At 60.0% G+C, this 60,948-nt stretch overlaps 1 protein-coding gene across 2 annotated transcripts; it reads left to right on the forward strand.

Moving 5' to 3' along the window:
• Positions 1-18,208: 18,208 nt before the first annotated feature.
• Positions 18,209-57,507, forward strand: SLC9A3 (solute carrier family 9 member A3; the record flags this gene model as incomplete). Of its 2 annotated transcripts, none has more annotated exons than XM_079702552.1 (16): positions 18,209-18,422; positions 45,469-45,771; positions 47,558-47,718; positions 49,137-49,215; positions 49,849-50,026; positions 50,634-50,854; positions 51,826-52,028; positions 52,480-52,569; positions 52,661-52,731; positions 53,675-53,804; positions 54,989-55,104; positions 55,604-55,733; positions 55,962-56,138; positions 56,271-56,343; positions 56,846-56,959; positions 57,263-57,507. In XM_079702552.1, the coding sequence occupies 16 exons, from the start codon at positions 18,209-18,211 to the stop codon at positions 57,505-57,507; spliced, it is 2,505 nt and encodes an 834-aa protein (XP_079558678.1). The 2 variants fall into 2 exon arrangements, with proteins under 2 accessions (XP_079558678.1, XP_079558679.1); XM_079702553.1 differs by having other exon boundaries at positions 52,507-52,569.
• Positions 57,508-60,948: the final 3,441 nt, after the last annotated feature.

The raw sequence follows: 60,948 nt of genomic DNA on the forward strand, positions 1-60,948 counted from the left end.
TCCACCTGTCCTCCCCTCCCACCAAAGCCCTGGCAACCACTGATCCTTTTAACGTCTCCACAGTCTTGCCTTTTCCAGAATGTCCTAGAGTTGGAACCCTACAGGATGCAGCCTTTTCAGATCAGCTTCTCTCACTCGGTCACATGCATCTAAGGTTCCTCCATGGCCTTTCATGACTTGATACCTCGTTTATTTTAAGAGCTGAAAAATATTCCAGGGTCTGAAGGACACCTGCTGAAGAACACCTTGGTTGCTTCCAAGTTTTGGCAATGATGAATACAGCTGCTATAAGCATCTGTGTGCAGGGTTTTGTGTGGACCTAAGTTTTCTACTCCTTTGGATAAATACCGAGTAGTGGTGTGATTATGGATCTGGTGCTGAGAGAATGTTTAGTTTTGTAAGAAACCACCAAACTGTTTTCCAAAGTGGCTACACCAGTTTGCATTCCCACCAGCAACGAGTGGGAATTCCTGTTGCTCATTGCCTGTGTCCCAGATTGTGGCTATTCTGATTGGTGTGTCGTGGTCTCTCGTTGTTCTAATTTACATTTCCCTGATGACATATGAGCGGGAGCATCTTTACATATACTTATGTGCAGTGTGTTTATCTTCTTTAGTGAGAGGTCTGTTAAGGTCTTTGGTCCATTTTCTAATTGGGTTGTTTGTTTTCTAAATGTTGAGTTTTTAAGAACTCTTTGTATAATTTGGATAATAGTCCTTTATCAGATGTGTCTTTTTTTTTTTTTTTTTTTTTTGGCTGCGTTGGGTCTTTGTCGCTGCGCGCGGGTTTTTCTCTAGTTAGGGTGAGCAGGGGCTACTCTTCGTTGTGGTGCCCGGGCTTCTCGTTGCAGTGGCTTCTCTTGTTGCAAAGCATGGGCTCTAGGCTCTCAGGCTTCATAGTTGTGGCGCACGGGCTTAGTGGCTCTGCGGCATGTGGGATCATCCAGGACCAGGGCTCGAACCTGTGTCCCCTGCATTGGCAGGTGGATCCTTAACCACTGTGCCACCAGAGAAGCCCTATCAGATGTGTCTTTTGCAAGCATTTTCTCCAGTCTGTGGCTTATCTTCTCATTTTCTTGAAACTATCTTTTGCACAGCAGAAGTTTTTAATTTTAATGAAGGACAGCTTATCAATTATTTCTTTCATGGGTCATACCTCGCTGTTGCATCTAAAAACTCATCTCCAAACCTGAGGTCATCTAGGTCACTCCCATCTTTTCTGGGAGTTTCATAGTTTTGAGTTTTCCGTTTAGACCCCTGATCCATTTTGAGCTGATTTTTGTGAAGGGTGTGAGGTCCGTGTCTCAGTTCATCTCCTCTGTGGACATCTGTGTTTCCAGCACCATCTGTACCTGGCTGATGTAATGCCCCCGAGGCTGCCACCTCCCGGAGCCACTCTCCCTCAGAGTACGAGCTGGAAAAACCTAATCTATGTGAATATTTCCTTGAGCAAATCAGTGATTGGCAGGGATTTCTTAAGGAATGAATATAAATTTTGCTTTGAAGCCAAATATGACTGTCGGATTGTCTGCTGCCCCAGACCCCGTTTCCCGACGGGGGAGTCGCTGGGCCAGTGTAGAAGCAGGTCGCAGGACTGGAGCCCGGGGCCACAGGGCACAGGTGCTGCTCCAGGGGCTCTCTGCCTAGACAAGCACCCGCTGCCACAGAGGCACCCCTGCAGCAGCATCGCAGGCCGTGCTTTTGGGCTTACCTGTTCCCTCCTCCTGCTCTGGGTCCTGGAGCATCAGTCTGAGGAGATGAATGTGACTTCAGGGCTCTAGGGGATGTTCCAAGCTTAGGCCTGAGGGTCCAACAAAGTTTCTCATTTCCTTGTTGAAATTCTCCCCAGGGAAGACGAACTGGGTGACCTGGTGCAGTGTGCAGTTCAGAACTCCGGCAGGACCCTGGCTGGAACCCACAGTGGCCTCGGTCCAGCCGCAGGGCATTCCACCGCCCCCAAGAGCGCCTGCGGCGGGACTCGGGGGAGGCCTGCTCTCAGTGGGGCTCCCCAAGCACGTGGGCAGGGGCGCCAAGAGGCAGGGCCCAAAACTGTCCTCGGTGAGACTCGTGCTGGGCATTTCAAGAAAAGCTTCGGGGTCATGGCGAGAAAGCCACAGAATTGTGGGTGTCGGCCTTACCTGCTGCATGGCCAGGTGGCACCTCCCTTGGAGACACGGCCTGAGCACCTGGCCTGGCCACAGTGGGTGTGCAGATCTGGAGCTCCCAGGCGCCACCTGAGCTAACAACTGCCTCCTCCTAGAAGGGGGCTCGGCCAGCTGGCACCCCCTGCAACCCAAAAGTGGGGAACGGGGCTAGCGCCTGGTCCTCTCCTGGGACGTGGGGAGCCAGGGCTGTGTGATGGGCCCGGCACACTGCTTTTTCGCTTGAACCCCAAGTAAGACGTGGCGGCGACTCCACCAATGCAGTTAAATTGTAACAACGCACCATGAGTCCCCACAACTCACCCACAATTTCAGTCTGCCTACAGGCCAGAGGGATGGCCTTCAGGGAGACCCGGTATCAGCTCGGCTCAGCCCCGGTCCGGGCCCCCGGCCCCAAGCCCCGCCCCCAAGGCCCTTCCCGGCCCCGCCCCCTCCTGCGGCTCTAAGGGGGAGGGGGCGCGGGAGCAGGGAGCTGAGGGGACGGAGGGTCAAACGGCCTTCACACCGGCGCGGGCGGCAGAGACTGAGGGCGCTTTGCAGCCCCTCGCCTGGCCTTGACACGCACCCCGCCTGCGAGGACGGCCTGCTTGTGACGGGGCTGGTCCACATGCCGCCGCTGCCCCTTCTCCAGGCCCGGACCCTGGGGTCTCGCTGACCGGCTGATTCTCAGGCAGGGACGCCCCACCTCCACACCTCCGCTCCCCCAGCTCCCGCTGCCCCCACCCCAGCTGGCCCTCCCTCCGCTGCCGGGCTGGCTGGAGCCCGCCTCCTCGTCTGACCCCACTGCCAGGGGGCCCCGTCCCCCCCCCGGGCCCCAGGGCAGACCCCCAGGTGGGGCTGGTCCACTCCTGTCTGCCGCCGGGGGGCACATTCTCAGGCTCGGGGCCAGAACCCTCCTCTGGGCAGACTCTCCAGGCCTGAGGCCTGTGCGGGAGCCGAGCTTGTGGACGCCGCCGTTGTCACTGCGGATGAACCCTGTCCGGCCTGGCCTCCCAGCAGGCCGTGGGAGGGGCGAGGGGAGGTGTACCCCGAGCTGAGCTCAGGGCGAGGAGGAGATGGACGGTGTGCAGGTCGGGGCTGGCTTCCGGAGACCCCGTGAGGAGGCCCGGGAGAGGGCGTCCGCAGAGGGCCCGGGCGCGGGAGGGGAGGGCCCGAGGCAGGACAGGAGCCTCGGGGGCGCGAGGGAGGACCCAGGGCCCAGGGGGGGCCTCAGAGATGAGCAGGGGCTGCTTCTCCAGCCACAAGGCAGAAGCGACAGGCCTTGGGGGCTCAGAGCGGGCGTAGAGGCCCAGGGGTGGCCAGGACAGCTCCCTGTGTAGGGAGGGGGCTCTGATGGGGACGGGGTGGGGAGGTTCTGTGGCCTGAGGCTGGACCAGGGGCCACCTCTCCTTGGAAGCCGCTGTCCTGAGGGCACCCTCTGCCATCAACGTGAATTAGCACGAGTTAATATGTAATTCTGCAGCCCCGTGGGTATCTCACCAGAATCAGGCTATTGTCTGATAAGGACTGAATGAGAAGAAGGAGGGAAAACACCTGATAAGAGCCTTCTCCCATTGTGAGCCGCACCAAGGTCAGGAGGGGGTCCCAGGGGACGGCACAGACCTGCCCCTCCACCACCCAGGTGGGGCCGGATGGTCCGGGACCCCTGGTGCTCCACCAATGTCTGCACCGCCCTTGGGGGACTTTGGGGTGACAGCTCCGCACTGGTCTATATTGAAAGTTCTGAGTTATTCTGTTCTCACTACTTCGTGCTAATGGCTACCCCGGGCCACAGCCTTGATGAGGGGCTGGTCACTCAGGTCACCCTGGGAGCCCTGGCCTTTCCGTCTCCATGGGCTTTTCCCTCCTGGCTCACAGACAGCAGCCCTGAGAGGAAGGGTCGGGGCGAGCGGCTGTAAGGCCACCCATCCTGCGCACAGGCAGCTCCCTTCCTGCTGGCAGATTCCAGCGGCAGGTCGGGCAGAGCACAAGCTCTTGGGGTTAAAGTAAGAACGTGGTGTGTCATAAACTGGGCTCATGTCCCACCCAGCCCGAGCCCAGGGCCCTCGCGCCACCTGTTTATGGGCTCGACTGCCAGCGGAAGTAGGACTGGTGGCTAAGAGCCCGTGCCTGCTGCTCCCCGGAATGATTCTGCCAGGGCGGGGTGCTAGCCTCTGGGGCACCTCCGACCCTGCCCAATGCCCCCGTGCGCAGGCCACACCTCCGCCCTCCTTCCTGGGGCGATGGGCACCCTTGGGCACGGCCCCCTCTCAGATGAGCAAACCTGGGAAGGAAAGGGGGCACCCGTGCATGTCAGAGACGAGCTCCCGTGGACTACTACTGGGAGGACACCGCCCCCGCTCCGCCCCCACGAGCTGCTCGGAGGTGTGGATTCACAGGAATCACCGTCCGGGGTCTCAGAACACACGTGCTCACACACGGCTTTGCTGTAGGCGTCCGGTCCTGGTCGAGGACAGCCTTCCTGCCCTCAGTCTCCCATGCTGCCAGCAGGTAGAGGGTGTCTGCCTGGGAGACGCCATGGGGCCGGGCGCGGGATGCCGCTGCGGCGCTGGCCGCCTCGCCTCCGCCAGCTGATGGGGCCCGGCCCGCGGCTGGTAGAGCTGGGCCCCCCTGAGAAAGCCTGTGGGCGCGTGCAAACCCCTCCAGCCACCTGCACCGTGACCATCACACACGCGACACAAGTCCACGTTCTGCCGCTTTGTGGTGTTAATGAAAATACTGCTGTGTTGGCCAGCAAATGTCTGGTGGTCACCTGGCCAGCCCGCCAGAAACGCCATCTCCCCCGGCGAAGCCGTCCTCTTGCCTGAGCACACGTGTGCAGACACGCTCTGGGGCGGCTGGCAGCCACACTGTCCACAGGTGGACAAGGCTGAGCAGTGTTCCAGCCGAGGCTCTCGGCATGTCTTCCGAAACCTGCTGGTCAGGGACTCATCAGCATTCCCGGTCACCCCAGGCCGACTGCCCCCCACCGCCAGGCCTCCCCCTCAGCCCTCATGCTTCTCCCACTGCGGACTCTGGGGCGACAGTGCTGGGAGGTGAGTGGAGAGGGGCTTCAGGCCGAGGTGAGTGGGCGCGCACCAGGGAGGGGCAACCGCCCCAGTCGGTGGCAGGCAGCCCACGAGCAGAGCGCCTGTTACCCAGGGCCGACTGGGCAAGTTCATAAACCAGTTGCTGTTTTCACTATCACTCTCCTTCAGGAGAGCCAGCCCAGCTCAGTGGGGCACGTCCACTGTGGCTAAGCTCTGTGCTGGCCCCACGCCCGGGCAGTGGCTTCACTGGGACCATCACAAGGGGCCTTGGGTGCCTGCAGAGAGCGCCTTCCTCCTGCCCGGGTGGACAGCCGCCCACCCCTCTCACTCACTGAGCCCAGACACTGGACCCTCACGTGGAGTCTTGGGCTGGGCGCTGTGGCCATCACCCCATCTGACAGATGAGGTATTAAGTCACTCTCCAAAGGCAATACAGCCAGCCAGAGCAGGGGCAGGATTCCCCCAGGCACTGGGGCCGGCGCAGGCCCACCCTCCACACTGCTGCCCCTCAGGGAGAACGTCCACGGCCAGGGCAGCCATGGGGGCTCTGGGGGCCTGGCTCCAAGGCCACATGAGGCGCAGTGATTCGCCAAAGCCTTCAGCTTCCTTGCTTTACGAGGGGATTAGGAGGCGTGGACGGGGCTCGTGGGGCTCACTGTGCATGGGGTTCCCCTGGGTATCGAGTGAGATCGGGGACGCAGTGGGGGTTAGCGGCTGCTTTTATTTCTCTGTGTATGTAACTCCCGGTCTCTAAATAGGGAAGTCCGAGGCAGGACGATGAGCATATTCATTTGCGGGCAAGCACGAAGGCCCATCCGTGTCCTGAGCCAGGAGCCCAGGGGGCAGACAGCAGTGTGGCTGGGGAACCGTGCGGCTGGCTCACGGACACGCACACATGTGAGTGGGCTACAGATTCTTCCTGGTACGTTTTCTTAAACGCCAAAGGTGTGTTAAATAAAGGACACCATGGCCCCAACCCAAAGGAAAACTCTGCAGACTCAGGAATTCCCCGCGACAGTCCGCGCCGTGAGCTGGTCGTGGGCAGATGATATGCATTTGGTAAGGTGTCAGAGTCGCAGAATTACTGAGAAAATATTTTCACGTGAGGGAAGTGGTGAGCAAGCATCCACTTGCCTCTTGCTCTGCGGTCGGTTTCGGCCGACCGCGGCCAGGCGAGCCAGCCGGGAGGGGGCCCAGCCTGGCTGTTCTGTGGGAGGACCCCGAGCAAGCACCCAAGAAAAACACCCTTGTTTTCACACGCTGAAACGCAGGAGCAGGAGAGGTTGGTTTTTGAAAATATTATTCCTGAAATCTAAACCTGCCGCTGGTGTTTCCCGGCAGCCTGGCTATTTGGGCATCTCCCATTTGGGATGCCAGCATTCACCCTGGGATTGGCTGGAGCCGGTCAAGGAAGCACATTTGAACTGGGGAGGAAAAACTTGAATTTCCATATTGTCTCCCCCGCCTTGCCCCACATTTCCGCAGTGACCTTTGCACCCGGCTGGCCTGGCCGGGGGCGGTGGGGGGTGGGGGTGGGGGGGTGACTGCTGCAGGAGGAGTGGGGAGTGGCCCTTCCACGCCCTTTCTGAGGCCACTAAATGGTGACTCAGATGGTGCTGTTTTCCCAATTCTTCCTCACAATTACACTCAATAAACCTGGTGACTCTATTTCTGGAAAGCAGTCCGGTTTCTGTCCCACAGGCCGTATCTCCTTTACAACCCCCAATTGACCTCGGCCCAGCCAGGGCCAGCCCAGGACAGCCTGTCCCCACCGGTGCCTTCACTGCCCGCCCGTGCGGTGCCCGGGCGGTGCTCGGGCCAGGCTCCAGCTCAGGAGTGGCAAGTGAGGATGGGATGCATCCAGGATGGGGCAAGTCCTCCCCGGCGGTGGGGTGGGAACGGAGGCCAGAGGGGATGCAGCTGGACTCGGGAGGGGTCCCCTAGGCTGAGTCTGAGCCACTGGAAGCTGGTAGGGGCCAAGAAGCTCCACAGTCCAACACCCGAGCTGCGGATGGGGGCCCACTCAGGCCACTCTTCAGGGTGACGGGCTCAGTGTCCCTTCCCTCCCCGGACTGGACCTTGGCCCGTGAGACTCTCAGCCCAGGGGTGTTGGCTCCTGCCCACGGGGTCCCTGCAGACAGGCCACCCTCACGCACAGCCTGGGGCTGTGTCTCTCTGTGCGGGTTTCCCAGTCTCTCATCCTCCCTCGATCTGCTTTCACCCTCATTTTACAGATGGGGAAACCGAGGCACAGAAAGGCCACATACCCAACGGTGCTCCACAATCCCCATGAAAGCGCCAGTGTCCTGGGAGCCTGGTGTACAGTGGTGCCCGGCAAACCTCGTGGCACGAGCAGGTTGCCGGACACAGGCAGGATGCACCGGGGATGGGGCAGCTACTTGCAGAACGCTCCCAACAGGCCTGTGACGATGTCCACTGGGGAACTGGAAGACAGACTCCCCACCTTGGGGACAAGAGCTGGTCTCAACAAACCATGGCTCAAGGCCCAGTCCTGGAGTCCCCTGCCATGGGGCCGGCGAGAGGCGTTGCTGCAGAGGCCCTGGCGGGGTTGCGGGAGTGTCAAGGGTCAGCAGGCCTCAGCCATCTCGGGCCCCAAGGGGGGGAGCAGGGGAAGGCTTGGCTGACGCGGAGTGTTCCCCCACGTAGCGCCCGCGGCCCTCCCTCAGCACAGTCCTGTGGGAGATGCGCTGAGGACAAATCAGTTTCGCTGAGCCTGGCTGATCGCAGGGCCTGACAGCCTCCCATCTTGGCTTCTGCATCCCCTGGAATCCAGCACACACCCTGAGAGGGCAGGTCCCTGCTGGGGCCAAGGCCGGGGCATCTGGGAGCCTGGGGACAAGCATGTGGGGTCGCCCTGCCCTCTGGCTCCACCCCTTTACCAAGGAGGCCAACAGCCCCAGCTCCCCCTGCCACTCCTGGCCCCGTGGCCTCGTGGCCCCTGTGCCCTACAGGGGAATGCCAGGGTCTTCAGGGACCAGGCGCCCTACCTTGGGTCCTCTTCCTCCAGTGGGGACGGGTTCCTCCAGAGCCCTTATTTCTGTTTGGGGGTGTCTCTCAGGGGAGTCTGAACCAACAGCTGTGCTCAGGCAAGTCTGGGCCAACAGGGGTGGCCCCCTCAACGGCATGCTGCACATGTCCTCAGGGCAGGCGGAAGGGATCCCCAGACCCTCGGACAGATGACATGCTCGTGCCCTGCAGCATCCAGGCAGAGGGCCTCCCACGGCTGGGAGGCCCAGGGAGCAACAGTGGAATGACCTGGGTGCACAGTGGGTGCCTGGGCTGGGGTCGGCCTCCTGCCCGGACACGGATGGGTGCCCTGCGCTGACCTGGACCCGCCTGCAGCCAGGGCCGAGGACTCCACGAGGGTCACTCGGGACGGTGCAGGAACAGTGTGTCTGGGACCTCGCTGGCAGGGAGCAGCGCCGCTTTCACAAAAGCACCAGCAGAGGCGTCAGGCCGCAGGGAGCACGGCCGTCCTGACCGACCTCGCAGACAGAGAGAGCCCTTTGTCCTGCCTGCGGGCTTTCTGACGAAGGCAGGCAGCTCTCGCCTGGGGGCCTCGAGGGGAGAGGCCGTTTGGGGCGGGCGGACCTTGGCTGTGCCCTGGACGCCCAGTCCCCCAGAAGCCGCCCTGTGCCAGGCAGTCTTGCATGAGTGGCGTCGCCATCTGAAAGGCTAATGTGTGCAAATGAGCGTCCTGCGCCCGCAGCCCTGCCGAGGAATGTGCGTCCCCGTCGCACGTCTCCCGTGAAAACTTTCCATCGTCAGCTGGCCCCGCCGCGCGCTGTCCTCCGGGAAGCCTTCAGCTTCAGGCAACGCCGGAGCTGGTCAGAGAGCTTGAAGGGAGGCTGGGGGCAGCTGCTCCGAGGCTCAGGGGGACAGGGGTCGGAGGCGGCACGCTCGCCATCCGTTGGTTTCAGGACTCAGACTCTGGTCGTCGATTCCGCCTGTGAGTCCCCATGGGGACCCCAGTCTGAGCCAGTGTGAAGCTCCCCAAACAGGAGCCTGTGGCATTCGCGGTGCTTCCTAAATGGGGACAGTCCCGCTGGTGACAATGACAGGCCCCCAGAGCCAGCCAGAGCGCCAGCCTGAGTCACGACAGAGGCAGCTGGGGGTCCAGCCCCGTGGCCTCCCGCCACCCCAGGGCCCCGCCTCTGCAGGCTCTGCAGCTGCCCAGGCCTCCCGCCCCCTCTAGGGTGTGTGAGCCCAGGGCTCACAGAAGGCTCCTGGCTCTCCGTGAATCCGCAGCCAGCCAACCAGACACTGCTCATACTTCAGAATGAGGGTAAAAGGCCAGATGCATGAATCTGCTCATGGCCAATTTTCATAGCATGTTAGTAGGAGTCCTGAAGTTACTCCTGGAGAAATCTCTCCGGATTCTTTTGTGTGTGTGTGGGGGGGGTGCGTGGTCGGCGGGGGGGCCGTGCTGCACGGCTTGTGGGATCTTAGTTCCCCGACCAGGGACTGAACCCAGGCTGCCACAGTGAAAGCGCCAAGTCCTAACCACTGGACCGCCAGGGAATTCCCACTCTGGATTCTTTCTAGATAACTGCTGTCAGGAGCGAATGTGTTAAAAAAGCTGGCGCGTCCCCGGCTAATGGGGCTCATCCCGGCGGATGGCGGTCCGTGCGGGAACAGAGTGTTCACCTGGGCAGCACCCAGCTCCGCGGTCCAGAGCCTCCTAAGCCCTCCGCACACACCGTGCTGGCCCCAGACAAAGCCCAGTTGCCCTGCTCTCCCTGTCTGGCTATTGTCACCTGGCCTTCTAGGCAAGTGTTTGCTCTGGGCCTGGCCTGATACTATCGATCGCCAGGGGAGGTGGGGCTGCGGGTGAGGCGGGAGAGGTTTTCAGTCCCGAGGGGACCACCGTGGTGCACATCGCAGGGTGCAGATGAGGCCACCGGGCTGTCCACATCTGTGCTCCGTGGTGGGCGGCCACCTGGGGGAACTCGGGCTCGTCAACATAAAGAAGACCTGGCCCGAAGCAGGTGGGCGTCTGGGTGCGGGTGTGGGCCCAGCGGCTTCCCGTGTCAGCGGCTCCAGGCCCTTCTGGTTTCAGGGGAAGCACGGAAAGTAAAGGCGTCAGGAGTGTGTGAACGCCCCCCTGGAGGGAGGACGCGCGTGGGGAGAGTGTCAGAGCTGGGACGCAGCTGCCCGACGAGTCGATTCCTTTCTTCTTCAGTAACGTCCAGCAGCCAGAGCGACGTGGCGCTGGAGGGCAGACCCGACGGCGACCGGGGCCCCCAAGCCCATTCTGAATGCCCCTTCACTCATGTGGGTGCAGCCCTGCGGCCCCAGGACTCAGCGCCCCATCCTTCCTGGGCGGGCACTGGGAGTCCCCAGCCAGCACGCAGCCTTGGGGTCTGGCTGCATGGGCTGCAGCCTTGACTTTGGGGGTGAACGGGCCCTCCCAGAGGGTGGGCCTGGTAGGACTGGGCCGGGCCCAGGACAAATCCAGCGATGAGGCTGACCCAAAGGCTCAGCCCAGCAAGCGCACTGCTTCTGGCCGGGACACACCCCAGAGTCCGCGGGGGCCATTGGGCCTGGAAGGAGGCCAGAGGACACGGCCTGGATGACCACTCACCTGTGAGAAGCCCCGGGAGCTCCAACAACAGCCAAATTCTGTGTGAACAGTGACTTGGAACGCCGCAGGGCAGAGGCGAGCAAGACGGGACCACAGGAACTTGGGGTGGTGGTGAAGGGATCCCCATGTGGCCACTGCCACTTGGACCGGCCCTGCTCTGTGTCTCCAGGGCTCACTCGTGTTGTTCTGACATTTATGCATGAGAGTCCACTTCCCATGGTTTGGCTGGGCAGCCGGGGTGTCGCTGCTACATGCAGAGACTAGTGGGTCAAGCAAATCTCTGCTGAAGGGAAGTGAATATAAAAGGAACTCCTGGGGAAATTAACTGGGCCCAAAAAGCAGAAGAAAACATTCAAGCACATGGAGACATTTGAGCTAAGTCTGAGCAAGTGATAGAGCAGAGGGGAGCTGTGGCCCTGGCGGGGCACTGTAAGTGACAGGAAAGACAGACACGGCAAGAAGCCCATGGCAACGCCCAGGCCCTGAACCCGGAGATCACCACGCGCACGTTACTAGTTACGATCAGATGCGTGAACCTTGTCAGACTTGATGAGAAAACAAAAAATGCACTTTAAATATAAAGACAGATGGAAAGCAAAACAATGGACAATGATTCTCCATACACACATTAACCAAAAGAAAACTGGCGTGGCTACACGAGTATCAGAGGAGACTTCAGGCAAGAAGTATTAGGAGAGAAAGAAGGACAGTCCATAATGACACGGAGCCAATTCAACCTGAAGACACAGCAGTCCTCAAACAAAGCTTAAACCATGGAAAGCGAAAGCTAATAGAACTAAAATGACAGACAAAGCCACCGCCAGAGAGGAAGGTTGTAACGTATCTCTCTCAGTTACTGAAATTAGTAATGATATAGATGTGAACAACACAATTAACCGATTTGACTAAACAAACTAATATCAATAATGGAACCCTACATCCTTCAACTGCAGGATGTACACTCTTATCAAGGGTGCATGGAATATTTACCAAAATAGCCCAGATTCTAAACCACAAAGCAAGTTTTAACAAATGTAGAAGGATTGAAATCACACAGTGTATGTTCTCTGGTCATGGTGGAATTCTATTAGATCTCAACTACAGAAAGATAACAGGAAACACGCCCAAATATTTGGAAATTAAGCAACTGCCATAAGCGACACACTTCTAAGTAACTTATGTCAAAGAAGAAATTACAACAGAAATCGGAAAATATTTTGAACTGATAAGAAAATGCAGCACATTAAATCCACCGGAATATCAGAGGGGGCTTTATAGTTGTTTTTTTTTTAGTTGAAAAAGTCACATATTAAAAAAGAAGAAACACTGAAAATCAAAGACCTAAGCTTCCAGTTCAAAAAGCTAGAAAAAGAATATCAAATGAAAGCAAAGAAAGAAGGAAAGAGACAATGATGACTATGAAACAGAAGACGGAAATACAATAAAGTCAGCAGGACCAGAATCCAGTTCCGTGAGAAGATTCACAATGTTGAGAACCCTCCGGTGGGACGGATCCCTGACAAGAGGGAAAACAAGAACGACCAACGTGAGGAGTGGAAAGTGAGACATCACAGCAGAGTCTCGCAGACACAAAAAGGATCTTAAAACACTGTGAGGAACTTTGTGTCAATAAACATGATATTTTTGATGAAAAGGGCAAAATCCTTGAAAATTCAATTTACCAAAATGGACACAAACAGAAACAAAAAGTCTCAACAGTATGAGATTTATTAAAGAAATTAAATCTATAATTTAAAGCTTTTCCACCTAGAAAAGTCCAGGCCCGGATGCTTCCCTGGAGAATTCTCCAACAGCATCTTGTACATCTCGTGATAGATTTTTTTTCCTAGGTATTTCATATTTTTGATGTTGTGTAAATAGTACTTTTTTTGGGGGGTACGCAGGCCTCTCACTGCTGCGGCCTCTCCCGTTGCGGAGCACAGGCTCCAGATGCGCAGGCCCAGCAGCCATGGCTCATGGGCCCAGCCGCTCTGCGGCATGTGGGATCTTCCTGGACCAGGGCACGAACCCGTGTCCCCCGCATCGGCAGGCGGACTCTCAACCATTGCTCAACCAGGGAAGCCCCTAAATAGTACTTTTAAATTAACCTTTGGACTTCCCTGGTGGTGCAGTGGTTAAGAATCTGCCTGCCTACCCAGGGGACAAGGGTTCGAGTCCTGGTCCGGGAAGATCCCACATGCCGTGGAGCAACTAAGCCCGTGCGCCACAACTGCTGAGCCTGCACTCTAGAGCCTGAGAGCCACAACTACTGAGCTTGTGCTCTAGAGTCCGTGAGCCACAACAAGAGAAGCCACCACAATGAGAAGCCCGTGCACCGCAACGAAGAGTAGCCCCTGCTCGCCGCAACTAGAGAAGAGCCCGCGCGCAGCAACAAAGACCCAATGCAGCCAAAAATAAATAAATAAATAAATTTTAAAATAATAATAATAAAGTAACTTTCATTTTCTAGAGAGTTTGTTGCTGCATGTAGAACTGGAGCTGGTTCTGTAGCCAGCAGCCTTGCTTGCCCACTTCTCCTTAATTCTAATAATTTGTCCAAGTCCTTCTGGGCATTGCTAAGAGTTCTCCTTCTTGTCTGTCCTGTCCTGAGTGGATTTTCAATTTCACCAAAGGCCCTTTCTGCCTCTGTTAATGGTCACCCACTTTCTCCCCAGTCTGTCAAATGATGGTCATGGGCTGGTTCTGGGGGCCGAGGGCTTAGGAAGGTCGAGCTGCGTCCCGTGGGCAGGGTTTCCCGGCCGCTGGGCTGGCCTGGAGGCCGGGAGGGCAAGTCACCAGGCACGGGGTCCAAGCATGCCCCCGCCCGAGGGGTTTTCGTGGGGTCTCAGCACCAGGAGCACGGTCTGCGGTTTGGGGTCCCAGGGTCATTTTCGGGGAGCAGGTGCCTGGTCCCTGAGGACTCCCAGCCAGGAGAGGGCATGGGATGTCAGGGGCATCTGTGGTAGGGGTTCCTCCCATAATGGGGGTCTTGCTTCCAGAAAAGGGGGTGCTGAGACCCTGCAGGGAGGGGTCAGGCCTGGAGAGTGGGGGTCCCGCCAAGAGTCCCCAGTGTCAGGGCTGCGAGGACCAGCTGGGAGGGGAGTGGCATCAGTGAGAGATGGGGGTGGGAGTCTTTCAGGTCACTAGAGTCAGGGAGGGTCTCCGGTGTCCTCGAGGGTGGGGAGGGGAGGACAGGCATCGCCCCTGGTCAGGGTCAGGGTCTGCAACCAGCCCAGCCCCCAAAGTCCAGACTGTGCATCGCCCTGGGGGGGCCCATGGGGGCCGAGACCCTGTGGTGCAGCCCACAGTTCCCAGGACCTCGACCCCACCTTGGACCCTGGCCTGGCCATCCTGGCGGTGGGACAGTGCTGGGGGTGTGAGTCCAACCCTAAGGGGGGCATCCTGGGGGCACTGGAGACAGGATAGTGCCTGCTTGAATGTCCAAAGGCTCCTTCCCTGCAAGCTCGGCCTTAGGCCAAAGGCTCCAGGCTCACCCGAGGCCTCAAAGCCTGACAGGCAGACCACAGAGGAGCTGGACTCACAATTTGTTCGAGAAATGCAATTTTATTCCAGCAATCAAACAAGAGAACATAAATATTCAATTATGGTGATTTTGGACAGCTCCCAGAGGGGCTGTCGCCTGGACAGTCCCTGGCACACAGTAGGTGCTCAGCAGAGGGAATAAGGCAGTGCAGGAGTTCCTGGGTAACAAAACCTTCAGAGGAGCCGGAGTGACCACTGGGTAGCAGTGATGAAGCCTTGTGTGCAGCCTCCCACATAAAACATAAAAACGTGACTCTCATCCCTGCGTGTTGTCAGCAAAAGCAAGAAGCCTCTGCCTCTTTATGCACAAGATGTTTTCCACCAACGACGTGAATGAAATTCATAACCAAAATTATCATGATGGACAAGATGCGATGTTTTCCATTTTTATTTTCTTAATTTTGCAGTTCAGGGTTTGGACTGGTTACTTGCATTATTTTAACTTTTTAGGCTATGTTGTATGGTTGTGGCTTTTCCATGGGTGTTATGGACTGAACTGTGTCCCCCCTGAAATTCCTATGTTGAAGCCCTGACCGTCCACTGTGATGGTATTTGGAGGCAATTAGGGTTAAATGAGGTCATAAGGGTGGGGCCATAATCCAATAGGATCAGTGGCCTTATAAGAAGAGAAAGAGAGAGAGCTCCCTCCCACCTACCACCTGCACTCTGAGGAAAGGCCACAGAGGACACAGCAGCTGACAGCCAGGAAGGGGCTCTCACCAGAACCAGAACTCTGTCAAGCCTTGGTCTTGGGCTTCCAGCCTCCAGTTCTGTGACAAAATAGATTTCTGCTGTTTAAGCTCCCCCGTCTGTGGTGCTGCGTTCTGGCAGCACAAGCGTCTGTGTGCAGACAAACCCACAGGTGATCCAGGCCAAGGGGGAGGGGAGGGGAGTGGGGGCAGGGGGCAGAGAGGGGAGGCCCATGGCTGCCTGATGGCCACTGTGAGTAGCACAGTTATCAGGGTCCTGAGGACACTTCCCAACACGCCCTGCCAACCCCCCTCCCCAAACGCAAACCGCCCTCTGGGTACATTTGGCCTTGCAGGTGTGTCCTGGTGTGGATGGCAGCCTTGGAGTGGAGCCACTGCAGCCCTGCCTAAAATCATACCCCAGTACGAAGCAAAGAGATCATGGAGGCTGCACACCCACCCACAGCCCCAGCCCATGGGGGTGACACTGTGGAGACGTGGTCGAGGGGAGGCGCCAGCAGCTGGGCGTGGGTGTCAGAAGGGAAGGAACAGTGCACACTGCACACCCCTACACTGGCTGGCTCACAGGGCAGGCTGGCCTCCACACCGTCCTTGACCACCTGCCCCGGAGATGCTTTCATCCTGCAGATGCCCACAAATCCAGCCAAACAGCCACGCTTCTCACCCGAGCTCTGCTTCCCGTGTGAGGTGCTCCAGCTGCCCACCCGTGCCTCTGCAGGGGCTTTGGGCTTCCCGTCCCCTTGTCCTTGGGCATCCTGTGGTCACCTCTGCAGCACCCCGTCCAACAGCCAATGATGGCATCACATTCCTTCTGAATCCGTGAGTCCACAGGGTAACGCTCTGCTCTGCTGCCCTTTGAACAGCTTCTTGGGTCTCAGAAGCAGTCCCACTCAGGAGAAATGCTGTGAGTTCTTAGGACAGGCTCTTGGTGAAAACCCCAGAGGGTGACATGGGCGGAGGGTCACTGGGCAGGCAGCACAGCACACACTGTTCTGGTGGGGATGTGGCTGTCCTGTGCGATGTGAGGGCGCTGTCTCCAGAGGCCACTCTTCCGAAAGGCTTTGCTCGGGAGCCCTGACAAAGGGACAGGGGCGTGTGCTGGGCCAGAGATACCCCAAGCTTGTCTGATGGCTCTGTCTCCAGGACAGTGGGCTGAGGATGGAGCTGCGGACAGAAACATGGACACGGCTGAGCCCACCACAGCCCACTGCACCGGACCACACCCCTGGTGCTGGGCGCCGTGTGCCAGACCCTGTGCTCAGCTCAGTCTAGCCCCTGACAGCAACCGTCGAGGCTGACCTTCCTCCCCCTACTGAGCACCCCTGGGCCACCTCACAGCAGAAAGTCCTCGAAGGACACCCAGCGAGGACTGAACCCCTCGGCAGTATCTGCCCAAATGGTCTCCCAGCCCCCCACCCCCAGAGCTCAGCCACCCAGTCAAGCCGCCCAGTGGAGCAAGATGTGAACCCGCTCTCTCTCCACTACACCACTAGTAGCCGCTTCCCATCAGCAAGAAACCGGGGAGGAAACCCGAGGGACAGTCATACTGCTCAGGTCTCCTGGGACTCCGATGTAGACTCAGATACTAGAAGATGCACCCGCCCACGTCCCCACCCACTTGCCCACCAAGCCATCTGTCGTCTGTCCATCCAACCAGTGTCTCCTGGGTGCTCTGTGGGTCAGGCAGTGTGTCAGGAACTGGAGAAGCAGCCAGGAGCCTCACGGGCTTTGTGGAGCCCCTCATTCATGGAACGATCTTCCCACGGGGAGGGCAGGCCTGGCCGGAAGATTGGAGGGAGCCCGCGTGTCACAACTGTGAGATGCGATCAGCTGTGGTGGGAGAAGGCAACACCTCAGGGAAGGAGACCCAGAAGGGGTCTCCAAGGAGGTCAGGGAGGGAGCGAGTCCTTTCCTCTAAGTAGGAGGGTCCCCAGGCGGCCGACAGGGTAGGTGAAGGGGGCGGGAGGGAGGCTCTGAGCAGCTGCTTGGTGGGCACAGGTGCTGAGCAGAAGCCAGGTTTCGTGTGGGCTCTGAAGGTGCAGCGGACGGGTATGCCGGGGGATCGGAGCACGGCGCCTGCCTCCTAGGCCTGGGGCAGAAACACTGGGAGAGGGTATGCCCGGTAGGTACTGAGGCTGCAGGGCGGGTCTGGGAGGAAATGAGGGCTGTCCTGGCCTCATCCAGGGCCCAGGTGAGCCACCTAGCTGGCAGTGCCAGCAAGAGCAGGTGGAGGGCTGGGCGTGGAGGCGGGGCCAAGCCCTGGGGAGGAAGGCCCGGGGTCCCCCTGCTGGAGGTCTTGGGCGGTGGGGGGGGTGCTGGGCTCCCAGGTCGGCGGGGAGGGGCCCCTCATGAAAGGAACAGGGGCAGCCCTGGATGGGGGAGGGCAGAGGGACTTGGATTCTCCCCCGCCAAGGCACAGTGGGGAGGCCCTGGTTTCGGACAAGTGGTTGACCCTGTCAGGAAACGCAGGCTCCAGGTGGAGACACAGCAGGGGCCTTAAGGCCTGGCCCCTTCTGACCGCAGGCTTCTAGTGGGTTCGGCGCAGCCCCTGGCCCCCGCCTTTAGGGACAAGGAGCGCCTCCGGGTGAGTGTGCCCACAGCGGCCCCAGGCAACTCAGGAGTGGAGCCAAGGGGCGCCCGAGGCACCGACGCCCACACCCGGCAGTTGAGACCGCAGGGACCCCGGCGCTGCCCTCCTCCGCCCCCAAGGGAGGCGGTCGCCCGGGCCTGCGCCCTCCAGCCCCGGGCGCCAGAGAGGGCGGGACGCAGAGCGCGCGGGGCGGGGAGGGGGCAGGCCGGCGTGGGTGGAAGATGAGGCTCCCGGGGCGCGGTGGTGGGAGGCGAGGTCTGGCGGCCTGGCGGGCGTGCGCCGCACGCCGGCGGGCGGGCCGAGAGCAGGCGACTCCGGCTGCGCTCTCGTGTGCGCGGCGCGGGCGGGAAGGCTCCGCCCCGGGGAGGGAGGGGGCGCCGGATTAAAGGCCACCCTGGCGGGCGGGGACCGGGACAGCAGCCCTCACCCAGAGCGCGCTCGGCTCCGCGCCGCCCAACGCGAGTCCCGCCGGCCCCGCTGGTCCGGCGGCCCCGGCGCGGCACGTCCCGCAGAGCGCAGCAGGGCTCTGGCGACCTGAGCATCTGGACAGGGCGCTGAGCGGTGGCGGCGATGTCAGGGCGCGGGGCCCCGGGCCCCAGCTGGGGGCTGCTGCTGGTGCTGCTGGCGCTGGGCGAGCTGCCGCGGGCGCAGGGCTTCGAGGAGAACCCTGGCGGCGCGCACGGGGAGAGCCAGGGCTTCCAGGTGGTCACCTTCAAATGGCACCACGTCCAGGACCCGTACATCATCGCGCTCTGGATCCTCGTGGCCAGCTTGGCCAAGATCGGTAAGCCGGCCTGGGCTCCGTGGGCGCGCCACGACTTCCCCTCCGCCCACCCGCTGGGTCTGCAGGTCCCTTCCTGCGCCCCCGGCGGACAGAGCCGACTGCCTGCGCCGCCTTCTTCACGGGCTCCGCCGGGTCCGCGGTCTTCCCTGTGGAAGGGGCGCGTCCAAGGTCGGTTGCCCGGCGGTTCCGTCGGGGAGCGCCGCGGCCAGCCCCAGGGATTCGGCCCTTGGGTCGCTCAGGGCGAGGCTCGGGGACTGCGAGCCTGGCCGGGCCCGGAGTGGCAGTGCTCGTGACCGAGGGTTACCCGGTCCCGGCCGGGCGGGCGCAGCCTCCCGAGTCCCTGCGTCCCCGGGTCTCCGCGGTCGGGACTCCCTCTGCCCCATCCCGGCCAGCAGACGTCGCGGACTGCTCCGCGCTGGGGCTCCCACAGCCAGGTTTTCTGTCCGTCGGGCTTGTCGGGGCTGTTAGTGCAGGAGAGAGGGAACGTCCTTGCCTTCAAGCGCTGGAGCACTCCGTCCCCAGTGCAGAAAGAAAAATGGTGTCACCAAGATGAAACCCAGTACAGTCCTATTTATAGGAGCAAGTTTTCCATTGACAGCGTTTCTCTCTTAAAAATCCTGGTCTGTCAGATTTCTCTCCTCCTGACTTGCTCCACTGAGCCAGCAAAGTGGGAATTGCAGGTAATTCCCGGGCAAGGTGACAGGAAGGTCAGCTTTCTTAAGCGCCTCTGAGGACCAAAGTTTCAACGTGTTGATCAACACCAGGGAGGGTCTTCCTTGAGGTGGCGGAGATGTGAGGGCAGGTGTAATTAGTAGGTGGAGCGGGGGAAACCCTGTGAGGGGGTCTGAGGACTCCCCCCCCCGCACCACAGAGCAGCCGGACGGGGATGGGTCCGCAGAGGTTTTGGAATGGGGAGGGGCCGGGGGTGCTGACCTCCTCAGCAGGGCCAGGAGGGGCAGGCTCTGAGGGGGAGAGGCGGTCAGAGGACTTTGGACCTGGCTTTGGGGGTTCCCGGTGTTCCTTGGCGGCTGGTTACAGCCCGTTTCTCCTTCAGCCCTGCCTGCCGTGTGTCCTGCTGTGCCAGCCACCTCCCTTTAAGTCTCTCGTTTTGTTCTGTTTCTTTAAAAGCTCTCCGGCCCCTCTGCCTCCCCCTTTTTCCTCCGGTGTCTGTTTAGTTCCTTGGCCCTGCCTGCCCGGTCCCTGTGCCCAAGCTGCCCTCCACTCCTTGGCTTCTTTGTGGGGGATTGTGATGTCAGGAGTGAAATGTCGGCACTGAGACGGGGTCTCATGTGCTGTGTCTCCTCTGGATGTCTCTGCCGCAGGGGACTTGCCGACACTGGCCACTTCCTGCTGGTCACTTACGGGGTAGGTCCAGCCTCACCCTGGGGCTCTAGGAGCAGCACCCCGTCCTGAGGCTCCCCTGGGAGCTGACCAGTTTCTGGGGCAGAGCGGGGGTCTCCTCCTCAGTCCCCTTCTCTCTTCTGTGAAACCACGGTAAGGGTATGTGCAGGGTGGACCCGTGACACTCCGGGGGTCCCCACCTGGGACCTGGAGCCCCCCTGTCGTGTAGAGCGAACGTGTCCTTCCTGTGCGAGCCCAGCCCCAGGTCCCGCACCTGGAGGTCCAGTGTCTGTTATTCACCCAGGAAGAGCTTGTCCCGAGGTCTCCTGAGTGCTTAGCTCCTCCAGAGGGGGCCTTCTGGGGGGGGAGGCCCGTGGGGGGGCGGGGCCCCCTGCTCCCACCAGCTCCGCGTCTCGTGAGCAGGGCAGGCCCAGAATGTGTTTGCCTGTGGCCACTTCGGTAGCTCGCCCGCCCTGGGGCTGCTGGCCCCATCCGGGGGGAAGGGGGTCCAGCTTGGGTAGAGGCTCGGTGGGGGCTGTAAGGGAGCATGAAGAGGACCCCAGAGAGAAGACCCATGGGCCCGGCCTAGCTGGCCTGGGAGTGCCCTCCTGCCCTGGGCCAGGCCTGGCCCTGACGCTGCCCACGCTGTCCTGCATTTGGAGGCTTCTGCTGTGACGGCAGAGGGTCTCGCCCGTGAACAGGCTGCACAGCAGAGGGACTTCGTTCTCCCATCTTAGAAAGTAAGCTGGGACCCTCCCCAGGCCCAGCCCCCTCCCAGCCACGCCCCGTCCTCTGGAACCCACTGCACTGACCCTGCCCAGGTCCCCAAGGCTCTCGGGTGGCTCAGCATGGGCTTCACGTGACCCCGCCTCCTTGCCCTTCCCTCCGGCGTCCCCGCATCCCCTTCTGCCCTGTCCCGTCCCTGTTGCCCCCGGGATGCTCCTTCACCATCCACCTCGAGGCCCCACCCTAGGCATCCCTGCCGCAGCCCAGCACCTGCAAGTACCCGTCTGGTGCCCGGGCCCCGCCTCTAGCCCACCAGGTGTCTCTGCACAGACATCTCCCCGCACCTGACAGAGATGAGGAGCAGGGGTGGCTGCTGAGCCCACAGACACCCGAGGCCCCCGCTCCCTATTGCTGGATGCATTGGGCCTGCCTGGGTCCCTACCTGCTCTTGCATCTGTAAGAAATGCAGAAGGGGATGAAGCCAGGGAGGGAGCTGGCCCACAGCTCCCGGCTGGGCCTGCAGGGCCAAGGTTGAGGATTCTCCTGCACTGGGGCGGTGTCTGCCCCTGGGTGTGTGGGGAAAGCCCCGGGGCCGCGGGTGGGACGTGTGCTCGCCAGGGCCCCTCGAGTCTGCAGCCACTCACACCAGGATCAGTCTGGGCCTTGGACCAGGTTGGACTCCCTCTCCCTCATCCTGTCCCATCTCCTCTGGCCTCCTCTGGGGCCAACGCCTAGTGGACTCAGTGGGCGCACTTCGGCCGTGCGGGATCACGAAGCTGTGGCAGCACTGGGTGGGGCCCACCTGAGGTGGAGATCCAGGCGGCTTCTGGAGACAGAGCCTGGAGGTGGGGGGTGACCAGGGTAGGTGCTCCTGGAGGCCGCAAGGGAGACCCCGTTTGTCGTGCTCTGGCGCCGAGCCGGTGGGTTGAGGGCACCACTGACTTCTGGCCGGAGCTGCTGGGAGTGGTGACTCGGCTTCTGAGCTGCGGAGCCAGAGGGCCAGGAGGAACTCGCCGTCTCTGCTGTTTCTCCTCTCCCTCTCCATCTCCTCTCTCTCTAAGAGGGTGCCCCCACCCAAATCCCACCTGCAAGGAGGCAGGGGGCTGCCCCCACACCCCGGCAGGAACACTTTGGGAAGAACCCGGAGCCCATGGGTCCCCCGGATCCAGAGAAGGCAGCAGCTGGGGTGGGTGGCGCTGGCCCAGGCGTGCCCAGCAGCCGTGGTCCTCTGAGACCCTCGGCCCCTCCCCCGTGGCCCCTGGGGTTTTGCAAGTGCTTCTGCTCCGTGCTTGGTCACCCCCTCCCTCTTCACCCAGTCTTGGAGGAGGAGACCCTGGTGGGGGGCGGGGGGTGTCCTTCCTAACCAGCAGAAGCCAGACGGTCCCCCAGGCACCCTGAGGAGTAGCCAGGGCCTTTAGGGTCACGCGTGCGACCCTATCTGCACACTTTACCCACTCTGCCCCTCCGAGACTGCAGCACCTTGGCTCCTGGAGACGCAGGTCCCTTTTCCCACCTGTGCTCCAGCTGCAGCTCAGCCTTGGGGTCACGCTCTGTTCTGCCGGGTGTGTCAGCAGCTGCCTTATCAGGTCAGACTCTGCTCTCCAGGCCCCTAGACCCCGATTCCCGTCCCTTGCAAAGCGCTTTCACTGTGGCTTCTCCTCTGGTCCAGCCCCAGCCCTTGCCAGGGGAGGGGCACAGCTCCCGGGTGCTGGGACACCCATGGCTTCTGTCCAGAGCGCCTGCCGCGTCGGTGGATTTCTCTGAAGTTCAGCCGTCGGGCGCCGGGTGTCTGCCCTGGGTTGTGCTCCCAGGCTGTCGGGGAATGGTGGGCCATATTTACCTCCTTGGGTTGACACCAGAAGCTTGTGGTTTTCGCTCCGTGTGCTCTGGTCCTAAGACCAGAACCCCCATCGCTGCACCCAACCCCTGTCCCTCTTTCCTGTGGGCTCCCCGGCGCCCTCCACCATGCTCTTCTCCCTGTTCCCACCAAATTTCCCTTACACCGCTCGAAAGAAGGCATGAGACGATCTGGAGAACAAGGATGACCTAAAAAGGCAGAGTGAGCAGCAGGAGTCTTCGGTGGACTCCATCCTCCCAGGAGTAGACGAATCAGCGGGCCCTAGTGGACCCCAAGCCTGGCAGGACAGATGGAGTCAAGACCCATCATCCAAGGTCTTGGAACCAAGGCCTCTCCCAAGAGTCTCTGTGGGAGGGACATCTGTGCTGAAAGCGTAAAGTTTCATTTGTCAGGAATTGCCGTGGGAGAATTAGCCACGGGCTGTAAAACAATCCACTGCATTTGGAGCTAAGGTATCTTTCTGGAGTATCCTGAGGAAGAGGGGCAAAGGTTGGGAAGTGCTGCCCGCTTGGCAGAAGGAACTCTCCAGGGATTTTTCCATCCAGCCAACTCCCACAAGAGGGTCCAAGAGAATCACAGCAGTGTTCCCAAGACTGCAAGTCCCAAAGGTCCCTGACACCTGCCGCTGGGCTCTCCCAGTCCGGTGCCTGATCAGCCTCACGTTTATTTCTTCCCAGCATCTGAGCCCCTTTTGACAGCAAGTTTTACCAGGAGCGTGTGGCCGAGTGGGGCAGGGGACTCAGTGTGCGGCGGGCCAGGTCAGGGCTGGTGGTCCTGGGCTCCCTCCACGCCTCCTGCCTTCCCTCTGAGAAGGGACTCCTGCAGCCCTGTCTGCGCTGGAGCCCAGAGTGGGTGGTGACCTCCCTGGGCTGAGGTGGGCACAGCTGGAGCCCCGTCCCCTGCACCAGGAAACCTTGGAGGCGCCCGGGTGCTTTCCTGGCGTGAGGTCTGCTTCACTGGGGTGACCTTCTGCCCACCCCACGCCTGCACCCTTGCTCCCAGCCAGCCCCGCCCTCCTTCCTGACCTTGCTCAGTGATTCCTCTCCCTTCTCCATCCCTTCTCCATCCCGTGAAGTCTGTCTGCCCAGGGCAGGGAGAAGAGGGGTGCTGGCAGGACCCAGGTGCCTGCAGAGGCCCCCCCCACCCAGCCGTGCCTACAGAGCCCATCAGACTGGGGGACTTGAGCTCCAGGGGCCTGTGGGCCGCGTGGGGATGGGGGAGGCACACTATTGGGGGGGGATGGGCAGGGGGCTGGCGGGGTGGCAGAGGCCCAAGGAGCGCCGGGCACGGGAGCAGCAAGGCCCCGTGGGTGTGAGGCTGTGGCCCTGCCGGCTTCCCTGGGTTCTAGCTGAAGCCCAGCCGCTACCCCCCGTCCCCCCTGCGGCCAGGCCAGGAGCCCCACCCACCAGCATCTCTCCCCCCTCCTCTTCTGAGCTCAGAACCCTCCGGCCCACTGGGGTCTTGATGTCGCCCCCTCAACACTGGGGTCTGGGTTCAACCAGGTCAGCTCTGCAGAGGCGTGGGCTGCGTCTGTTCGTTCCTGCGTGTCCCCAGTGCCTGGAGGCCGGCCTGCCCCAGCAGCGCTCCTGCAGGTGTGTGTGCAGACGTGTGTGCTCGGCCGGACGTGCCGCTGGACGGGTGGCTGGACAGGCGTGTGAGTGGGTGAAGGAATGAACACTCCACGATGGTGTGAGCTTCGTCCAGACCCTCGAGATGCTAAGCTCCTTAGCCAGACTCTCGACTGGAATTGCCACACAAGCACACCTGGTGACCACCCCAGGCCGAGGGCAAGGCCGCATCAGCTTGGAGCACCATGGGCTGTAGGTCTGAGGTGGGGAGAGCTCGCCTGTGCGAGGCCTGGCCTGAAGCGGCTCCCTGATGAGCTGATTCGGTCCGTTCACACCCAGTCCTGCCTTCTGGAGCAAGATAGGGCGGAACAGGTCCACGGGTCCCCACTCGCAGGCCGCAGACAGACGCCTGCACGCCCTCTGGGCGGAGCCTGGACTTAGGCCCCAGCGGCGCAGTATCCCCGGCACAGTATGACGTCTGGGCTCGAACGTTTGATTTATTCTATTAGTGCAGCCAAAATGCTTGATTTTTAGCAGCCACAGCTCTGAGCTCTAGTTTAACATTCATCTCACAAACATTCATGCTGCCACGTGCCTGGCACTGCTGCAGGCCACGAGGACACGGCTTCCAATGGAACAGACCCAGACCTCCCTCGGGCTGTGTCACGCCCCTGGGAGCAGGCGGGTTCAGCTGCGGGGGGCGTGGCCGCGAGTCCTTGCGGAACAGGAAAGAAGGGAAGAGCCCGGGTGGGGAGGAGCGAGCCCTGAGGGTTGGGGGGACGTTTCCAGGATCCAGACGACCCTGCAGAGGCCCTGAGGTGGCCGTATGGGGGCTCGTTTGCGGGGCAGCTGAGGAAGCCCCCCAGGAGAGGGGTGGCAGGGGAGGGGCCAGCGGGTCCACCAGCCACACGCGTCCCAGCGAAGTGGGGCCTCGGAGGCTTCTGGGCCGAGCACCCTTGACCCCTCCGGGAGGGACAGGACCCCAAGGGAGAGATGAGGGTGGGTCGGACCCATCATCCCCTGAGCTGAGCTGCCCCGTGGTGGTGTGTAATGTTTGCAAAATCCCTCTGATTTTGTAAGATTCTTCCCATAAGCGTGTTCAGAACAGACAAGCCAGAAAAACGGTGCGTACCTGCTCGAGGAGCGGAAGGGAGACGCAGGTATGCCTTCCGGAGACTCCGAACGAGATGCCTGAGCACTGAGGGCCCAGCCAGGCACTGCTGCTCTGGCCTCTGAGCCTCCGGTGTCCCAGGACAGGGAGGGGCCTGGGGCTGCCTCGCCTCTGCCGGGACCCCGGCTCTGCCAGGCCTGACCCGCCTGTAGGGCCAGGGCTGAGGTCCCACTGCAAGGCCCCGGGCGGCACCTTGAGGTCATGGGGCCTTTCCTTGGAGCTGGCTGCATCTCAGGTCCACATCTGTGAGCTGAGCGTTCACTCATCGGTTCTAGAATGAATGGAGAGGCCCCAGGGTTTGCTGGACACCGGGGTTCAGAGTCCAGGCTGAGGGCTCAGGTGGTGGCCAGGGTGTGGGCCTCCCCTCTGGGGGGCAGTCGAGATGGGCCACAAAGGGAGGGGCCGGCAGAGGAAGAGGGGCTGGGGGAGGCGGGGCCAGGCGGAGACGCCAGCCCCAGGGCCCCAGCGCTGGCGGATGGGAAGGTGTCAGGGCCGCCGGAGCTGTGGTGGGGGGTGGTCAGGGCCGGACGGTGGAGAGGTGGAACAGGCTGGAGGCTGTGGACTCGGGGGGGTGTTGAGCTGAGGCATCCCAGGCCCCTGGTTGAACCCTCTGCTTCCGGCACAGACGTGGCCCTGGCGGGGTGGCCAGCTGTCGGCTCGGGAGGGTGTCCTGTGAGCCTGGACCTCCAGCCTCCAGGGCCGGGGACAGACCAGAGTCCTCTAGGGCCCACCCAGTGCTCGCGGAGGAGGCCGCGGGCTGGGGAGCGAGGGCCAGGCTCCGTTGCCTCCTGGGTATATCAGGAAGCCTCCGACGAGTTCACCACCTGCGGAGCTCTCTTGCCAAAGTCCAGCTGGTTTTGAGTTCTCAGCTGGGAAAGGCCAAACGTGAAAGCTGGAAACGGCTGCTTCTCACATCTCTTGGAACCACACAAAGGGTGGAAACCGCCAGCTCACGGGGCTCTGTTTCTGCTCAGGTTTAGCAGGCCCTAGACGTTGGGGCACAGCGAACACGGGCCTGCAGCCTCCCAGCCTGCTTTCCTTGGAACACGGCCCGCACGTGCTGGGTGCTTGTGCAGTGGCCCCCTGCCTGCTGCTTGGTGTGGACCCATCGAGGCAGGGCCGCCCCGGAGGCCCTCGCGCCTGCATGTTTGTGCTGGTGCCCGTGGGTTGAGGGTTTCACCTGTGGCACTATGATCTAGTCCCCCAGGTGGCCATGGATGCTGGGGACCTGAGGACCTGAGGTCCCCTCATGTGCCTCTGGGTCACACTCTCCCTAGCAGGGTCTGTGAGGAGTGGGTGAGACAGGCCCGGGGCTCTGGTCGTGCTCACGTCGTCCTCACCCCACACAGCCAGCGGGCGCACACGGGGCCGTGAGGAGACCCCCGGGTCCCACTCCAGCAGGAGAAGCCGGGCTCCCAGGGGCGCGCTGGGAAGAGCCTGCAGGTGGGGGAGGAGGCTTGGCCCCCCGAGAGCTGTATCCTGGGGTCACAGAGGCCTTTCTGCTGGAGAAGCCACCAGGCACCCCCAAGGCAGGGCCCCAGAGCAGGCCTGGGGGCGGCGGTGGGAGGGGTACAGCCTCCCTCCTGCTACTTTGCACAGGCCAGTTCGGAGGCCAGGCTCTCCGGAAGGCAGTGTCACCCCCATGCACACCAGCAGTAACTCGGTAACCGAGCAGAATGTGCCAGAGCACCTCCACGTGTGACTGCTAACCCTAAACCTAACCCTTCCTCATCCTGAGGCAGCAAAACCTTCATTCTCCTCCTTCAGTTGACAATCCAGACGGAGACCAGCTGCCTTGTAGCCTGGGGTGGGCGTGTCGCCGGCCTCAGACTCTCATCAGCTTCTGGTAAGCCTGGCGAGACCCCCGGTTCTCAGTCCGGTTCAGTCCCCTGGGGGTCGTCAGCCCCAAAATCTCAAATCAGAGCTTCTGGGGTGACGCAGGGGCCAGGCCCAAGCTTGTGGGTCTCCAGGGCGGGCAGCAGGCGGAAACAGACGGTCGCTGTCCTGAGCAGGCACCACCCGGCTGGGCTCCGGGAGGCTGCCTGCAACCTCACAGAATTCGAGGACTCCCCAGGGCCCCCCACACCCTGGCACCTGCCTGGTCTGCCACTGCATCTAAGAGGACTTGTGATGGCCTTGCTGTGGGCAAGCTGCTGTCCCCTCTGACACCTCAGCCTCCTAAGCAGGGACATGGCCAGGTTCAGCATCTCCCTCAGGTGCAGACTTAAACAGGTGCTTAGAAGGTGCCTGGTGGACATTCTGTGAACACTGTAGTTACCCTGCACAGCACCCGGCCTTAACAAGAGGTCAACGGACAATAGTTGAGTGAAAACGAAAATGCCAAGACAGTCACACAATAACTACAGACACTAAGTCTGAGGTGGACGGTGGGAGCCAGGACCTCGTGGCACCAGCAAGGGCAGGGGCCAGTGTCCTTTAATGCCGGGTAAGGAGGGGACTGGGCAGTCCTGCTCCCCACACACCTGTTGCCTGCAGCCTCGCAGTTCCCACCTGTCCTGGGATGGGAATGATTTTGTGGACTCGGCAAGGTGCTGGCTTTTACCCAGTGAGTTCCCAGCTGGAGAGGGTGTTGCATGGAGCCGGCCAGGAGTGACCTCTCTGTGACCTGGTGTCGGCCCCAGGCAGGTGCACCTCAAACCCCGGCTGTTAGGTGACCCTTTCGGTGCTGGGGTCTCCAGTACAGTGTCGCTGGGATTTGGGAGGGGGAATCATGTGACCGCCATTTAGCAATTATAATTAGCGAGCAGGGCAGGGCTCAGGGGTGAGTGTGTGAGGTGGGGCCTGTGGGCACACACCCACGTGCAGGCTGTGAGGGTCCAGCCCTCTCCCCCTCATTCCCCCCAACGCCATACAGCCTACCTTCCTGGGGACAGACTACAAAAGGAGGGCAGTTTTAAGCTTCTGAGAAGGCCCTGGATGGAGAACACGGTGTCTGTTGTCAAAATCCTTTACTCATTAACTTGCTAGGACCGTCCAAGAACGTTCCGATGGCAAGGGCGCCCTCAGCCCCAAGCCCTGCGCACGGCCTGCCTCGGGGCTCTGAGGGGAGCACATCCTGGCCCAGCACCCCCTCTGCCTTCCGCCGGGGCACCCCAGGGAGGCACTGGCAGATGCAGGGTGAGCACACGTGGCCGGCCGCCCGGAGCGAGGACAGGCTCCTTTCGCCAGACCAGGGGAGACAGTCCAACCCGACTGCTCCCCCGGGCCCAGTGCCCTGGGACTCTCTTCCCAACACGCCCGTCCCCCCGGCCTCTTCCAGCTGGTGCGGGGGGCAGAGACCAGGGGGATTTGTCTCTGCAGCCCCCGCAGACCCCCACCTGGCCCTCAAGGGCACCCAGGGACCTGGCACGCGAGCAGCAGCCCCGGTGGGCTTCCCATTTACAATCCTGGTTTTCTCACGATCTGGAGATTCCTTTTAGTGTTAATGAGCTGAACATGTCAGAAGACAGCTGGAGCGAGCGCCCTCCCAAGCCACAAGCTGCAAGTCCTTGCCGTCCGGAGCCGCGCTCGTGGCCCGTGGCCACGGGATCTTGGGGCAGGGGGGCCCGAGGTGGCCAGGAGAGGAGCGGGAAGGAGGCAGGCTGCCCGGACGGCCTGTCCTTAGAGGAGGCCTGGCCCCAACCCCGCGCCCGCGGTGGCCGCCTCTGAGGACAGGCCGCCCGGAGCGCGTGGGACCACCGCATCCCTGCGCACCCCCCGCCTGCAGGAGCCCCGGGGCCATGCTTAGCCGTTCTCAGCCTAATCCACGCAGGCCCCACGGCCGGACTGTGGGAAGTTAAAGTTAAACGAGACAAATCGTCCGCTGTCCGGGAGCAAGGTCCTCCGCTTCGCAGCCGCGCACTCGTCTGCACCTCTTCCCGGCAGCCTGGCCCGGGCCGCCCATCGGGGGCCCACGGGGTGTGCGCAGGGGCGGGGCGCAGGGGTCGCAGCCTCGGCTCTCGCCTCCCGTGGAGCCCCCGCTCCGAGGACCCTGCGGCGGGTGGTCGTCGGGGCCCCTCCTTCGGAGGAGGGAGAGGCCCGCAGGGGTGAGGAGTGGACGCTGGCCCGGCCAGAGAGGCCGCTGCGCCCCGGGCGGGACATTCTCCCCTGGGAGGTCCTCCCGCCCCGAGGCCCGCGTGAGCGGAGCTCCCGGATCTGGGCGAAGCGCCTTGCGCCGCAGACTCGAAGGTCTGAGACGGCCGCGCGCCTGGGCCTGACCGGAGCCGGACCGCGGGTCTGGCACGTCGCTGGCTTTGCCGTCGTCGCCGGGGCCGCCAGAGCTGCCGTCTGAAGATGGTGCTGCCCCTGCTCGCGCGCACTCACGCCCGCGCGCACTCACGCTCGCGCACACTGATGCTCGCACACACTCACGCCCGCGCACGCCTCCCTCCCCGTCTGCCCTCCTTGGCGCCCCGCCGCACACCCCCAGCGGGCAGGCCCCCTCCCGGCCAGCGTCCCGGGCCCCGGACCTCCCTCTGCTGGTCCGTGGGACCCCTCCCTGCTGATGGCAACAACACCCTTTGCAGTAAAAAGTGGGGCTTTTGTTTGTAAAAGTTCTGGGGGAACCTTCCCGTCGTGTTGGCGCAGTAGAATCAGGACGGATGGTTGACGCTGGTGGGAAGTTGCAGGCTGACGGCACCGGGTTCTCCCTCTGGGTGACAAGCAGGCGTGTTGCCCAGCCCGCCCAGCCCGCCCTCTCGTACTCAGTGTGTCACCTCCGTCCCTGGCCTGGCCTCCTGAGGCCACATCCCAGCGCGAGGCCCACCCTCCAGAGGAGCACCCACCATGGCTGCAGAGATGCTGGCTTTTAAAACTTAGTAGACTGAATATTTTTAGTTGTAAATTTACAGGATCATGGAGCAGAGAGTCCAGAGAGTTCCCTGTACCCCTCCCCGCCCACACACACACAGTTTCCCTATTTTGTCAACATTTTGCACTGGCACCGATCATCGGTTACAATAGATGAACCAATATCAGTACTTTATTATTAACTGGAGTCCAAGGTTCACATTAAATTTCCATCAGTGTCATACAGTCTGTGAGTGTGGACAAGTGTCTAATGACACGTATCTACTTTATTTATTTATTTATTTATTTATTTTTTGTGGAACCTTAGTTCCCCGGCCAGGGATCAAACCCGTGCCCCTTGCATTGGAAGCGCGGAGTCTTAACCACCTGACTGCCAGGGAAGCCCCAACCACTGACGCTTTTACTGTCTCCATGGTCTTGCCTTTTCCAGAATGTCCTAGAGTTGGAATCCTACAGGATGCAGCCTTTGAGATCGGCTTCCTTCACTTAGTCACATGCATCTAAGGTTCCTCCACGTCGTTTCATGGCTTGATGGTTCACTTCTTTTTAGTGCAGAATCTTCCACTGTCTGGATGGACCACAGTTTATCCACTTACCTGCTGAAGGACACCTTAGCTGCTTCCAGGTTTTGACAATGATGAATACAGTTACTATAATCCTGTGTGTGCAGGGTTTTGTGTGGACATAAGGTTTTAACTCATTTGTGTAAATACCAAAGAGCATGATTGCTGGATCACATGGTGAGAGTGTGTTGAGTTCGTAAGAAACTATTAGACTGTCCTCCAGAGCGGTGGCACCCTTCTTCATTCCCACTGGGGCTCCTGGAGCTCCACGTCCTCACCAGCAGTTCGTGTGGTCAGGGCCTGGACTTTAATGATTCTGGAGGATGAGCAGTGGTGCTGTTTCCATTTGTGTTTCCAGCAGTGCATGGTGGGAGTGTCCCTTCGTGTCCTAACTTCCGTCTGCACTTCTTCTTTGGTAAGGTATCTGTTTAGATTTGGGGCCCATTTTTCAGTTGGGTTGTTTTCTTTTTTTTTTTTTTTTTTTTTAGTGTACAGTTGTTTATTCAGAATTCTCTTTTTTGTATGTGTGTGTTGGTTTCTGCTTTATAACAAATTTAATCAGTTATACATATGCTCCCATATCCCCTCCCTTTTGCGTCTCCCTCCCACCCTCCCTATCCCACCCCTCCAGGCTGTCACAAAGCACCGAGCTGATCTCCCTGTGCTATGCGGCTGCTTCCCGCTAGCTATCTACCTTACATTTGGTAGTGTATATATGTCCATGCCTCTCTTTCGCTTTGTCACAGCTTACCCTTCCCCCTCCCCATATCCTCAAGTCCATTCTCTAGTAGGTCTGTGTCTTTATTCCTGTCTTACCCCTAGGTTCTTTATGACATTTTTTTTCTTAAATTCCATATATATGTGTCAGCATACAGTATTTGTCTTTCCCTTTCTGACTTACTTCACTCTGTATGACAGACTCTAGGTCCATCCACCTCATTACAAATAGCTCAATTTCGTTTCTTTTTATGGCTGAGTAATATTCCATTGTATATATGTGCCACATCTTCTTTATCCATTCATCCAATGATGGACACTTAGGTTGTTTCCATCTCCGGGCTATTGTAAATAGGGCTGCTATGAACATTTTGGTACATGTCTCTTTTTGAATTATGGTTTTCTCAGGGTATATGCCCAGTAGTGGGATTGCTGGGCCATATGGTAGTTCTATTTGTAGTTTTTTAAGGAACCTCCATACTGTTCTCCATAGTGGCTGTACCAATTCACATTCCCACCAGCAGTGCAAGAGTGTTCCCTTTTTTCCACACCCTCTCCAGCATTTGTTGTTTCTAGATTTTTTGATGATGGCCATTCTGACTGGTGTGAGATGATATCTCATTGTAGTTTTGATTTGCATTTCTCTAATGAGTAAAGATGTTGAGCATCCTTTCATGTGTTTGTTGGCAGTCTGTATATCTTCTTTGGAGAAATGTCTATTTAGGTCTTCTGCCCATTTTTGGATTGGGTTGTTTGTTTTTTTGTTATTGAGCTACATGAGCTGCTTATAAATTTTGGAGATTAATCCTTTGTCAGTTGCTTCATTTGCAAATATTTTCTCCCATTCTGAGGGTTGTCTTTTGGTCTTATTTATGGTTTCCTTTGCTGTGCAAAAGCTTTTGAGTTTCATTAGGTCCCATGTGTTTATTTTTGTCTTTATTTCCATTTCTCTAGGAGGTGGGTCAGAAAGGATCTTGATGCGATTTATGTCATAGAGTGTTCTGCCTATGTTTTCCCCTAAGAGTTTGATAGTTTCTGGCCTTACATTTAGGTCTTTAGTCCATTTTGAGCTTATTTTTGTGTATGGTGTTAGGGAGTGATCTAATCTCCTACTTTTACATGTACCTGTCCAGTTTTCCCAGCACCACTTATTGAAGAGGCTGTCCTTTCTCCACTGTACATTCCTGCCTCCTTTATCAAAGATAAGGTGACCATATGTGTGTGGGCTTATCTCTGGGCTTTCTATCCTGTTCCATTGATCTATCTTTCTGTTTTTGTGCCAGTACCATACTGTCTTGATTACTGTAGCTTTGTAGTATAGTCTGAAGTCAGGGAGCCTGATTCCTCCAGCTCCATTTTTCGTTCTCAAGATTGCTTTGGCTATTCGGGGTCTTTTGTGTTTCCATACAAATTGTGAAATTTTTTGTTCTAGTTCTGTGAAAAATGCCAGTGGCAGTTTGATAGGGATTGCATTGAATCTGTAGATTGCTTTGGGTAGTAGAGTCATTTTCACAATGTTGATTCTTCCAATCCAAGAACATGGTATATCTCTCCATCTATTTGTATCATCTTTAATTTCTTTCATCAGTGTCTTATAATCTTCTGCATACAGGTCTTCTGTCTCCTTAGGTAGGTTTATTCCTAGATATTTTATTCTTTTTGTTGCAATGGTAAATGGGAGTGTTTCCTTGATTTCACTTTCAGATTTTTCATCATTAGTATATAGGAATGCCAGAGATTTCGGTGCATTAATTTTGTATCCTGCTACCTTACCAAATTCATTGATTAGCTAGTTGAGTTGTTTTCTGATTGAGTTTTAAGAGTTGTTTGTATATTTTGGATACAAATCTTTTATCAGATGTGTGTTTTGCAAATACTTTATGCCTGTCTATGACTTCTTTCATTCTCTTAGCTTTCACAGACACTTCATTAATTTTAAGGAACCCCAACTTATCAATTCTTTCTTTCATAGATCATACTTTTGGTGTTGTGTCTAAAAGCTCATCTCCAAACCTGAGGTCATCTAGGTTTCTTCTGTTTTATCCTCTGGGAGTTTCATAGTTTTTCAGGTCCCTGATCCATTTTGAATTGATTTTTGTGAAGGGTGTGAGGTCTCGATTCATCTTCTGTGTGGACGTCAGTTGTTCCAGCACCATTTGTCGAAGAGACTGTCTCTGCTCCGTTGCGTTGTCTTTGCTCCTTTGTCAAAGGTCAGTGACCACATTTATAGGGTCTGTTTCTGGGCTCTGTTCTGTCCGTTGATCTATATGTCTATTCTGTCCCCAACACCGCACTGTCTCAGTTTCTGTAGCTTCACAGTAAGTCCTGGAGTCAGGTGACGTCCGTCCTCCAACTCAGTTCTTCTCCTTCAATGTTGCCTTGGCTGTTCTGGGTCTTTTACCTCCTCTCCATGTTAATTTGAGAATCAATTTCTTGATATTCACTTAAAATAACTTGCTGAGATTTTTTATTGGGGTTGCATTGTATCTGTGGATTCTGTTGGGAACTGACATCTTGACCATATTGAGTCTTCCTCTCCATAAATGTAGACTCTCTCTCCATTTATTTAAACCTTCTTCAGTTTCTTTCATCCAAGTTTAGAAGTTCTCCTCATACAGGCCCGGCACATATTTTGTTAGATTTATACCTAAGCGTGGGTTCTTTTGGTGCTGATGTAAACGGTATTGTGTATTGAATTTCAAATTCCATATGTTCATTGCTAGTTTTTAGGAAGCAATTGACAATCTATATCCTTCAGCCTTGCTATCATCACTTACTAGTTCCAGGAGTTTTCTGTTGATTCTTTGGGGTTTTCTACTCAGATAATCATGTCACCTGGGAACACAGCGTCTGCCCTGCAGCTGTGCCCCCAGCAAGGCCAGTGTGCTCGCCCTGTGGCTCCTGGCTTTGCTGCCATGTGTTGGGCATTTCAAGCTATCTTGGCCGGGACCAGACATGAGGTGGGCGAGGCGGGAAGGAGCTGTGATGTGAGCTTCCCAGACGTGGGGAACCTGCCCCCACCCACGTGCTGCGCCCTGAGTTCTGACCTTCCCACCAAGGTCTCAGTGCCATACGCTGTTATGACGACACGAAACGTAGCCTGGAATAGCACGGATCACTGTTCCATTTCCTGCACAACTGTTCGTTTTACCTAAAGTTAATGATTGTCTGGGGTCGGTGGTGCCATTTTCTATGTACCTAACTAACTCCCTGCCCAAAACCCCCGCGGGCTGCTGTGCTGCACAGCACTCCAGCCCCCGTGTCTGCTGCTTTGTCCCGAGACAGCAGGTCCCTGGGCTTCCCTCTGCCAGACACAGCACCGGCCCTCCCGTCACTCTGCCCTCCATGGGGCACCCCGCCTGGCATCCCATGCATTCTGTCTTGGGGAGCCCCTCTTTGGTGGACTCATTCTCCATCAAATGTGACTTCCCCCCCCTTCCTCTGGGGACCGGCTGTGCAGTGGAGGGTGACATCGACCGTCCTGAGCAGACTGATGACCTACTGGATTCATGCTGGGGACCCCCTCCCCTCTGCCCTCCCTCCTCCCCCCCTCCTCTCCCCAGTAATGATGTGCTTTGAGGCAGATCTCATTTCATCCGTCGAGCTTGGTCCCTGGAAGCACAAGCCTTTCCGCCGGAGACGTCTGTGGCTGCTTCGTCCGAGTCTCTCCCTCTGTCCCTCTTCTAGCTCCTTCTGAGAGAACCTGTGTCGTCCTTTCTACTCTTGAATTTCCTCTCCTGCATTGGTGTCTCAGTCTTTTTCCTCTGTCTTCTGAGAGAGCCTTTAACTTCATCTTCCAACACCTCCATTGAGTTTTGTTGGGTTTTTTAAATTTTTATTTTTTTATTTTTTTCTTGGCTGTGTCAGGTCTTCGTTGCGGCACGTGGGAATTTGTTGCGCCATGCAGGCTCTTTGTTTCAGCCCGCAGGCTTCTCTCTAGTTGTGACGCACAGGCTCCAGAGTGCGTGGGCTCCATAGTTTGCAGCACGTGGGCTCTAGTTGAGGCGCGCAGGCTCATTAGTTGTGGCACACGGGCTTAGTTGCCCCGTGGCATGTGGGATCTCAGTTCCCCGACCAGGGATAGAACTCGCGTCCCCTGCCTTGGAAGGAGGATTCTTTACCACTGGACCACCAGGGAGGTCCCTCCATTGACTTTTTAGTTTCTGCTCCCGTATTTTCTCATATAAACAAGTTTGTAAATCACTGAGTGCACTCTTCTGTCTAGGATGCGGCTCCTTCTCCCAGTGTGGACCTGCCTCTCCCTGCAGTGTTTCCTCACTTGCTCTGCTTGTGCTTTACATGACTCGGCCACTGGTTTTCAAGCCCAAGACCTCCCACGCCCCACCCCCAGGGTGGCTGATCAGGCTGGGTCCGCGCATATGGGAGCCGACCTCACGGTGCCCAGTAGGGAGCGCAGGGGCTGCAGGGGTGGGGAGGCCAGGGTGCCAGCGTCTTCAGACCCCCCTTCCTGCTGGCCTGGCCAAAAATCTAAAAATAAAGAAAATAAATGATACCATTGCCCCTTTGTTTTCACCGGGCTTGGGAAGGAAACACTTAATCCACCTTCCTTGCAGAAATCTGATTTTCATCTTTACAACAGCCCAGAAAGGTCTAGACTGTCATCTTAAGATAAGGAAACCAAGTCTAAAAGGAATAAAATAATAACTTGCTAGTGACCAGCAACGCAGGTCCCTCAGAACAGAAAGCCCTCGAATGTGCAGAAACCCTGTCTCTTGACCTCTCTGACAGGTGCTGCTCCTCTGGTGGCCCCAGCATGGGGTGCGGGGCAGCCCCTGCCCTTGGTCCTGAGCCCTCTGCACGCATTTGGGCCAAACAATGGGAACCTGGGGGTGCAAAGCAGTCCCAGTGAGGGTGTTGGCTGTGCCGTTCGCCCCCAGGGACAATTTACATAGCTTGGTCCAGCTTTTCTCAAGACCCGGTGCCCGTGCGGGGTCCTCTGATGGTCTCCCCACCTCGGAAGCCCTTTGCCCCCTGCAGCATGGTGTCCATATCAGAAATCAATAGTCCCATCGCTTCCTGCTGCTCTGGGTCTGGGCAGTGGCCTGTGACAAAGTCCTGGCTTTGGGGCCAGTGCTGGGAGCGCCCTGATAGCAGGGGCTGCGGTGATCCGGCAGCCACATGGATGGCAGACGTGGTTTATGACACCTTGGGACATTGCCCACACACTTTATCTGCACAAAAGACATCCTCAGAGAAAATGGCCTTGCTGAAATTTATCACACGAAGGTATAAAGGTCAGCGAGATGTAACGTTGCGCCTCTACAGGAAATCTGTTTCCAGATTCCCCGAAGCCACGCCAGAGTGGAGCATCTGCATCCTGGCTCCGGTGGACTTCACAGTGAATTTGATCATTGCAGTCAGTCTCCAAACCTCCAGCCAACCAGCAGCTCCACTGAGGTCAAGACTTTTCTCCCCCCACGATGGCTCCCTGTGATGTAACTTTATGTTCTTAAATCTTAGAACTTTGAAGAATGCCTTTTCGGGTTTGTTTAGCCTCCAGGGCCACCAGCCTCCAGCTTCCTCATTCTGTAAAACCAGGGTCACCGAGCACATGCCATTCTGTGGCCCTTTTACACCTCACGCAGAGAAAGGGAGTTTGTGTGGTGCCGGCGCTGGGATCTGTGTGATTCTGATTTGGAAACCTTACCTCTACCTGCCTTTGCTGTTTTTGCTGCTGTGCCTGTCACAGCTCAAGTTCAATGAATTCTTTTGTGAAGTAAGGTCTCAGTGACCTGATTACCAGCTACCTTCAGCAATCACACCCTGTGTGTCATTACACTGACACCGTCAGCGTGACCCGTCTGTGCCTTGGCTCTGCCGTGGTACTCTGCTTGGGCCCAGGCCGCGGAGCAGCCCCTCCGCCCTCCTCTTCTGAGAGCCTGGCCCCAGACCCCACCCAGCTCACCCCGAAGTCCAGGTGCCCACTTCACCTCTGACCTGCAGCTTTTAGGCCCTTCCCACACCCAAACTTACCTGCCCTGGACCCTTGGCTTCACTTGAAGACAGAGCAATAGAAATCATCTAATCTGAAGTAGTTCTCAAGTCTATAAATTGATACCTTTCATCAAATTGGGGACATGTTTGGTCTTTACTTCTTCAGATTGTTTTCTACCCCATTGCCCTCTCCTCTCCTTCTAGGACTCCAATTTCTTCTGATATTGTCCCACAGGCCACTGAGGCTCTGTTTACTTTTTATCTTTCTTTTTTCTTTGTTCTTCAGATTGGATCATTTCTACTGTCATCTCTATCTGCTGTTAAGCCTATCCACTGACTTTTTCATTTCGGTTATTGAATTCTTCAATTCTAGAATTCCAACTTGGTTCTTTTAGATTTCTTCTATTTCAAGGGCCAGCAGACTATGCCCGTGGGCTGGCTACCAGTTTTTGTAAATAAAGTTTTATTGGAACACAGTGGTGTTCACCTGTTTATGTACGTTATGACTGTTTTGTGCTATAGTGGCAGAGCTGAGTAACTGAAAAACAGAATGTGTAGCCCACAAGCCTAAACAATTTACCATCTGGCTCTTTTAGAAAAAAATTGCCAAATCCTGTTGTATTCCGCTGCTGAGATTTACTATTGTTAATTCATTACAAGCAGGTTTTCCTTTACATTCTTGAGCATGGTTATAATAGCGGTTTTTAAGTCCTCGTCTGCTAATTCCAACATCTGGATCATCTTAAGGTCTCCACTGATTTATGGATCCCATTTTCCTATTTCTTCATATGTCTAGTAATTTTGGTTTGTTTCCAGGACACTATGACTGATACATTGTAGAGACTCTGTATTTTGTTATGTTCCTCTGGAGAGCATTGATTTTTGTGGTGGGTGTTGCTGCTGCATTGTGGTTTTGCCAGGACTGGACTGAAACTCCAAATGTGTCCCCCTGTGGTGACAGCAGCTGAAACCTCTGAATTTTTAGCTTCTGCTGGCAGCTCAGGACCTGCCTCTCTTGTGTGTAATTCAAGGATCAGCCAGAGATTTCAAGAGTTCATGCACAGATTTGGGGTTTGGCCTCTCAGGCTCTTTCCTTTCTGGGATTTCTCCCTTCTCTTTTCAGCTCCTATGGTTGCCCTGATCTCTAGCCTCTGATTTTTCAATCCAGTCAGACTGTAGATTTCTATTTGAGTTTTAGCTGCTCTGCATGGCCCCAGCTGGGACCTGCCCTCTGAAAAAAAAGCCATAAAAAAAACAAGGAAATCGGCTGGCACTGGTCCCTTCCTCAAAGTGTAGAGCCCATCTGGTGTCTGCCTTCATTTACTCTCTCTTCAGTGTTGTGTTTGTTGTGGGTATTTTTTCCAGAGCTCATGGTCATTACCCAGAGGACAGTTGGCTGGACAACTATTGACAGTGGGTCCATTGCTGGGACAATGGGAGCTACTCCACTGGTGCCCATCCATGAGGTGTGATTGTCATGAATTCTTCTCCTAAGTCTTTAAGTCAGAGCCAATCATGAAATCATAAGAAAGCAAAGCTTAAAACGTGTGCTTCTTTGTATGTGGAGCACTTAGGAGCAGGCTGACAGAGGAAGGACGGAGAAGCCTCTTGGGGAGAAGGCGCTGCGGGTGGAGCGGGGCTGGCGGCTGCAGACCCGGCTGGCGCTGGGGCCACACACTCATGGCTTCACTTGACAACACTTGTTAATTATTATCATTAATGTATATAATTATATGTGACATCACCAGTCACACCTGCTGTGTGGTTGCTGCCTGCCCTGCAGGGGATGGCATCTGGGTGGACGCCTCTGAGCACAGGACGAGGGTCCTCGGGCCAGTGCCTGTCCTGGAAGGGGCTGCGGGGACCCCACGGCGTGACCGTAGAGAGGGCTGGAGCGTCAGCGCTGGGAATCGCGTGTGTGTCTGTGTCCCTGTGTGTGTCTGTGTCACTGTGTGTCTCTGTGTGTCTGTGTGTCCCTGTGTGTCACTGTGTGTCTGTGTGTCCCTATGTGTGTCTGTGTGTGTCACTCTGTGTGTCACTGTGTGTCTGTGTCCCTGTGTGTGTCACCGCCTGGGTGTGTCTGTGTGTCTCTGCCCCTGAGTGTGTGACATTTCAGGTCCCACCCGGACCACTCGTCCTCCGGAGCAGGGGGGGGTCCCCTGTGCATCCCAGTGACTTCCCATCCTTCTGCTGGAAGGGTTTCACCGTGCATCTGGTTACTTTGAAGCAGAGCTGGACTTACCAAGGCTCGTATGTGTTAAAGTAAAACCAAGGGATTTACTGCGCCGCTGCATCGCGTGGACTCAGCTGAATCCGGCTGAGCGGTCCCTGGGGGCAGTGGCCACAGAGGGCCTGACCCTGGGCCCCAGGCTCCCAGCCGCGTTCTGAGGGGGCGTGAGGACCATTGGCTGTGACCTTCCCGGTGCCCGCCCTGCCCAGGGCCCCCTCCAGAATGGCTGGCTGGTCGCGGGGCCTCCCGACCTTTACTGTCAGTCCGGGGGTTTGTAATTAGAAGTAAACACACGTGTCTCTGCTCTTACCGTCCTGCAGCTGTGTTTAATTAGCTGTGACTCCCCAGGCCTTGGCGATCAGAGACCCGTGGGCTCGCAAGCCCCTGTTGGGAGGCCCGGGGGGCGGGCAGCTCCCGCCCGGCCTCATGCAGCTCCTCGGGGCCCTGCCGACGCGGCGCCCCTGGATTTGTGCTCCACAGAAACTGTGTCCTGTCTCCTGCGATCATTAGCGCTCTGCCGGGTCCCGGGTGTGTGTCACGTGCTCTCCCTGCATCAGCACCTGTAACACTTGTGGGGTCCCAGTCGCCCGCGAAGCTGCTGCCTGTGGGTCTCGGCCTGGCTCTGGCCCCGCGGCAGACCTGCACTTGGGCCCCGCGTGGGCCCTTTACACATAGGGCACGGGAGTCCCTCGAGGCCTCAGGCGGCCTCCACCCTCCCAGCCTAAGGGTTGGCTTCCCAGCAAATGCGAGCCCGATGGGGAGGGCTGCCCCCCACACTCACTTCCCAGGGGCGCAGCCCCAGGACACAGGCCCTCGATGTCCGTGGCCCAGGCTCTGGGTTGGCCAGACGTGAAGGCCCCGGAGCTGCGGGGCCCAAGATACAGAGGTGGCTGCTCCGAATTGCTTTGCGGGCCCTTCTGTCTTTGGAGGTAAAGGAGGCGAAGGTTGGGAGGGGGACCAGGACCCGCACGCTGCTGTTGGGGTCTTGGCCACCAGGCCCCCGGCAGGTGCCCCCAAGTGCCGAGGGGTGGTGGCGATGAGCCCCTCCACTGTCCTCGCAGCTTCCCCAGAAGACCCAGCCGTCCGGGGCCGCGGATGCTGGAAGGAGGGGCCCGGCACGTGCTCTGGCCACTGTCTCCACCCCGTCATCCCCGCTGTCTCGCAGAAGCTGCGACGTGAGTGACTGTCTGTCCTAACCATGCACCGTCTGCCGCCGAAGGAAGGGTCCGGCCTGCAGGGACCTGCCCCACCGGGAGCGGCCGCCCTCCCGGCTGGTGGACAGTGTCCTCGGGCTGACGTGGATGCCCGGGCACCTGGAGCTTGGCACACCAACTCCTAAAACGCCCATTATGGGCTTAATGGCTGAGCCACTAACAAATTGCCATTTAAAATCAATCCAGTCTTCAGTTTAATTAGCTCATTACAATGCGGACTGCAGTCTGATGGTGGTCACGGGACAGCCGCCCGCGGGCCTGACCGGGCCCAGCTGGCGGGACGGCTCGTGAAGAATTCCCATCAAGCAGAGACCCCGGAGCTCTGGGCGAAGACGGAGAACGGGGCCTCCCTGCAGACTGTTGTTCCCCCTCCCCCCAGACCAGAAAGACAAACCAGGAGCCGGGGGCCAACCTGATGCCAGCGATCTCGGACCACAGGGGAGGGACAGCGCCGTCTGCCCGGATCGCTCGCTCAAGGGAAGGCACGTGGACCCACACAGGCAGCAAGTGCATGTCAGGCCGTTCCCCCCACTCCCGGGAGGCGGAGGATGCGGACAGAGCCGCGTGACACGGGGCGGCAGGGGCTGACACTGAAGCAGGAGGGGAGGGGGCGAGGGAGGGAGGAGCCCCCGGAATAAAACGTCACCCAAGGAACAGAAGGAAAGTCTCCGTGGAGCTTCACATCCCAGACAAGGGTCAGAATGCAAATTCAGTAAGACAGGAGCTCAAATTGAGACAATAAAGTGGTGCTGAAAATATCAAGAGGATTTTCCTAGCTAAGAAAACTGGAAAAGAACTAACACAGTGGGATCTGAGAAATAACAGCAGGAGCCAGACGGAAGTCTCGGAGGCAAACCACCGGCCGGACAAAAGGTCTGAGAGATTGTGGGTGGCAGGCGGGCAGGAGGCAGCCGCTGACTCCCTCCTCCCGGCGCACTCGCTGGACCCCACGGGCCCCCACAGTCTGCCCGGAACCGACAGCGAGCGATGAGCGTGCGGCACACGCGTAGTTAGTGCAACGCCCTCGAGGAGCCGGCCTGGCCGCTGCGGGGGACGGGGATGCCTCCTCGAAATGCAGGCTGAGCCCACGTCCCCAATATCAGAGGAAGAAGGAGAATCAGCGCTAAGATATACCCTTGCTACAAGGATGCTCTCAAAGACAAAACATCTTCTGACAACCAGACAGAAAAAGCAAGCAAACAGGCGACCACACGGGAGAAGTAAAGTAAAAACCGGGCTGGTCCGGCCCGTCCCCCGGGTCTGCGGGAGGCTAGGGGCCCAGCCGGGCAGATACCCGCAGACGTGAGAAGGTGGTGCCAACCTCTGGCCCCCAAGGGAGATGGGTGCTGAGACTGTCTGGGCGAGGGCCTTGCGGCGGAGGGAACGGTGGGGTCCTGACACCCGCAGGGGCTGGAGGGGCCACGCTCACTCGCGGGGTTTCGGGAGCCTTTCTCTCCGGAGTTGGGCAGGTCCTTCCGTTTCAGGACTATTTTTAAATATTTTCTTTGTGAAGTTCAAGTAAAGTTAAATTGAACATCAAACCTTCAGTAGAAAAATAGGAGAAAGGATGGCTTTTTAAAGCATAACACAAAACTCAGAAGCCATGGAGCAGACCAACAGATTTACCTAAACAGGAGACATCTGCACGTAGCAAAACATGAACAAGAAGCTAAGTGACCATACCTCTGAAAGTGAAAATACACCTGCGCCGGTGCATGAAGAGCTGCCCGTCAGTAAGAAAAGGCTGATAAGCCAGTGATGTGGCAGCAAAGGCCACGAATACATGGTTCACAGAAAAGGAAGAAATGTCTCCCAAATGGGAAGAGACGCTCAAACCTCACTCAGGATAAGAAAGTCAGGTTAGATCTCCCAGGAGATGCCACCTCCCACCTGCCTGGGATGAGGGACAGGTGACCACCGCCCCCAGGCTCCCCGTGGGCAGGTGAGACGGGCATCTGTGCAGGACACAGGTGAGCGCTCAATAGGCCCCGCCATGCACAGAGGTGTGTGTCCAGCACCGCCAGACACAGAGGTTGGAACGGCACGCCCGTCTGTCCACACCGCATGTGTGTATATTTCTTTCTCAGTGGGTAAAAAATTCAAGTCACTTTTTCTCTGGGTTTTCAGGGCTTCCTTCCAAGCAAGAGCATCTGGTGTGGAGTCAGTCCGTGTCTCATCCACCCGTCTTCCTAATTGATAAGATGTTCTGGTAACCGGCTGCTGTACAGGAATGTGGCGGGGGACTGGGACTCCGAGCTCCACAGGGGCCGAGTTTTGTTGCTGTTGCTAAGGGCCACCTGGCTCCTCGGTAGCTTCCTGCCCCGCTGGCCCCGTGGCTGTCAGAGGAGACTGAGGTCCGCGGTCCTCTCGGAACGTCTAATCTGGGGAGACGTTCGGCTAAAGACTGAACACGAGCCCCAGGACCGGAAGCCAGCCCTGGGCCGCCCCTCTCTGCCGCCTTGGCAGGGGGTTCGCTAGGGGTCAGCAGTCACTCGTGCTCCACGCCTGGCCCTGGGCACAACGACCCGCGGTGCTGGCCTCAGCTCCAGGGGGCCCCCAGACCGGCGGGCACCGCGGGGGTGAAGGAGCAGTTGAGAGGCCATCCCAGACGTGACCTCCGCTGGAGCCCGGCCAGGACGGGAGGACAGCAGGAGACACACATTTCATGGGGAACGGCAGCTCCGGTGAACGGGGTGGGGTCCGGGGGGCGGCCCTCCGTGCAGCTTGCTCAGGGCTCGCTGGGAGTTAGGGGGTCAGGAGCGGATGCCGCCCGTGCCCCAGAGAAAGGCGCAGCCTCACAACTGCCCAGCAGGTAGGCGACTCGGGACACGCCTGCGGCTCTGGGCGGCTTTTCTAAACTCGGCTCCCGGCCGCCGAGCCCATCGGGAAGGAGACGAGAGGACGAGCCCGCCATCTGTGGACTTCAGGGAACCCCTGGGGGGTGCAGAGGACGGGCGAGAGCCACAGGCCTTTCTATGCCAGCACAACTCCCGAGCGGCCGTCAGAGCCCAGTGCAGACTCCTGGGCCCAGGGCCTGCTGATCCTGGCATCCGGGGGGGGCCTGGGACCTGCAGGGGTTCTTGCGCTGCCCTGTGCACTTGGCCGTCGGGGCCAGGAGCCACGGGGCGGAGGGGGCGTGGGCACGGCCTCCCAGGTCTCCTCCCAAAGCCTAGGGCGGCCCCGACCAACCGTCACTCAGCCCAGGGTGCGGGAGTGTGCCGTCAAGGGAGGACGCGTCTCTCCGTGTCCTTGCCGGGCGGCCGGGGGGGAGCAGGTGCCGCCAGAATGGGGCTCTGGGGCGCCGGCCCGTCTTCCCCACGTCAGGGCCCCTCCGACGACGCTGGGCTCAGAGAGCCCCTCCTGGGGGACGTGAGCCTGCCAAACCCCGATGCCCCGCGCTCATGGGGAGGGCAGGGCTGGAGGACTTCCAGGCAGCTGGGGCTCCTGCTCAGACACGGCCTCCCCTGCAGTACCCGCGGCGGCCACTGAGGCCTGGTAACTGTCAGGTGGAAACGTTGAGGCATCAGCCTCCCGGCCTCTGAGTCTCCCCACGAAGGCGGGACCCCTCTGCTGGCTCCTGGGCGCCTCTACTTGGGGAAGAAGCTGCCCTCACCCCCCACCTGCCACGTGTGAAAACTTTCAGAGGAAGAAGCTCGCTCCCAAATCAAAATGTGCAGCTGGTGCCGGGGTGCCAGCGGGTCCTCGGGTCCTGGAAGCAGTGCCCGTTCTACCTCCACCGGCTGAAACCTGACCCTCCCCGGGCCACAGAGCAGGGCCCGCGCCTGTCACGCTGCGTCTCTACCAGACTCGGAAAGGACCGTCCCGGGGGACGAGGCGCAGTGACACGGGCCCTCCTTCCTCGGGGAGCCCCCTTGAGAGCCAGCATCTAACCCCCAGATGTCCCCTGGTTACAAGCGAGGACACAGGCCAGGGACAGGGTGCAGGGCTCCGCGGGACCCAGCGCAAGAAGTCTCCCCTGAGACAGCTGGGATGGGTCAGCACGGGTCAGCCTCTCCCACTGGACGCCCCGCCCCCTGCTGCTCTGGGGTCCTTGCATCTCAGGAGACAACTCTCCTTAGAATACAAAAGAAGACCTCTCAATAAACAGAACTTGCGTGAGTGAGGAGAGAGCTATCTCAAACTCTGCTTAAGCTGAAGAGTCCACCTCTTCTGTCAACATTCCAACTATTTAGAAATCAGACTTAACACAGGATTCTTATCACTTTTTTCCCTGAGTCTTAAAATAGAACAAAGGAGAAATGGCCCCAACTGTTGGAGTGCACGCCTCCCTCGAGGTCCTGGCAGGGGTGACAGGTGAGGGGGCCGTCGCTGGGGAGACCTCTGCGGCCCCGCTGTCCCCCGAGCGCGTGACTGTGGCGGTGGGGCTGATTGCTGCTGGGGAGCCCTGAGGCCCTGGCCTTACAAGGCTCTCGTTCTGGGCACTCTGACCCCAGGAGAGCCAGGTAGAGGGGACGGCCGGCATGGCGTTCCTCCACGGAAGATCAGAACACAGCCGGGCTTCAAGCAGGGTGAGGGTCCCGGTCACCAGGTCCGGGACAAGGGATGATGCCGGAGGGGGTCAGCGGGGCCTGCGGGCCCTGCACTCTGCCCACCAACCTGGGCCTCCGTGCCCAAGCCACCGGGCAGCCCCTCTGGCCTATCACGGGGGCTCCCTGTGGAGGGGGGCCCTTCTCTGAGCAGGAGGCAAGGGGACATCTGAGGAGGATGTCCTTGGGGCCAGGGGGACGGGCAGGGCCTCCTCTGTGGCCACAGACCCGGATGTTGGGCCTTGTTTCCCGAGTTCATGTCTGTCCTGTGGTGCCAGCCCGGCCCCCCCATGGCCCCCCCTCCCCCGTGGGGTCCCGGCCCCCCTGACCCCTCCCCCACCCCGCAGGCTTCCACCTGTCCCACAAGGTCACCAGCGTCGTCCCCGAGAGCGCGCTGCTCATCGTGCTGGGCCTGGTGCTGGGCGGCATCGTCCTGGCGGCCAACCACATCGCCTCCTTCTCGCTCACGCCCACCGTCTTCTTCTTCTACCTGCTGCCGCCCATCGTGCTGGACGCCGGCTACTTCATGCCCAACCGGCTCTTCTTCGGCAACCTGGGCACCATCCTGCTGTACGCCGTCATCGGCACCGTGTGGAACGCGGCCACCACCGGCCTGTCCCTCTACGGCATCTTCCGCAGTGGCCTGATGGGTCAGTGGGCACCACCGCCCAGCCAGGGGGCTCAGGGAGGGTCCCGGGGGGTCCTCAGGGCGGGCTCCAGGCAGCCTCGTTTAAGAAAGCTCAGGATGGAGAACACAGACCTTAAAGGGCGGGGCGAGCTTAGGGGTCATCAAGAGATGTCACCAGTGGCCACATACCCCTTCTGGCCTGTAAGTCATCAATAGCCAGTCCACGCCCGGCCCCAGGCCGAGACACGTGTCCTGCTTGGGAGTAAAGTCTGGTCCGACCAGGTCAGGCAGTGGGTGGCGCAGTGGGAACGACCCAGCTGCCCTCCCTCCCCCTTGGCAGGGAGATGGGGTCCAGCCTCAGTCCCTCATCTCCAAGAGACCAGGGAAAGAGGAGGAGGCCCCTCTGTCAGAGGCCGGCATCCGAGTCCCACGATCGTGGAGCCCAGGTAAACCTGCACCTGAGCAGAAGATTTGGGTGTCACTTCTACACAAACCGCAAACCGGCAGGGAAGAGCCCCGCCAGCTTCTCTGTCACCGTGGCGTCTGCGTCTGCTGCTCCCTCCCCCACTGGCGTTTCCTGCCGGCTGGTTACTAACCTCAGCCCTGGCATACCTCCGAGGTGCACCCCACCCACCTGGGAGCTGGCCATTACCCACCCGGGGAAACCGGAGCAGGTGGGGCCTGGGCTCACCTGAGGCCTCGCACAGATGTGCCTGATTGCACAGCCCTAAACACAGCCCGTCCCGGGGTGGCTACGGCTGCCCCTATTTGCCTCCGGGGTCTGCAGGTTGAGCTCCTGGCCTCAGAGACCACTGGAGGTGGGTGTCGGCACCCCGGGCGCCAGTCCACGCTCAGCCTTGGCCTCAGACACTTCCACCAGCTGAGCCAGACCCAGGGCCAGGCCCTCTGACTGAAGGAAGGGCATGGCACCCCTGAGCCCCACAGTGGGGCTCACGATCTACCTTGAAATCGCAGTGACAAGACTATTAAGACACAGGGGCCAAAGGTCCCCTGTCTGGAGGAGTCATCTCGGGACTTTGTCCTCACCCTGTGGGGAGCGTGCACTTCCGCGAGCCCCCGCTGCCATCCGGCACCAACCCCAGGCCCGGCCAGGAAGCCCATGAAGGCTGGCATGTGGCCGCATGCGCCTGGCCAGGCCTCCCAGACGCCTGAGCCGCAGGGGCCGTGTGGGTGCGATTAGACTGCTTTCATCAGCGGTGACTTTAGGCAGTTGGGACAATCTAAGGCCATCGGGCCACCTCCAGCTCCTGGGCCCAAGGGTAGGTCTTGGGGTTTGGAACAGGCACTCCTGCTCCTCGAGGGGCCACAGCTGTCTGAGGCCTGTGCTCAGCCCTTGGGACATAGCTGGTCAAGGCGGGGTGTCAGCCAAGGTCATGGAGCAAAGCAGCGCCCAGGGGACACCCAGAGCTGCGGCCCTGCAGCCGGGAGGACAGCGATGGGTCTCTGCTGACCGGCGGCCGGGCTCCAGACTCTGAGGTGCAGCCCAAGGCCAGGGTGTGCCTCCAAGGAAGGGTCACCTGGGGGGGCATCTGGGCACAGCGGCCCAGCACCCAGAAGCTCTGGGCCATAGAGAGGCCCTGCAGGTAGGCAAGGCCGTGGCAGAAATGGGGTACTGGAACACACAGCCTGGCAGCCGTGAGCCCACAGTGCGGTCCTGGGACCTTCCTGGCAGAGCTGGTGGGTGGTGGACCGACCCGCCAGGGAGGAGGGCAGGCTTCCCCCACCCAGGCTCTCCTGCCTGGGAGGCTGCCCGCCGGGCTCTCTCCCATGGCCCACTCATCTTCCAGGAGACCTGAACATCGGGCTGCTGGACTTCCTCCTGTTCGGCAGCCTGATCGCCGCCGTGGACCCCGTGGCTGTCCTGGCGGTGTTTGAGGAGGTGCACGTCAACGAGGTGCTGTTCATCATCGTCTTCGGGGAGTCGCTTCTCAACGACGCCGTCACCGTGGTGAGCGCAAGGGGGAAGGAGGCACCTGCCTCTCGGGGCCCTCTGTGCGCCCCGCCAGCGCCTCTGCCGGGCTGTCCTGCTCCAGGGCCTCCTAACTCAGAATGGCCGGCGGCTTTAGTCAGATTGTCACGGTTCTTAGAGCCCGCTTCACACCTTCGCAGTTACAGCGACTTCACTGCTGAAATCCCACGAGCACTGTTCCCAGCTTTGGGTCCCGGCTGGGGCCCCCATTCCTGACTGTGGAATCGGTGGACGATCACAGTCTCATGGGAACCACGGAGGGGAATCAGTTGCGCTGCTGGGTGCCCGCGACCCTGGCGGCCGGCAGGGGCCCGCGTCAGCTCCTTGCGGGGTGGACAGAAGGTGCGGGAAACGGGAGGCGGCTGTGACTGGACGTCGGCGTCCTCCGCGACACCGGGCCGCGGGCTCCGGGGCAGCGAGGACGCGGGCGGGGGCAGTGCAGAGCCGCCTGCCTTCCCCGCATCAGCCGGCGGTGCGTCTGAGCGCCTGCCCGCTGGCACCTGGCCCGCGGATTCGCAGACACAGCAGACGTGCAGCCTCCTCTTTGCTCTTACAGCCCCAATGCTTTCGTGTCTCGTAGAAGCAGGAACTGCTGCCCGCGCCAGGGAGCTCTTCACTTGACCCCTCCGTGAGGTTCATCTCCCCAGGAGCCCCGTCCCCGTAAAGAAGCGGGGCGGCTGTGGTCTGGTCCCGTGACCTTCACGGCTGCGCCGCGCCCCCCAGTCCCTGTGCGTCGGCGCTGCGTGCGTTTCCTTCTGCTAAGCACAGCTTTGCAACCTGCCCCTTGAGGGCCCTCTCACCCGCTGGAGAGCACAGACTTGGGAGCACAGAGACAGGTTTCTTCCCTAGGGGCCTGCAGCCCACCCCGGGCTGCCCCTTGGGCCCCTGCCCCGGACGTGGAGCCTCTGCATCATTTAGGAGCTCCGAGGGCACAGCAGCGCCCACTCCCAAGGCCTAGGATGAGGCGTTGGGCGTTCATCTCAATGTCTTGGCAGGATAAGGTTTAAATGTCAACAGGCAAAGATGCCCCGGGGTGCCACCCCACAGTCAGGGCCCCACATAGCAGCAAAGTCGCTGAAGATGAAACTCTGGGTTTGTCCTGGTCAGTGAAGTCAAGGATTGTCACTGTGGGCTGGCTTCATGGTCGCCCTGCTTAGCCGACGGTGGGAAAGGCCAGGTTTTCTCTGAAGGTTCTCGCTCCTTCCAGGCTGCTCTCCTGCCCCCAGACCCCACACTGCTGCCGGGATGATTTCCTCACGGGGGTTTTCAGCTTCCGTTCACACGGCTGCCACAGTCTCCTGACTCAGCTCAAGTTCCACAGGGCGGGGGGCCCGAGGCAGGGAGGGGTCAGCGCCGACCGAAGGCTGATGGTGTCCTGTCTACCTCTGTCCTCCCAGGTCCTGTACAACGTGTTTGAATCTTTTGTGACGCTGGGTGGTGACAAGGTGACTGGTGTGGACTGCGCGAAAGGAATAGGTGGGTGACTGGCGGGGCCGTGCATCAGGGGAGAGCCGGGGCCGGTCTCTTCTCCAGAACATGGGCCCCTCAGGGCGGTGTCTGTGACGGCCTGGGACCCACAGCCCGGGGAGGAAACGGTGTTTCCACTTCCAAGTCTCGGCCACAGGTCCCTCCCTCCCCCACGTGTTTCACTGGCACGATTTGATCAGGCCCCAGGCACCCTGGGCGGCAAGGGTCATCACCCCATCAGGCCCACAAGGAGGATGTGGATCCCGTATCCTGGGGGTCCCGGGCATTTCTCTGGGCAGGGACAGTGACAGCTGGCTGTCCCTGGGGGCCCAGGACCCAGTCCTGGCTGCCAGCGCTCTGCCCAAGGGCTGCTGGTCGCAGTGCTGCCTCCATCGGGGGGCAGCCGGGCCTCCCTCGGGCGCAGGGCTGTCCCCTCCCCAGCTGTCCCTGTGGAGGCCGGAGCCGACACCCAGCCTGTCTGTGTCCTCTGAGAGAATCGGCCTCTTGTTCGCTGAGCTGCCGGTGCCTCGGGGGGTCAGCGGGAGACCTCAACGAGGAGCCCGAAGGCCGGCGGCCAGCTCGCCTACGCCGCGGCCACAAAGGGCCATTCAGGGGCCAGCGCCAGCGTCCTTGCCCTTGCAGTGTCCTTCTTCGTGGTGAGCCTGGGGGGCACGCTGGTGGGGGTCGTCTTCGCCTTCCTGCTGTCGCTGGTGACGCGCTTCACCAAGCACGTGCGCATCATCGAGCCCGGCTTTGTGTTCGTCCTCTCCTACCTGTCCTACCTCACGTCAGAGATGCTGTCCCTGTCGGCCATCCTGGCGTGAGTGCTCCCTTGCTGGTGGGCCACAGCCTCGGGGTCCCGGGCCCTGGGGGGTGGGATGACCGCCCCCCCACGCCAGACGGACCCGCCCAGGGGAGGGGTGGCCCGTCCCCCGCCTGCTCTGCCTGGCCCACTTCCCCACGCTGAGTGGGAGCTCACTGTGGGCGCAAAGAATTTGATCTATTTAGTCTTTCCAATAAGGAGTTGGTGTTTTCACAGAACTGTCAGGGGCTGCCGCGCCCGCTCTGAGCAGAGGAAGGGCCCACACGCAGCCCCTCCCGGGGGCTCTGAGTCTCAGAGCTGCCCCGCTTTGGGGTGTAGACAGAAACCAAGGCAGCCCACTCCCCCACAGTGCGGGGCCCAGGCCTCCAGGGGTCCGTAAACAGTGTCGGGGCGCGGGGGCCCACACGCCCAGCGCAGGGCACCGAGTCCTTAGGAGGAGCCCTGTGCTCACGAAGAGGAGGGCTGACCCGTGGGGCGGACGTTTACCTGGGACGCAGAGGCCCTGAGGTGCCGCCTGCCCGGAGACGGGCCCTTAGCCCCACGGGGGTCCGGTGGGAGCTGAGCCTCGGCCCGAGACCTCACGGTGGGCCGACCCGTCCCTCAGCATCACCTTCTGCGGCATCTGCTGTCAGAAGTACGTGAAGGCCAACATCTCGGAGCAGTCCGCCACCACGGTGCGCTACACCATGAAGATGCTGGCCAGCGGGGCCGAGACCATCATCTTCATGTTCCTGGGCATCTCGGCCGTGAACCCTGTCATCTGGAAGTGGAACACAGCCTTCGTGCTTCTGACACTGGTCTTCATCTCTGTGTACCGGGCCATTGGTGAGGGTATGGGGGGCATGGGGGGCAGTGGAGGGACGATGGGGACGATGGGAGGAGGGGAGGAGGATGGGGGATGGAGGGAGGAGGGGGAGATGGGGGATGGGGATCTCGGGGATGGGGCAATGATGGGGGATGGTGGGGGATGGCAGGATGATGGCAGGATGAGGGGACACAGTCGGGCAACAGCAGGGATTGGACGCAGGGAGTCTGTGGAACCAGGGACCTGCATTTGCCCCCAGCCCCCAGCCCCACAGCCCCATGAATGGCAGGTTCAAGAGACCCTGGGGAGCCTCTGGTCCTCCTCAGTGAAGCGGCAGGCCTTCTCACAACCTTGTAGCCTCACGACTGAAACAGGACAACCTAGAGGTCAGAGTGGAAGGTTCCAGAACCCAGGGGAACCCACGTGGCTTCCCACTGACTCACGCAGGTGTGGCCACTCGGGCACAGCATCAGTCACCATGGCACGTGAGAGGCAGGACCCTTGCCGCCCACACCCAGCTCAGGTCCCTGGTCCCTGGTGTGCCACGCTGACCCAGGGCCAGGGAAGGGAGGAGACGAGAGGCGGTCCAGGTGGCCCCCACCCGCTCTGCCCACAGTCACTGAACTGCGGGCTCCAGGGAGCACATGCTCCGCGGGCGGGTGGCGTCTGGTCCTGGAGCTGCTGGGCAGTTACACCTGTGGTCACAGTGAGACCTGAGAACTTCCAGAGCTGCTGGGAGCGGAGCTGCGGGGCGTGCGGAGGTTGGCTGGTGGCCCAGAAGGCAGGGGCCTGCGTCCAAAGTGGACAAAGGGACTCGCGGGGAGGGGGCTACAGGGTGGAGTTTCCTGGCCCCACGTGCAGAGCGCGGCTGTTGGAGGAGGGGTTTCCCCCCGTGACCCCTCCCGCACTGCGGCTGCAAGGAGGGCCTCGGCAGGGATGGAAGGGCTGCGTCCCCCTCCCAGAAGTGCTGAGCGCGCACTGGCCCCTGCAGGTGTCGTCCTGCAGACCTGGGTTCTGAACCGGTACCGGATGGTGCAGCTGGAGATCATAGACCAGGTGGTCATGTCCTACGGCGGCCTTCGCGGGGCCGTGGCTTATGCCCTGGTGGTCCTTCTGGACGAGAACAAGGTCAAGGAGAAGAACCTGTTCGTCAGCACCACCATCATCGTCATCTTCTTCACCGTCATCTTCCAGGTACTGTGCCCTCCCCTGCTGTAGCGGGCGGGACCCGCCCTCACAGGCTCCAGGCCCAGTTGGGTTGGATAATTTTAGTAAGTAGGAGCAGTTTTGTAGGTTTGCACGTGGCCCCACTGGGGACGCAGCGCGACGTGGCCTAAAAACGCCCTCCCTCGGTCCTTGCTGGTTAACGAAACCCCAGTTAATATTTCCTTGACCAGACACGCCCGGGAAGGGCCCCACTTTGCCTTGCTTTTGGCTAATCTAAGGAGCCGGCCAGGGGCCTCCGAGGGTGTCCGGTGACCCGCAGGTGGCAGGGGCTCCTTCCCGCCGGGAGGTGGGCACAGACCACCCGGAGCCTGGCTGAGGGGCGGCTCCTTCCTGCCCACGCAGGTGTGGGCGGGTGCTGGCTTGGTGGGCCACAGTGGGGCCTGCCCCAGCTCCAGGGTCCGGGTGCCCTGTCTTCTAGGGCCTGACCATCAAGCCCCTGGTGCAGTGGCTGAAGGTGAAGAGAAGTGAACAGCGAGACCCCAAGCTCAACGAGAAGCTGCACGGCCGGGTAGGGGGAGTGGGGTGAGGAGAGGAGAGGAGGGAGGGGGAGGGACGGGCCTGTCCAGGTGATGCTGACCCACTTGCCTTTCCTCCCAAAGGCTTTTGACCACATCCTCTCAGCCATCGAGGACATATCAGGGCAAATTGGACACAATTATCTCAGAGATAAGTAAGTGGCTGGAGTGGCCCCTGACCCAACGGCAACAGGAAAGTTCAGAGGCATGTTTGTCTCGTCCTTTAACTGATGACTGCGGGACCCCCAGGCTATAGAAGGCATCTCTGGCATCACCATAACCCTAACCCCACAAAGCCCTAGTGACCTAAGAATACTGCCCTCAAAGGAGCCAGAAGCTACTTGCCCACTTGTCTGGGTCCCCCCCACCCCGCCCCTTCGGCCGCTGGAGCTCCCTCCTCCCCCAAAGCCCACTCCTCCTCCTAGAATCCCTCTCCTCCTTTTCCTGGGAACCCCCTTCCCTGCTTTAGATCCCCTCCTCCCCCTGGGCACCCGTCCCCCCATGTCCACCCCTGTCCCCCCATGTCCACTGTGCCCACTCAAGTCTGGCCCAGCCACCTCCTTTTCTGACCCAAATAACCCAAATATTCTATTTGTGTTGGAGTTAAAGCCTCCTTCTGGGCAGGCTAGTTCTCGAAGTGTGAGAGCTCAGGGGGCTCCTCCCAGCCAACCACTGGTGCAGGTAAAATGCGCCCGGCACTGTAGCCAGAGCCCCGGGCCCCTCCCCTGCCGGCCCACCCCGCCCTCCACCCCATCCTTCTGGAGGGTTAGGCAGGCACGGGAAAACTGCTTGCAACATCGCATTAGAGAAGGTGTAATCCCACTTTTACGCACAGCACGCTAATGACAATGACCGCTGCCGCGACAGCAAGGTAGGAGCGACGCACAGGACCGGGAGACGGGGGTCAGGTGGCAGCATGGTTGTCACAGGAAATGGAAATCAAGGTGTCCTGCCCCAGCAGCCAAACACTGTGTCCGTCCCGAGTCTGGATGGTGGGAGGGGGACCCTGCTCCCCACAAACGCCACCAGCGCTCCTCTGTCCTGGGGCCTCGCCCAGGCCCTGCCGAGCGCTGACAGCTATTGGTTTGACCCCCACAGGTGGTCCAATTTTGATAGGAAATTCCTCAGCAAAATCCTCATGAGGAGGTCAGCTCAAAGGTCACGAGACCGGATCCTGAACGTTTTCCACGAGCTCAACTTGAAGGATGCCATCAGCTACGTGGCCGAGGTACCAGATGTCTCGCCCACTCTTTTTGTTGGAGTTGGGGTGGAAGCAAGACAGACACAGATGTGGACAGCTGCTGGGGTCCGCACAGTGGGCCTCAGGGTCCTGCACCCCGAGGCCCCGGGGTGGGGTTGGGGGCAGCTGGCGGGCGACACACGGTCTTCTCGGTGCCTTAGCCGCGAGTTCACCTGAGCTCCCAGGTCCTCAGGCGCTCCCGAGGATGGGTTATGTCACAGCCCCCGGTCTGTGGTGCTGGTGGCTCTGAGATCGCAAACCCCAACGTGCACAAGCTCCAGGCTCCAGCAGGGGCGAGGCCAGGGGATGGAAGCTACCGGAAGGGCTGTCGTCTGCACCTCCGACCCTGGCTGAGAAAGTGCAGTGCACGAATCCCAGCCCCTGTGACTGCGATGCCTCCGAGGCCTCGCAGCCTGAACGGGGCTGGGAAGGTGGGAGGTGTTCTCCTGGTGGTGTCCCCGTCTCCTGGCCGCACGCTCTCTCCTGGGGACCCTCCGTGGCCCCCAGTCCCCAGGAGGTAACACAGGCTACCAGCAGGGTGCCAGCCTCCCCTCCACCCGCTGCTGCCACGTCGGTGCCTGTGACCCAGGTCTGTGGGCGCCTCCCTGCTCAGACCAGACGGGGTGGCATGTCCCCCCGGGCTGTGCCTGTGAGCGGCGGCCTCTGGCAGGCCCGCCCGCAGCATCCGCTCTGCCGTGGCGGGTTGGCCCCCGCCTGGCCACCCTTCCCAGCTCCACCCCCCTCTCCTAGGGCACCCCAGCACACGGTGCTGCACCCCGCTCGGCAGTGTAACTTCTGTTCCCCCAGGGCTCTGCTCCGTGTGTTTTTAATCTGATTCTGGAGACCTGGGGGCTCCCTTCTGGGGTAAACGAGAGCAGCTGGCCTGGAGCCCCCAGTGGGGACAGGGCCACCTTCCCAATCTCGGGGGGATTCGTAGTGTCTTCCCGACACTCCCCGAGGTGCACCAAGGTGCCGTGTCCTTCACACAGTCGTCTGCGAGCCGTCCAGCTCCAGCACGGCCTCCACCATGGCTTCCAGGGTCTCGGCTCTCCCGTGGCTGCAAGGTGCCTGGGGGCCAGCGCACAGCACCTCACGGCGGCTGGGGCCCTCTGGCCCCACCTGGCTCTCTGCAGCCAGGCCGAGGGTGCTGATGAGGCTGCCACCTCCTGCAGGGAGAGCGCCGCGGGTCCCTGGCCTTCATCCGCTCCCCGAGCACGGACAACATGGTCAACGTGGATTTCAGCACCCCGCGCCCCTCGACCGTGGAGGCCTCCGTCTCCTACCTGCTGTACGTGCCCCAGGGCTGCCACGGGCCAGGCTCTCCCCGGGCCCCCCGACCAAGCCGCAGGCGCCAGCAGTGGGCACGCTGGGGCTCCCGGCACGGAGCGGAGGGGGCGTGGGAAGGGGGTCAGAGCCACCGCACCAGATTCCCCCATAGTGTCAGTCGGTGCTGGTGTTGGCACTGATGCAGAGGCAGCAAGGCAGGGCCGGGCGGCAGATTTATGGCCGGAGGCCTCATTGGGAGTGCCCCCTGCACCCGCCACGAAAGACAGGGCCGCTGGTCCTGGATTTCAGGCCTCCGGCCTCTGCTCGGCCAGGTTGCTTGACTGGGGCGTGCGGCCAGCTCAGGGCTATTCTGGACATCACCCGCCGGCAGCCATGTGCCGGAGAGAAGCCCGGGGCTTTGGAGGGGCGGGTGCACTGCTAGGAGGCCGAGGAGCCCCTGGGGGGACGGCCCCCAGGCCCCAGGGTGCGTCGCAGCGTGTGCTCACCGAGGCCCCGCACAGGAGGGAGAGCGCCAGCGCCGTGCGCCTGGACATGCAGTCCCTGGAGCAGAGGCGACAGAGCATCCGCGACACGGAGGACATGATCACTCACCACACGCTGCAGCAGTACCTGTACAAGCCCCGGCAGGAGGTGAGCATGCCCGGACCCCTCCCGCCAGAGCCTAGGGCGGGGCAGCATTCTCGCCCCGCCCCCCGCCCCGCCCCGGACAAGGCGGGTCCTTACTTAGCGCAAGACGGCTCCAGCAGGCCGGGAGGGGGCAGGGGAGGGTCGGGGCTCGGTCCCCAGGCTCACGTCCGGGGCAGCCCTGGCTCTGCGGACACCACCAGCTGTGACTGTCCGGCCCCCCTCCTCCCCCAGTACAAACATCTCTACAGTCGACACGAGCTAACTGCGGACGAGGACGAGACGCAGGACAAGGAGATCTTCCACCGGACCATGCGGAGACGCCTGGAGTCCTTCAAGTCAGCCAAGCTGGGCGTCAACCCGCACAAGAAGGCCTCGAAGCTGCTCAAGAGGGAGCGTGTCCAGAAGCGGGTGAGGGCGCCACGCTCGGACTGAGCCTCACCGAGGGGGATGCCCCGGCGGCATGGCTGGGGGTCTCCCGGGGAGTGGACAGGCGGATCGGGCACGACCCAGAGCTGTGAGCAGTTTCCTTCTGTTTCTCAGAGAAACAGCAGCATTCCCAACGGGAAACTGCCGATGGTGAGCCCCCTGCACGATTTCACCATTAAGGAGAAAGGTACGGCTGGGCCGCGGCAGAAACGCTGGTCAGCGGGAACTCAGGAACGCGCGAGGGGCAGGCGGGGGCAGAGGGCTGTCCTTCCAGGGAGACCCTTCCCCTCGGCACCCAGGACCCTCCTGCACAGGCTGCTGCCCTGCTTTTCCCGCTGCAGCCGCTCAGGCGGGCAGTGCCCTGGAGCTGGGCTCCGCATCCCCTTCCCCTGTGGCCACGTGGTCCCAGCCCCTCCCTTCCAGCTCGCCCCCCTCCTCAGAAAGGCCAAGTGTGGCTGCGGAGGGGGAGCAACGGGAACCCCCAGTGTGGTTCTCTTTGCCCAGCCCCGTGCTGGTGCGACCATGAGGGCACCGCCGTCCGTGAGCTGCCCAGAGGCTGCTGGGTGAGGTGGAGGCAACGACAGCACTCGGGCACGGCAGGCTGGTCCAGGGCGCTGGTCAAGAGCGTGGGACGAGGTCGTCTGTGCCTCCAGCCTGTTCCCCTCATGCTGCCCCTTCCATGCCACCAGATTTGGAACTTTCAGACCCCGAGGAAGCCCCCAGCTATGATGCCGAGGAGATGAGTAGGGGGATCGAGTTCCTGGCGAACATCACGCAGGACACAGCGACAGACTCCCCCTCAGGTGAGGGGGACGGCCCTCTGCCACCCCAGAAACGATCACTGGTGGGAGGACCGGGCAGTCGAGCGCTGGGTCCACGTGGCTGCACGGTTGTGGGCAGCAGGCCGAGGCCTCTGCTCTGAAATAACGGAGAGCGAGAGCCGGTGGAGGGCCTGAGACCCCAAAGGCCGTGACCCTGACCTTCCAGGTGACCTTCCAGGTTGTGGCCGCCCGCGGATGAGCTGGTGTCTGACGCCAGGGCAGCTCCCTCCCTCTCTGCCCTTGGGTGTGCCTGGGGAGCTGATGAGCCGCTGCCCTTTCTCCTAGGAATTGACAACCCCGTGTTTTCCCCGGACGAGGACCCTGGCATCCTCTCTGCGGTGCCACCCTGGCTGTCTCCTGGGGAGACGGTGGTGCCCTCCCAGAGGGCCCGCGTGCAGATCCCCCACTCTCCCGGGAACTTCCACCGCCTGGCACCCTTCCGCCTCAGCGGCAAGTCCGTGGACTCCTTCCTGCTGGCCGACGGCCCCGAGGAGCAGCCCCACGCCCCGCCCGAGTCCACACTCATGTAACGGGTCCCTCTAACCCCGCCTCTCTCCTCTGCTCCTCTCGCAGCGCCCGCCTCCTCCCGCCTGGACCTGAGCTTCTGCACACTCTCTCCGGCAGCTGCCTGCCTCCTTCTAAGCCTGTTCTCACAAGCCTCTTGTTCCAGCGCACGTTTCTTAAAAGACCCATCTGACTTCCTGCTTCTCCAACCGAGCGGGGTGGGGGATCACTGCTGTCGAAGGATGTGACTGTTTTAGGCTGTCGGTTAGGAGAATGTGAGCTCAGAGGGGGCGGGGCACAGGGAAGGGGAAGGTGAAGGTGCTTTTCTCCCTGAAGGCCCGCGGCCCTGGAAAGCCCACTGACCGAAGTGAGCCCAGGAGAGACCCTCACACCGAGGGCAGTGCCGGGGGGCTCCCCGAGGGCCGGCGCCTCTGCGGCAGTCTTCTTCCCGCGGCTTCGCCTCCGGGCCTCGCACCCTCCTCGGGCCTGGGGTGTGGTCCCCGGTCCCGCCTGGGCTGGGGACGCCGCGCTGCCGCGCGCTCACGCCGCTTCTCCCGCAGGTGACACCGGCTCCGACGCGCCGCTGACCGGACGCTCGTCCCCGCGCGAGGCCCAGCCCGCTGCCGAGAAGCCCCCGCGCGTGCGCGCCCCGAGCCCGGCCCCGCCCAGCCCCGCGAACGCCCCGCCCACTGCACCGCCCGACCCCGATACGGGAGCCGGACCTGCTCCGGGGTGGGGGCCAGAGCGCCGCGGGCTACCTGGCGCGCACGCGCGGTCGGCGGCGGCGCGCCGCGTGCATAGCCGCCGCTCTTTCCAGCGGCCCCGCGCGCGCCGCCGCCCCGCGTTGCTCAAGCTGTCTTCGCTGCAGCCGTCGTGCCACGCGCCGCCGCACGCGCTGGAGCAGGAGGAAACGCCGCTGTGATGGCCGCCCACCAGGGGTCTGCACGCACGACCTCGCCCCCGGGGTGTGCCCCACGGCCGCGCCCCCCTGGGGTCTCCACCCCCCCCCATGGCCGCGCCCCCCTGGGGTCTCCGCCCTCATCGCGGCGGCTTTCCCGGGATCTGCACCCATTACCTCGCCCCAGGTGATAACCTCGACCCTCACGACCTCGCCTTCCAGGGGTCTCTACCCCGCCATAGCCGCCCATCCGGGGGTCTGCTCCCATGGCCGTGTGGCCTGGGGTCGTGCCCTCCATGGCCTCACTCCCAAGGGGTCTTCTGGTCGCCTGGAGTAGCCCTGGACACTCACCTATCCACTTGGGTGCTGGGGAGGACAGGAGCTGGACTCCCCGGGGACCGGATGTGCAGCAAGGCCTGAACCTCGGCATTGCATGGGGTTCCTGCAGAGAGGCCCCTGCGGGCCAGGAAGTGGGCCGTGAGCCTCCTCCACCTTCTGGGAGGCCTGGGCAGGTGCCCTTGCCGGGAGACTCCACTGTGGACCCTCTGTCCCCTGTCCTGGATTTGAACTGAGCCGGCACTTGTGTGTTACTGTTTCCACAGTCACCCCTGACTCAGGGACAGTCTGTGCTTGAGTTCTTGCCACCGGTGTCCATTCTCATCACTGCTGGGGAAACTGAGACCCAAACCAGATGAGATTTGCCCACTGTGATACCCACCCAGGGACTCCAGGCCAGGCTGGCCTCTCCCAAAGCCCCCAGGCTTCTCACCTTGGGACAGCCCCGACTCCAGGGTGGGATGTGGGATATCTTCGTGTCCACTCACCAGGTCTTTGAACCACCTGTCACCTTAGGGACTGTAGGTACAACTGCAGAAACATTCTTCGTTTGTTCATCCTTTTTGTGCTGAGATTCCCAGAGCCCAGCCCTCACCCCGCAGACCCCCAGTCTCAGTACAGTGGCTTCTGGGTCTGCAGGCTGATGTGTGGATCTGCTCACCACGTGAGCCCCTCGCTCAGCCGTCACCAGGAGTGACACACGGTTTGCAGTACTTGTCCCCACACTCGCAGCCACTTTGACCCACTCTGTGAGCACAAAAGCCAGCCATTGTCTGACCCAGAGACCAAGGCACATGCTCCGTCCAGTAGCTGCAGGAGTGGTTCATCCAGAGCAGGCTGGCCGGTCCAGACTCCACAGCCCAGCCAGCCTGGCATCTCCAGCTGCCTTAACAACTCCCCCGGACCGCTGGACCCAGATCTGATTCCCGGCTGCAGGGCCAGAGGCTGAGCCGGGGACAGCAGCTCTGGACAGCCACTCGACACGGTAGACAGTAAACCTGCAGGTGGCCAACCTCTCCTGGGCCGGCTCCGCAGCCGGTGTTTTCTGGGATTGGGAGGCAAGCTCTCTGTGACTGGCACAAGCTGAGCACAGCACTGTGGAGTGAAGGTTCCAGGCTGGACATTGCAACCTGAAAGACTGTGTGTGGTCTGTGACACGGTGTTATAAACTCTAGTACTGTGGATACATTTCATAAAAGAGAACCCTAGCTGTTCCTGTCATTGTAAAACAGAATGTAAACAGTCTTATGAATGTATTTCCTTAGGAAAACTTGTAAAAATTTTTTATTAGGAAAGAATTCTTATTTATTTAATACCGAACTTTGGCCTACTTTGTGGTAGACCATAAAGTTCACAAATTTAGGGGTCACTCTCACTTCTGTATTTTCTTGAAGATAATTTTGTTACAGTGCTCACATACTGTGTACTATTGATCTCTATCGTTAAAGGAGATATAATGGAGAAATTTCACTGAAACTGGAATTGGAATGTATTTTAAGCTATGAGTGGTGAATATTGTGAATGCTAATTTTGTGAATGTAGTCTAGTCAAGCTTTGTGTGACCCGAATCACAATCCACGTGCCTTATCAAAGTCCTGCCCCATGTGCTGTCGGCAGCGTCTGGGCAGCGCCCACCACAGACCCTACACCACCTGCTTGATCAAGTCCATTAAAAATGTTTCAAGGCGTTTGGGAGAAAACTTTGTTGACAAGTGAGAGTTCATATCAAGGAGGCTTTAAGGAGCCGTCTTCGGCAGGCAGACTGTATTCTGGCCCTGCAATTAAAGCGTACGCGCCTGTGTGCATGCGTGTGCGCCCGTGTGGGCGTTAGGGTCAGGGGTAGTGCAGAGGCTGCGGCACGGCCTGGGCCCTGGACGCCAGTCCCTCCTCAGCGGAGACTGGACATGCACCACTCTCTGGCTTCTGGGGCAGGGGCAGCCCACCCTGCCAGTGGGAGGACCAACCACCTGTCCCAGGCGTGGGCCTGGGGCTGAAAAGAGGTGGGTGGGGACAGCGGGCTCCAGAGCCTGGGGGGCAAGGAGGCAGCTCTGCAGGCTTGAGAGGAGGCTGGTGGGGGAGGCAGCAAAGTGGGCGGACCCCGTCCCCCAGGTGGAGCCGCCTGGGGCTGTGGGTCATCTCCTGCAGGTCATCCTCGGGGCCTCCCTGCCAGAGACAGCCTTTGATTTTAATAGTTAAAATTTTTAATTTTACTACAAAAAGAAAACGGCAAGTC

Source organism: Hyperoodon ampullatus (genome assembly GCF_949752795.1).
Source record: "Hyperoodon ampullatus genome assembly, chromosome: 4".
Classification (NCBI taxonomy): Eukaryota; Metazoa; Chordata; class Mammalia; order Artiodactyla; family Ziphiidae; genus Hyperoodon; species Hyperoodon ampullatus.